We start from the raw sequence: 69,293 nt of genomic DNA on the forward strand, positions 1-69,293 counted from the left end.
ATGTTGTTACAGCTTACTTATGCGGATCACTCGATGAAAATTTCCGAAGGATTTAAGATGTCTGAAGCACAAAGTTCAAAACCCAAAGAATGTTATTATGTGAAATTACAAAGATCATTATATAGATTAAAGCAATCCGACCGAATGTGGTATAATCCTCTAAGTGAACACTTAATGAAAAAGAGATATGTAAACAATTCAATACGTTCTTGCGTTTTCATTAAGAAAACAACATCCAGATGCATAATTATTGGTGTATATGTTGATTATTTAAACATCATTGGAATGAATAAGAAAATTATATTGTATTTGAAGGAATAATTTGAAATGAAAGAACTTGAAAAAACAAAGTATTGTTATATATCAATATCACATTTTCAATTTTTTTTATCGATTTTTATTCGTGCAAAACATGTGAGCCAAGAGAGAACTGAAATAATTTTCCGTAGATCATGGAGTGGAGACATTTTGTTTTGAGAATTTTTAGACAATTTACCCAATAAAAAACATTTAATTATAATTATATATAATAATAACAACAATATAAAGTTTTGTGTTGGTTTCTTTTTGCAACCAGAAAACATTAACACAACCGTACACCCGCATCAGACAATCACTCCCTTTGAACCCTAACCTGACAAATAATTCGCATCCTACCATCCATCCTTAATTCTGTAATCCAATTTCTCCCAGGGAGGTGAAGTTGGGGGACCTATTCAGCTTGGATTTTCAGTAAGTGTTGAGATTTCTTATGCATATATATCGCTATTTTTTTAGATTATTTAATGTTATTCGATGTTTTTTAACCGGAAAACTCCTGAGATTACAGCGGTGTAGAAAGCTGATTATTCATAATCGAAAGCTTTCTTTTTGATTCCGAAGTCGATGTTTATATGTTTCGTCAATTCACCCCTGTTCGATGGTTTTAACGAATTTAATTCGGTGAATTTCGCATCGTGTATTTTTAAATCCAACTGGATTTGATTATTTAATAAACATATGGAGTATGTTTTTTTATGATATTTTATTTCCATGGTTTTTCATGAGCTACTTCAGTCAGAAATTCAATAGAAATCAATCTTATATATTTAATGGCGAGGTAACTGATTTTGCCACTGGAGCTAGTTTTGTACTCATCAAGAAGACTTTAGAGTGTGGTGACCGTTTTAGGTCATTTTTTGCCCTCAATTCTCGCGACACATGGAATTGCATTATTTATCTTTTATTATCATCGCAGGCCAACAAAATCAGTGTAGCTGCTGCGTGGTTTTGGTCACTATCTGGATCGAGCTTTAATTCCTTTTACTTTGTTACTTTCTAGAAATTAATCTCAATTTCTATTTCAGGGTGCGCAAATTGGAATGTCTTCGGTAGAGGCATCCTCCAGTACACATGGCCCCAGATACGCGCCAGACGATCCTACTCTACCTCAACCTTGGAAAGGATTGATAGATGGAAGTACAGGCGTCTTATATTACTGGAATCCAGAAACAAATGTCACTCAATATGAAAAGCCGACAGCTTTACCACCACCGTTGCCACCAGGGCCACCACCTGCAGCTCCTACCCCCAAGCTAAATCCTATACCATCAACAAGAACAGTGCAATCAGATGGTTTTCAGAATCAGAAACATACATCGGCCCTGATGCCACAAGGGCAACTTATCAGCTCATCATCCCAGCAACACATTCAGCTAACACCACAGGTTTCTCAACATCAAGTGCCACCACCTGGTCAGGTGCAGGGGTCACACTTGGGACCCGGGATACAGCAGCAGGGTCATCTAGCACCTGAACAAATTAGGACGCAAATAGTGGAGCAACCAGGTCAGCAAGTGCCATCCCTCTTGGGGCAGATGCCTACACATCCAGGTCAGCTTGGAATTTCGCAACCAACACCGCATATACCCACTCAGCCAGGTACACAAGCATCTTATCTACAGATGCAGCAGATCCCTCATGGTCCACAAGGTCAAATGTATTCAAACTCTCAAATGGGAAACCCACATGGTTTCCAATTTAACCCTCACCAAGCGTCATACGCAGTTCATCAACAGAACATGCCTCCACAGGGTCCACAAAGTTTGCAGCCATCTCAGCATTTAATTCCGGGGTTGCAGTTACCTCACCAACAAGACCAAGTGACAGGACTTGCTCCGAGAGATGACTCTAACTTTCTTCATGGAAAGCACTCTGGTTTTTCAGCTGTCCACCAGCATATGATGCAAGGGCAACAGTTTCCTCATCCCCGAGAACAGAAAAATGGAATTCCTCAAATAGATGACGTAGAGTATCAGCAAGGGAAGAAATCTGGGTTTTCACCTGCACAGGTTCAGCAAACGGGGACTCCATCTATGCAAAAATTGTCTGCAGTAGCAAGTTCTACTCAAGCTTCACATATGATCACTACGCCAAACCAAACTACCCTGTATGGTGGTGGCTCAGCCGTCAACATGCAACAAACCAATCCTTCACTTCAGTTGCATCAAGCTGGGACAGATTTAGCACATTCACTGCATGGTTCTAGATTTCCTAATCAGATGGACCCTGGGATGATGCATAGCCAGCAGCAGAATCTGCCTCCTGTAGCCTCAAAGATGGCCTATGAAGAAAACCATATTGGAAGAACTGGAAATGATTTTAACTATAGCACTAACAAGGGCGCCCCTGCGATGCATCAGCTGCCCAAGCTTGCACCCTTACCCATGGCAAGAAATCAACAGGTAAATTCTTTGTCCAGAAACATGGAAAATAAGACATCCTTAAATGAATATTTGAAATGGGTGCATGCTCATATGTTAATGCCAGTACTATTTGTGGAGTAATGTTCTTGCAGTTGCATATTCTATATGCTTCACATTAAGACAAAATCTTATGTTGAAAGCTTGATAAGACTAGTTATTTTATGTACCAGGAAATGAGGATGAGTGATTTTCCTCAAAATGTCACTCCTATTGTCCCAGGAAGATTGAATGGTCCCGGTCCTTCCGGAGGGCCTGCTTTGCATGGTGTCTATGGTAATGCTTCTGGAGCCCCGCCTTTTCCAAACAATGCTTTTCCGAGTCCTCCTTCAGCGATGATGGGACCTACAGATCCTATTCATTTATCAGCGGTAGAAATCTATCGACGGAAGCATGAAGTAACAGCCACGGTTTGTTCATTTGATCTTATCTCGGTTTTTAATATCTAAGATCCTAGAGTGATCCTAGAGAAAATGCCAGTTATGCTTATATTAGTGTATCCAAATGCATAATGTGGCTGGAGCCTGGATTTGACTTTGAACCTTGTAGAAGGGTTATAAGTGAAAAGGTAGTTTGCTTGTTGCCCATCTTTCTTGCTACCAAAAGGACAACATTCATGTGTTTTGAGATAGAAGTTTGGACTTGATAATGTCTGCCACACAAATTATCTATAGATATTTTGCTGTTGAACGATTTAAATAAATTGATGTATATGTCTACCATAAATCAGCAGAGAGTACTTCAATTTTAGACACAGGGCAATACTTTTTTCCTGACCAAAACTATCTAGAGGAAAGTTATTAGGGTCAAAAAGATCATTATATGGGAAAGATAAATAATAGTTGTTGCTCATTTGAATTTTTATAATGTCTTGAAAGCATGGATGATATAATTGGGCCATGAGAAGTTCATATCCTAAGTTTTGTAAAGAGGAACTCCTTTTGAAATTACAAATAATTCTAGTCCCCCAAAGTTCATTCCCTAATAGTTTCTTATCATATTTTGCTCCTTATGTTATAATTTTTTTGCACTGATGCAAGATGTCAAAATCGAGTTCAGTTATGCCCTTTCTCTACTTTGTGTATCAGGAAGAACTGCGACTAAATTTTTTATACCGTGCAAATGAAATATGTGCATGCATTTTTTCTTGTCCAAGACACGCGGAAGATCTGTCTTGTAGTCCTAATTTTCTCACAATACTCTTAGCTTTACAATTATTTAACTGAACTAATATGTCAAGCATTAAGGAAATCTTTAATTTAGAAAGATATGACTAGGGTGATAAGCTACTTCATAAGTTCAATTTTTCATGCATTTATGCATAATTCAATAGGTAATTAAACATTGGCAAAATTCACAATTGCTATCAAATGGAATAAATCTTTTGTTAAAACGGTGACGATGAAAAGTAGTTAAAGTCTCCATGGACAAATTGCAAACATTGATTTGTACTATTGACAGCTTGTAAGTGTTTATTTACTTTTGTATTGTTACACCTGTGCCTTCTTGATCGTCTTTGCAGTGGGATTGTTTGGCTGCTGAATTGATTATTTTTTTCAAGACTTTGTACACGAGCGAATATTCAATCATATCAAAACCGCGTGACTGTTGCTTGGTTTAAATTGTTCAGGGTGAAGACGTTCCAGCTCCATTCATGACTTTTGAAGACACTGGATTTCCGCCAGAAATACTACAGGAGGTAAGTGATTGAACCTAATTGGATTAATTATTATTTCTAAATGTACACGTTATACAGAGGTGATGTTCCTTATGCCCTGCTTAATGTTTCATCTACAAAATTCTTGCTTTTAGCTCATCAATTCTAACTTGTCGCAGGTGCGATATCTGCTCCAGAGGGGGAGCACATGTCGTACGCTGCACTGCGATGCACATTTCTGTGAACAACTATTCTGAGTGTTTGAGGGTGCTAATCGACTGTTGGAGCCTTCATTAGGCACTGGTTCTTGAGGGGTGGTTGGTGCCTGGTATCCAAATCACAATAAATGTGACTGGGATTTCTAGCTTATTGGCTCCGTTTCTTCTCTTTTAATTGCTCCTTTTTGTTGCATCGAGTTGCTTCAGTAAGCAACCGCAAACCCCTTGAGCAATTATATTTTTATTCGATTTTATTTCCATCTCCAACATTAGACTAGTGTAGGTTCAACTTTAAGATCGCTTTGTCACTGCTTGGAACTACCTTTGAAACGGTCTTCTGAAGTTCATTTTTACTTGATTTTTGCAGATGCATTTTGCTGGTTTCTCTGCTCCCACGCCCATCCAGGCACAAACATGGCCTATTGCTTTACTGAACAAGGACATAGTTGCTATTGCGAAGACAGGGTCTGGGAAAACACTTGGTTATCTTATTCCTGCATTTATTCATCTGAGACGACGACAAAACAATCCTCAGAATGGTCCAACTGTGTTGGTTTTGTCTCCGACCAGGGAGCTCGCCACCCAAATTCAGGATGAAGCACTCAAGTTTGGTCGATCATCTAGGGTTTCGTGCACGGTTGACTTTCAATTTTTTTTCTATCTATCAAATGGACTGTTCAATTATTGCTTTAGTTGTTATAGATGAAAATTCAAGTTGTTCATTTGTTTCAGTGCTTGTATGGTGGAGCTCCAAAAGGCCTTCAATTAAAAGAACTAGATCGAGGGGTGGATATTGTTGTGGCAACTCCGGGTCGACTGAATGACATCCTTGAAATGAAGAGGATTGACTTTAGACAGATCTCTTTTCTTGTTCTTGATGAGGCTGATAGAATGCTTGATATGGGTTTTGAGCCACAGATTCGTAAAATCGTCAATGAGATACCTCCAAGAAGGCAAACTCTCATGTACACTGCAACCTGGCCTAAGGAAGTTAGAAAAATAGCAAGTGATTTACTTGTTAACCCCGTGCAGGTCAACATTGGCAGTGTTGATGAGCTTACTGCGAATAAGGCTATCACACAGGTATTTATGTAAAAAAGAAAATGTCATCCCTAAGAAATTGAATTGTCAATAATCTTATTGTACATATTCAAAAAATAAACATCAGTCTAAAACTAAGTGGCTTAAGGGCCAGGAGTGTGACTAGTGATGCTATTCCTTTTGGTGAAGATTTATTTTCGAGCATTCCTGGTCTCTGGAATCTGATACTTTAGATGCATGGAGTTATTTCTTAAGGTTGCAATTTGCATTACTTTATTGATTGCAAGATCTCTTTTAAGTATTTGTATCATCCATTGACAAAAAACTACTTTGCTTCAATAGCATGTGGAAGTAGTCCCAGAAATGGAGAAGCAAAGACGCTTGGAGCAAATTCTTAGATCCCAGGAACGTGGTTCTAAATGTATAATTTTTTGTTCCACTAAAAAATTGTGTGACCAGCTGGCACGTAGTATTGGACGTAACTTTGGAGCAGCTGTAATTCATGGAGACAAATCCCAGGGTGAGAGAGACTGGGTTCTTAATCAATTCCGAACTGGGAAGTCCCCAGTTCTAGTTGCCACTGATGTTGCTGCTCGGGGGCTTGACATAAGGGACATAAGGTCTGGAACTTTCATTTTTTTCTTCTATTTTAGAATTCTTCGTATCTTTTGGGTTATAACCTTTATTGATGTCTAATTTTTTTCATTTCTCCTCCTTTTGACACTTCTTGTTATCGGTTTTTGATATCTTAATTTTTATGCTCCCTACACCTTTCGAATCTATCTTGTCACAGGGTCGTGATCAATTATGACTTTCCAACTGGGATTGAGGACTATGTCCATCGAATTGGAAGAACTGGGAGAGCTGGTGCTACAGGTATTTCGTACACATTTTTCTCTGAGCAAGACTGGAAACATGCTCTTGATCTTGTTAAAGTTTTGGAGGGGGCCAACCAGCATGTGCCTCCTGAGGTGAGAGACATAGCTTTACATGGCGGCCCTGGTTTCAGTAAGGATCGAGTTCCCATGAACCGTTATGATTCTGGTGGTGGTGGTGGCCGTTGGGATTCTGGTGGTCGCGGTGGCATGAGAGATGGCTTTGGTGGTCGTGGTGGAATGCGAGATGGTGGCTTTGGTGGTCGTGGAGGCATGAGGGATGGTGGCCGTGGTGGAACGAGGCACGACAGCTTTGGCGGACGTGGAGGGATGAGAGATGTTGGCTTCAACGGCCGAGGAGTGACTAGAGATGGAAATTTTGGTGGTCGTAGTGGTGGGAGGGATGGTGGTCCTTCAGGTGCTCGGTTGGGATGGGACAGGGGTGGACGTGGCACACATGATCGATTCAACAATTTAGACGTGAGAGGACGAGGACGTGGGCGGGGGCGATTTGATAGTCGAAGGGATGGCCCTGATAGAAGTAGGGGTCAGAGTTTCAGCCGGAGCCCTGATAGAGTTCGAACATGGGGTTCCAGTCGAAGCCGAAGCTCTAGCAGAAGCCGTAGCAGAGGTAGGAGTTATAGCCGAAGCCGAAGTTGGTCTCGGAGCCGTAGTTCAAGGAGCAGTCGCAGCTGGAGCCATAGCCCTAGACGCAGCCGCAGCCGCAGCTATGATAGATACGAGAGAAGGCCACCACGCAAAACTAAATTTGATCAGGTAAATGTTTCCCCACCAAAAACTGAGGCAGCGCCCTCTGAACCCTTGAGATCCTTGGTGTCTCCTGCTACCGGTGGCAATGACTTTACTGGAGTTGAGCCAGCAGAGCGGGTTCCTTTGGTAGCAGCTGCGGATCTTGGCAACCTTGTTGCTGAAGCTGACCCTTCAAACAACCCTCCTGTCGAACCCTAGGGTTGAGGATATGGATCCCCACGATACTCGGTGGTTTGGTGCGATTAGGAAGACGATTGGCATGCCATAATGCAGAAGCAAATTGGTTTCTACGTGGTGCTAGTGTTCTATATTTTCACGGGTACATGCCAGAATGCTATCCAGCGATCTACCTTTTGTCCTTTACATTGTCTTAGGTATTATTTACATACCCCTCTTTTGTGTTTCACTTTCATGGCTCTCGTTACGACGATGGCAAACAAAAATTAATATCTGGAACTTTCGGTGTCGATCAACACTGCAGATTTTGTTTGAATCGAATCAAGATTTATAAATGTGGTTTATAGCTAATTCTATCCTAAATTCTATAAAGATTTGTTCACATGGAGCAGAAGAGATTGGCAGATTTTTTATTTTTTAAATCTAATTCCGGTTTTAACGTGAATGTTTTCAATTCCACAGTATTCTACAATTTGCAGCTGCGTGAGATCTTTGGGAATTGGGGCGACTATAGGTGTAAGCGGCATTCATCTGGTTTTAATTTGTGTCGGTAATTTGTCCCACATCGTTATTAGTGATCAGGGCAATTGAACTGCCCCCGACAGATATGACAATAATATTCGTGTTAAAGTTCGTACCAGATAAAATCACACGCCAATATCACGTTTTATTAATTTCAGATATAGAATGCTGAATAGTTAATCTTCGTTTGGGATTGTGGTATGCACGCACGCACTTGTGTATTTATCTCAAAAAACACAGTAGGTTACATAGATACAGGGAGATGGAGCAATCCGAAGTGCACAAATTGAATTCCGGTGAAAGCAAACTTACGAAGATGGCCGCGGCAGCCTCTTGGCGATTTCCTGTCCATTAAAACAACAAAACAAAAAGATATCAGTCTGATATATGTCCCATGAAAACCGAGTCGAGTTCCACTGAACATGAAACCGAATAGCTTATGTTTTATGAGAAAAGGATCATGGAGCTGAGGCTACAAAACAAAATATCTTCACATTGTCGCGATGTTAACGGACAACAATAACATTTTGACCATTAGATGATAACATAATCGGGTGATGGATGCAAAAGATTGTATAAAAATTGTGTTAAAAGAAATAAAAAAGGAATATATTTACCTCAAATAGCTGGTTTATATTGTCAGCAGTCTTGGCAGAGGTCTCTATAAAGAACATTCCGTTCTTTTCAGCATAGTCATTTCCATCCTTCGAAATATACAAGAAATCTACATATTAATCAACCAAGAAAATACCAACAGGAGAAGGGGAATCTAATGCATAATTTATGTGCTTACCTGAACTGGCACTTCTCTTTTTTCAAGAAGATCAGCTTTATTACCTACGAGGGCCATGACTATGTCTGGGCTTCCATGTTTTTGCAACTCCTATAATTTCAATGATTATCAAATGCTAACACAGGAAAAGGCAGGATGTTCTGCAGAGTAAAATCTATGACAGTGTTGTGAGTGTAGAATAAGTACTAGAAATGGGCATTGAAATAGTAATCAGGTTAAGTGAACAATACAGCTTCATATGCTAAGAACATATAATCCGTTGCTGTTTAGGTTTTAAATCTTACAAAACCTGCAGTGGATACTGCAACCAAACTATAAAGCGAATTCAACTTCTACAGAGCATAATCTGAGTAAGTATATCTCGTTTTTTTTTTTGCGAATTTGAGGAAACTCGATGTGGATCTCTTGGACATACCTTGACCCAATATTGTGCCTTGGTGAATGATTCGGGACTAGTAATGTCATACACCACTACGGCAACAGCAGCACCTCGGTAATACAGAGGTGCCAGTGCGGCATACCTGCACATCAGCAATTGCTTGTTAAATCATTTGCACAAACTTTGTCGATCAAGAACTGGGAGAAGGGATTGGGCTAGGAGATTGATGGATAAAAATAAACCTTTCTTGACCAGCAGTGTCCCATATTTCAAATTTCACTGTAGTTGAATCCTGCAAGGCTATTGTCTGAGACAAGAAAGATGCCCCAACAGTGACCTGTCAAAGATGTACAAGTTTGGACAGATCCATCTGACAATCAAATAATCCAACTTCTATAATACGCCATTCTCCAGTAGTTACAAATTTAATGAGCGCTATTGGGTTTTCACACCAACCTATGTCCATAATATAATTTTTTTTATAAGAGGCGATATTTTATTAATAATATATAAGAACAAGTACATTAGTGGACTAGTGGTCCACTTTCAACAGGAATTACATAATTTCAATGTTGTATCAATGATACAAATAAGCCCAATATCACAATATGCCTAAGATCGAGACGTTATTAAAGTCATCATGAGTGCCGATCCACGTAGCAACTTTGATCTTGATTTTTTCCATAATATAATACATTAACCTTTACCTTAGATGTAGGATCAAACTGACCACGAACAAATCGAAGAACAATGCAGCTTTTCCCAACCCCAGAATCACCTAAGAGCACCAACTGTGGAGATAATGGAAACTAATAAGGGCACAAAAGCATATGCTTTTTAGTGCTTTCAACATTTTATCCAATACATTTCTGAAAACCCTCAAAATAAAAAAAAATGTCATGGCTTTGGCGCAATTATACACCGAAGGATTGAATTCAGTAGTAATCGACAACCATAATCGGGGAAAAACAGAGGTGTAAGGTGATAATGACAGCACGACTTCTATCACAACAGAAATGGTGCTGTAGGTATACAGGCCTATCATGTTTAAAAGTTAAAATTGCAATTTGCACAGCTCAATAGATGGAACCTGATTCAGTATATAGTGGAAGCTGATTGATTAAATCATAGCCCAGTGTTATTGGATTTTATTAATTTCCTATTTCCCTTAATACTATTCAGGCCCATACTTTCATTTCTTTTGCAGCTTGACAATGCAAATTTACTTAATGGCATCTTGTCAATGTCACCTACTCTTCAATATATCACTATTAAAACCATGCACACTATAAAATTCCCTAAACAATATAATGAAGACTCGACTCCCTCATCCTCCCGTACGGAAAACCTCGCTGCCATGTTATCATAAACCGAAAAAAATTTCAAAAAAGGGTTATTCTGTCAGGTAGATGATCCATAGACTGTAAAAATATCTCATTAAAACCAAAGCACATCTTCCCAGAATCTTCATATATACCCGTCCCCTACTTTCCAACTTATTTCGTCCTTGAATGAGTCTGCAAAGTCCTTAGTTGCTTTACAAGGATACAGGAGAGTTACCGCTTGGAAATGACCAGCACCAATACCCCCAAAAAATGACTCTCATTTCCTAGTATCACCAAGTGCTATATTGGATTCTCTTTCAATGTAAACCGACAACTACCTACAAAGTAAGTGCTGATGGTAGCCACTAATTTTCGATACGATGTCTTCCCTTGCTAGAAGGTTTGCAAACTTTCCTCCTAATTTTGATTAACAGATTCTTTTATTTACACTCATTGCAATTGTCCCAAAGAAAATTTTCTGATAATTTCTCAATTTTATTAATCACACCTGTCCTGTAGTAATTTAAACTTTGAGCCTAAAAGTCAATACACGCGAGAATCCAACACTGGTAACAAGGAACCATCACTTGTCGTCACATGATTGCCAAATTAGCAAACCTCACTCAAACACGATGTTCTCGAGATAAAAATTTTCAGCAAATTCAACACTGACAGTCTGACAATTAACAAGCAAGCACAAAATTTACCTTGACTTTAAGGTTATTCACATCATTCGATCCTCCATTTTCTGCATTTAGACTTCCCAACCTTCCAGCATTTTTATCTGGTAAAAAATGTTGAAAAAAATAAAAAAATCATTAATAGTATTTCAATCTTGCCCTCAATCGGTTTCAAAATTATTTTTTGTCAAACGTTCAAATTTCGAAACTAGTAGGAAAAAGGAACAAGACATGAATTATCGCACTCGATGACAAACGCCAATAAATTCAGAACCATATTAAGGAATTCGATATTTTGCAGTTTCAGAACAAATAATAATAATAATAATAAAAGGGAACAGATTCGGAACAATAAATTTTAATAATTAAGGTTGGGAAAATGATCTAAACCCTAGATTGATGTTGACATTCACCTGGAACGGATGACGAGCAACCCATGGCACCGGAATATTTCGGGATTGAAACCGTATCTGCGTGAAATAAATTTATCCAACTTCAGAGATTAGGGTTTGGATCCAAGAAAATGGGTTTGGGCGAAAAATTCAATCAGCCTAGGGAATTTGAGTATTGTTGAACAGTGAAAGAAGAGAAGTTTAAATAATACTAGCGATCGAATTACACGATATTATATATTTGAAATATTTTTTAATCGATTTATAAAATGAATAGATATTTGTAATTTGATATGAATATTATAATTAACGCGTTTATATATATTTTTGTGTATGACAAAAAATATATATTTTTTATTAAACTTAATTTAAATAAAAAAAATTGTGATAATATTATAGTTAAAAAAAGAAAGGTGGTAAAAAATGAAAAAAATATTGGTGTACTCTTTAAATAGTTTTTCTTTTAAAGGACTCGATAATTTCTTTGAAGTATAAATTAATTAATTTAAAAAATATATAATTTTGATATATTTTTTCTATCAACTGTATTCTCTTATACGCTCATTTTATGTTATACTAGTGCATCAATGCATGCGTTATGTGCTTGTATAATATTTTTTATAATTCATTGGATTTATATTTGAATGTGGATTAAAATATAATTATAATAAATAATGAGGGACTACACTGTGATTTTGATTTATAAATTAAAAATAAATTGAAAAATAAAAGAATAAAAAATGAACTCAGTGAGAATTAAACATATAATCAACATTAAAGTTAGTTACTCTAAGTGTGTCAAACTTAATAAAATAGTATAGATATACATATACATCTACTAGACATCATATTAAAATTATATATATATATATATATATATTATTTTTTATGTTTTATTTTCTCATGTCATTTCAATTTTAAAAAAATATAATTTTTATTTTAAAATTAAAAAATACTTCATTTTCTAAACTTTATATGTAACATGCATATCGTGTATGTCGAGATCTCCTGATATATATTATTTTCATCATCTTTAATATTTTCAACTGCAACATCTTACAATTTTTACATACTAAATATAACTATTCAAATATTTTTTTTTAAAAGACGTAAATTTTATTACTAGAGTAGATCTATTGTGAGACGGTCTCACGAATTTTTATCTGTGAAAGGGTCAATCATACCGATATTCACAATAAAAAGTAATTCTCTTAGCATAAAAAATAATATTTTTTCATGAATGACCCGAATAAAATATCTGTTTCACAAAATACGATTCGTGAGACCATCTCACACAAATTTTTGTCTTATTACTGCATGTCAGGAGTCGTTACATCTATTTCTATTTATTATGCAGGATAGTCATAGAGAAATTAGATCGTCTTTTAGTATGAAAACAAAATAAAATAAACCCTTGATTTCCATCTATTTATCTATTTCCATTTTTTTTTAAAAAAAAACTGATAAATCAATACGTGGACAAAATGAATTATTTCTCTTAAAATAAAACAATTTTTCTCCTTTCACCATTCCGCTCCGAGCTTCACATACAGCATACTCATGCCACTAAAACCTCACATCAAGAAAGGATTTGGAAATTCAATCATATTTTCCAAAGTTTATGGCCGTGTTGGGTTGTGTTTTATTTTAATTTGATATGCATGTGTATCGTGCGCGCTAAGAAGCTAGTTCATAGTGGCTCGAGCTAATGACAAAAACTTGTGTGAGACATATCTCTTATTTGGGTTATCCATAAAAAAATATTACTTTTTTATTGTGAATATCAGCATGGTTGACTCACCTCACAGATAAAGATTCGTGAGACCGTCTTACAAGAGACCTATTCCAATCTAATTTATGAACCTTTTGATTCGCTGATCATTTTGACAAGCTCCGGGAGAAATTAAGTTGTGTAACAACTCAGGGATCTACCAGTTGAATGGTTTACATCCATGGGGTAATTTTACTCATAAGTCATGAGTGGTTCACAGTGGGTGGTTCCCATGTTAGCAGGGCTATGAAAAATAATGTGTGAGTGATATTTGGTAGATTTGATGAGACTAACCAAATTCCTAGGGGACAATGCACATTTACCCACTTTGGTAGGGGGTATTTTCACCGTTTACCACAATTTTAATAAAACTTTAATAAAATAACGTAAAAAAAAAATATTTAACAAAGTAAGGTATCACGCCTCTTGAAGAGGCGTGACTAAAAAAAGACTATCCTATTTTTTTTTTAAATTAGACCTACTTTAATGCAAAAGACGCGGAGTCTGAAAAGCTGTGACAAATTAATAAGATTCGTCAAAGGCTGAAAATGCATGTGAATTGAATTATTAAAAATTGGAGTGCAGAAAGCCATGTGCATTTGTTTTTTTTGTTTTGGAAGCATCCCGATCCTTTGCCTATATATGAAAATGAGTTGTCTTTCAATTTTTCATCTTCATTTTGAGTAAGTTCTCTTCTTCTATTTATGTAATTTATTCATTTGATTTACTCTGATTTTGAGTTAATTTTTTTTTTGCAGGTAAATTTTGATTCAACTGTTATAAGGTATGTATATTAAAATAAATTTTTTTGTTAAAAAATAAATTTATAGAATAAAATATTATTTATCTTGAAATATAATTTTTATGTTATGCTAATTTTTTTTTTAGTATAACTATAATTTTTATTTGTTTTTCTAATTATGATTAATTTTTCTAAAAATATTTAAAATTCATTTATATTACGAAGAACTTCTTGTTATTAATAGGTACTGCAGATTAAATTTTTTATAAAGCTAATCACGCGAATTTACTGGAGAAGGATTGCGTAAATTTCATTAAAAAAATTTAAAAAGCAAGTCACGCCGACTCCGTCGGGGAGTCGGCGTGACTTGCTTATTTTTTTTCAAAAAAAAATAATTTTAAGCAAGTCACGCCGATGCACACGGCGTGACGTGCTTAATTTTGTTAAAAAAAAATAAATTTAAGCAAATGACTTGCTTAATTTAAGAAAAAAAATTAAAACTAAGTTACGCCCATAGATTGAGCGTGACTTACTTAATTTTTACAAAAAATATATATACAAGCAAGTCACTTGCTTAATTTTAAAAAAAAATTAAAACCAAGTCACGCCTATTGATTAAGCGTGATTTGCTTCATTTTATTTTAAAAAATATAAAAACAAACATGACTTGATTAAGTTTTTAAAAAAAATTAAAACCAAGTCACGGCCATTGATTGGGCGTGACGTGCTTAATTTTTTTTTAAAAAATATATAAAAGCAAGTCACGCCGAACTTAATTAAAAAAAATTAAAACCAAGTAATTTAAAAAAATATGTAAAAACAAGTCATGTTTGTGAACTCGGCATGACTTGCTTAATTTTAAAAATAAAAATATATAAAGTCAAGTCACGCCCATTGATTTGGCGTGATTTGCTTAAATTTTAAACTTAATTAATATTTTTAAAATATGTGGCGTTATAGTTAAAAAACCGTTACTTTTGTTAAATGTTTTTAAAAATAATAGTAAATTTTTGTAAATTATTTAATAAAATATATATTTTAATAAAATACATTCTCCAATCGTTATTATTAACTACATTAATGTTAGATTCAATTAATTGTTTAAAATAGATTCGAAAATTTAAATCCGTTTACCTATTTAAATTTTTATTTTTAAAATAAATTAGTATTTCCAAAACTTGTAGAATTTAAGTATATTATTTTTAATGTATTTATTATTTTTTTCTTGTTGTTAATGTTTTATATTATAGTTCTTTTGATAATTGATATTGTAGTTGTTTTTTTGTTTATACAATACTGTGATAGATAATAATAATAATAATAATAATAATAATAATAATAATAATAATAATAATAATAATAATACTATATTCTTATTATTGATTATAGGATGTCGTTACATGCTGGACCTGTTGATCCTACGGTTCTTTATCAGTAACAAACACATATATCTAATTTTATTACGCCTAACAACTTGGATAACACTCTAAGAGTGCGTCGATCTGATAATTTAATTTGGGAATTGTGGAAAAGTGGTATACTACACCATCGTGTCCGATATTGTCTAAACGAAATGGGCTTTTATGGCATACTCTTATGTGGTGATTGTGTTTATGATAATCATTTGATTACCGCTCTTGTGGAACGATGGCGTCGAGAAACTCATACTTTCCACCTACGAATTGGCGAGGCCACAATCACGCTACAAGATGTTGCGTTAATTTGGGGGCTAAATGTTGATGGTGATCCTATCATCGGGACTGATGTATCTTGCAAGTTTAGTGTATGGCAGGATTATTGTTATGATTGGTTAGGTTTTATGCCACTTCAGGCAGACTTCAGATCCAATAGTTTAAAGTTGACTACTCTGTACTTACACTGTACACAAACAATAATTGATGACAACAGTACAGACGTAGAAGTGGCACAATACTCACGATGTGTTGCGATGTTGGTTATCGGTGGGTGTATGTTACCTGATTCTGAAGGTTGTGCGGTGAAACTGTTGTATTTGCATTTTCTGCAAGATATGCGTAAGGTTCGTAGTTATAGTTGGGCCAGTGCTGTACTGGCATATTTATATCACGAATTGTGTTCCGCCTCTGTGTCAGGAAAACAAGAAATCGCAGGCCCTTTATACATATTGCAGGTATATTTATTACAACTTTTTAATTCAATTTATACTCCTTTGTATAAATATTTATTAAACTCAATTGTTTTGTAGATTTGGGCATGGTCAAGAATGATTCCTCTATGTCCTGACCGTTTAGGATACAGCCTCATCGCTCAACCTGAAAATGAAAACAACGGTGATAATATTCTTCCAATTCCACCATACGGAGCGAGGTAATAAATACAACATATGATATAAAATTGATAACGTAATCTTTATTTTATAGTATTACGAATTTAATGTGCATACAGATGGAAAAATGTATTCACGTGGACACATACACCTACACATTCTGTGCGAATCATTCGTGATGTACTTGACAAGATGGGAGATTGTCAGGTGATTACATTTCATTGAATATAAATTTCGTATATGTCATATATTATCACTTGGGTACATGATTTTTTTTTCATTACTTATAGTTCAAATGGGTTGTTTACGACCTCGAAGCTGTGGATGTTTTGTCATTGCCCTTAGAATGTAGACATCCCACTCTCTGGCGAAGTGCGTGCCCATTGATATGTTTTCACATTGTGGAGATGCATCGCCCAAATCGAGTTCTTCGGCAATTTGAAATGTCACAAAACATTCCAATATCAGCACTTGATGGAGATCATTTACATGAATGCTCACGATTGGGTCAAACATCATAGACTGATGGTGGATGCGTGGGAAAATCGTCGTAATCTGATTGTTCAGAGTGATTTGGTTGAAAATTATAGCATGAGATATGATTATGAGACATGGTATGATTCTATAACTCGACGTTTCATATCTCCTATAGAGCCTCAACAAATCGATTACGGTTATCAGCCCGGAGATGCATATTTCAGACGTATTGTGGTAAGTGCTTGTTAGACAATTTATTTTCAAGACTATGCATTATTATATTACAATTTTTTATGCATGTGTTTGATAAGTAATTTATTTTTATTTTATAATAGAGATATGAGACATCAAATTTGAAGAATATGTTTGGAGGACTCTCTGTTGATGATCAATCGCGTGAAGCATTAGTTGAAGTTGTTAAAAAAACTATCCAGACCTGTGATTTACTGTATGAAATGTCCTTTAGAACACCCGAGCAACAACATCATCATGCTAGGTCTTCAAACAGAAGGCGACGATTGATAGATGATGATGTAGCCGATGAACCATCATTCTCTACCCCTGACTGGCAACAAAGCATGAGTACACAATCTCCGACGATTCATTCCATGCCTCACAGCTCACATGGTACATGTTTTTATTATCTAACTATTTTGTTTAAATTAACATTCATGGTTCTTATTCAACAATATATTGATTTCACCTTCAGTGGATGATTCTTCGCATGGTACGACTACACAGTTGCCCGTAACTCTTGGTTGGGCTTCCAGTTCACATGGTACATTTTTAAATATCAACGCAATTTATTTATATTATCGAAGTATATGTTTATTTCTATCTCCATGTACTTATTGGACATCATATTTTTTAACTTTCAGGAGAGGGTACTTCGCATGGAGATTCTGTATTTCGAGCTCCACTTCATTCTTATAGTGTGCCTTCCTCGTATGCTAATTGGCCAAATATGGATTCTTTCAATGTTTCTTTTGGGTTAGGTACTTCGAGAACGAATGATGAATTTCAAACTCCACAGCAGGCTTACGAACGTTCATTCACAGAACTGTTATTTGACGGTCAACGCCAGCAGCACGAAGAAATCCGCCCAAATTATAACATATCACCAATTTCATACTTGGGATATTCACATCCTCAATCATCAAGTGAAGTTCCCCTGAACATTGATATGAACGAGTCTGCCAACGTTCGAGTGAATGTTAATGAAGAAGAAGATGTAGAAGAAGAAGTTGAAGCCCCACAGTTGGTGCGTAAAAGTAAACGAATCCCAAAGCCACGTGATTGTGGGACTGGACATCGCTTGGGTAGGAAGAAAAAATAAAACATTTAAATGTATACGTTATGTATATTCAATAGAAGTAAATTTTTTGTTTTGTGTTTTAAATAATTTTTTTGTTTTTTTTTCTAACGGCATTGAGTGATAAATATATATTTGTTGCTACACAATCTATAATTAGGGAACATTGATGATGCTGTAAAATAAAATACAGAACGAGATAACTTTACACAACAGATAACATGTAGACACCTTAATTAAACAACAAATGACATACGATCCAATTTAAACAAACAAACTGTTCGATTAGCAAGATACAAGGAAAAACATACAATTACAATTGTAACACATTGAATTTCATCGTGTTCCTTCAAACCTGCAACCAATGAACACGTAATCACTTAAATAACAGATTATTTTATCATTACGAATGAAATATAAAATTATAAGATAAAAAATAACCTTTACATGTTCTGATAACGACGTTGGTGTGTTGAGCTTTCTCGCTGGATGCATTGCCTTTCTCGTGTGGAAGGCCGGTCCATCTCATTTCTGATTCTTGTAGTTCGGTCTCTCCCTTTTCTCCTTCTTTGACGTCTACTCGGGTTGTGACACAATTCGAATGTTGGTTCATCCCAATATTCCTCATCAGCGATTGGACGAAATCTTCCCTCGTACGTGTCCACGTATTCACTCATCTGAAACCAACGTTGTACAAATTGTGTAGGATCTAATCCATACCATTTGGCGGTACATATTGCATGAGAACACGGAATTCCAAAGATAGTCCATTTTCCGCATGAGCATTCATTAAGACTGAGGGTCACAACCTGTACACGTTCACCCCGACCTTGTCGCCTTCCCGTCACAACAGATGCCGATTGGTCTCTAATCTCGGTACGAACAACAGTGTGTTCACTAGATCTCGAAGACCATTTCTCGTACAGTCGAAAAGCGTAATCAGGCCAAGGCTGATTGCTCTGAATCATACGTTGCCTTCGTGTGATACGATCGATGAAATACTGCACGCAACGATTGAATGTCAACTGAACTAACGCTGATACAGGAAGTCGACGAGCACCCTTCAGAACAGAATTAAGACACTCTGACATGTTGGTCGTCATAACACCACGTCGCCATCCCCCATCGTGAGCAAGAGTCCATTTGTGTTTATCAATTTCAGAGAGATAAACAAAAGCTCTCGATTCGAGATTTTTAATTTCATCCATGATGGCATCAAATTTACGTATTTGATGTTGTGTGCCTGCTTTCCAACATAGATCTTTTAGGTGCACATTTTTGAAATGTGTATTGAAATTAGAACATACGTGTCTAAGAAAAAAACGATGTACGCCACGTGGATGTCTGAAATCGGGTATCTCCTCAACAGCATTAATGATTCCACGATGTCTATCGGAGATAAGGCACACACCTGTTGCTCCTCGAACCACATGCTTGCATAGAAGTTCCAAAAACCACTTCCAAGAGTCGTATGTTTCCTCATCGACTATGGAAAATGCTAAGGGTAAGATTTGGTTGTTTCCATCTAAACCCACAGCTATAAGCATCTTGTGCTTATACTTCGTGTATAAATGAGTACCATCAACACTAATTATTTTTCGACAATGTGCGAACCCATCTATACATGGTCGGAAGGCCCAAAACACGTAGTTTAAGACCTTCAATTGAGAATTGAATCTCGGTAAATGGTTCCACTCTACAATAGTGCCTGGATTGTACTTCACAAGGGCACCCATGTACCTTGGCAAAAGACGTACCGAACTCTCCCATGTACCATATACATTTTCCACCGCCCGCCTTAAACTGTACCATGCCTTACCATATGAGATTTGATAATTATATCGATCTTTGACAAGTTGGATAACATATTTAATCTCACACGAAGGATCACACCGAACAACACCGACAAGTATTTTTGCAATCATATTCTTGTCCAAGTTATGGTGGTCTAACCCCACCTGGCTAGACATACATGTATGTGGACCACCATATTTCGTAATCTTGAAATACCCCAATTTTGATTTTAACGAAGCACGAAGAAACCACGTACAATTGATATTTGAATGCTTATTTTTACAACGAACTTTCCACAAAGTCTTTGTACTCTCCACAACTTGATATTCACGTCGAGCAACTCTAACCGAAAAGTCCTTAACTGCTGCTATCAAATGCTTTTTATCTTTAAAAATCATGTTCGTGCAAAGTTCTCCTCTATCTGCGTTGTAATAACTCAAATTCGATGCAGATGGAATTCCAACAGAATCAGGGCGTTGCTCATCATATATTGTACTAAAGAATTGAGGTACATCATATAAGGACACACCGACAGGCGGGACAGATAATGGTAATGCATCGGGTCGGTGTTCAAGATTTGATATGACGCCAAAAGGATATGCATGTATATGATCAACGGTGTCGGTTCGAGATGGACCAATATCAGCAAATGTGGCATTTTCATCTTCGTGCTCAGCTTCATCTGTTTCACTATCAGTTGTATCTGGTTCAGTAAATACTTCGGTGGCATGAAGGTGAACATCTATTGGCAACTCATGTGATCTTTGTTCATCAGGTACGACAGGTGTCAATACGTGACTCGATCCACTACGATGCACACTCGGTGAACAATCGAAACCTGCATGATTTGTGTCAACCGAGTACCATCCTCTTGCACCAGAATCCCATCCTCGTGTGGAAATAGGCCAGTTAACATTTTCTTCTATGGTGCCAGTAATATGCCGATCCCATCCCCCAGTCCAATCATTCGAATTATATCGGTTTTCATCTATTGGTTCGAAAAAAGCATTAGCGGAAGTACCGGCTTCATCATTAAATCCCATCGAATTAAACCCTTCAGTTATACATGGAATGTATGATTCAGGAAACTCAACATGTACATTATGCTCGACGAAATCTGTTTCGATATACAATTCGATACATCGCATTTCGTTAATAGAATCCAGCATAAACTGTAAATTGTTGTCATCATTGATGTCAAGATGCACTTCTACACAATGTGACTTATCCATGTAGGAATATTTTGTTGACAATTTTAAGTTAAATTTTGATTTCTCAATATTTGTCAGACGGTACACTACTTCCTTTAATTCATGAAAATTAATAGATCTTGGTATTCGTGTTGCCCTCAACGCAGGTGTACTATATTTTACAGTGTGATGTCCTATAATAACTTTGCCACCTACGAATAAAAACACCGGCACACTGTCCATTCCTATAAAAATAAAATTCAATACGTCACACAGAACACAAATGTGATAACAAATTTTTTATATTACAATTGAATATTAAAATCATTTTAATGTACACTTTTTTCATAACTATTTTTTTATAATAATAATAATGATAATGATAATATTTCTGTACAATAAATAAACGGTCATCTTAAATACGAATAAAATCAACAATTAAATCATAATACTTATTTTTATTTAACAAAGTAAGAACAAAAAAAATATTTATAATAATATATTTCTTATTACTTTTGTAAAAAATATCAACGATAATACTTAATTTTTTTATACCATGTCTTAATAAAACAACAACAATAATAATTACATTTATAAAATAATTGTTACTCTGTATGTTTTAAATTAAGATATTTTTTTATTAAAATATTTTTTTATTATAATTAACTTGTAAGATATAAATAAGAAATACGATTTTTTATTTTATAATAAAAATAACACATACAATTGTAATTCTTATGGTTTTTTGTTTTATTTAGGTATGTTATATAAAAAAAAATATTACTCTTGAACGTTTTTTTAATTAACGAAAGTTTGTGCCTTTATTAAAAAAATAATATTTTTTGTAAACTATTTTTCAGGGAAGTCACGCCTAACAAGTGACTTCCCTTTTTTAAAAAAAAAAAACTAATTATTTTTTTAAAAAAAGCTAATTATTATATTTTTTGGAGGAAAGTGACGCCTACTTGGTAGGCGTGACTTTACTTTATTAAAAAATAATAAGCTTTTTTTTAAAACTATTTTTCAAGAGAATTCACGCCTACCAATTAGACGTGACTTCCTTTTTTTATATAAAAAACTAATTATTTTTTTTATAAAACTAATTATTATATTTTTTCAGGGCGTGACTTCCCTTTTTTTTAGAATAACAACGCTAATTTTACAAATTATCATTTTTTTTAACAATAAGGAATATTATTAATGGAAGTGTGTAAATTATCAAAAAAATAATAAGGGAAGTGACTTATTTACAGAAATGATTCATGACTAAAAAATAACGTAAATATTAAAATTCAAAAAAAATTAAATTACACTACAACATTAGTCGAAAATAAATAATAATTTCATTTATAAATTTAATAATTAATATAATAATTTATGGAAGTATACGTACCTTAATATAAGTTGTCCAAATAAAATGAACCTGCAAAAACAAAAAAAAATGTGCGGAGTCTTTTGCAATACATACAAAAAGCGAAAAAATAAAAATCAAACATATACAAAAACTTACCGATTGAAAAAGACGAGATGTGAATGAAAAATACGAGAAGAGTGAGGAAAGGAACCGATTGAAAAAGATGACGAGTGAATGAAAACACGAGAAGATTGAAGGAAAGGAAAGAATCAAGTATTCAATTTATAGAAGAAAATTTAAATGTGTCGCAGCTTTTAACACGTGACGATGAAAGTTAATGTGTTCGCAGCTTTTAACATGTGATGGTCACGCCATCTCTGATTTAAAAAAAACAAAAACTTGAATTTTAAAAATAATAAACTTGAATAGTCACACGCCTCTTGAAGAGGCGTGACACCCTACATATTTTAAAAAAAAATTAAAATCAAGCAAGTCACGCCATCTCCAATGGCGTGACTTGCTTTTTTAAAAAAAATTAATTTAGCAAGTCACGCCATTGCTTTTTTAAAAAAAAAAAAAAAAACAAGTCACGCCATCAGAGATGGCGTGACACATTAGTTTGTTAAAAAAAATTTTTTTACCTTATTTTATTAATCTTTTATCATTTATGCCGTAAACAATTAAAAGGTAGGGGTGTTGTACCAGATTTTTAAAAACACAGTGTCTAAGATATTATTAGTTTTTACATAGTGTGTGTGTGTGTGTTTTTTTTTTTTTTTTTAATACAATTTGAACTAGATATTTACTAAGTGCGAAAGAAAAATAATTAGGTATTTATAAACCTAAATCTAATAATAATAGGTCTATCCTTTGCAAGTAAGTGGGGTGGATACATTTTATTTTTTCTAAAAAAAAATTGGATATTTATTTATTCATATATTTATTTGAGATCAAATCAATGGGCCTTTGTGGTGTCAGATATATCGTGCCTTAGAGAGTTAGTGGGCCGACCCGATTTGAGACATTGTTTGAATATGGATTCGATCTCAAGAGCAGGTGAAAATTTAAAAAAAAAACTAATTTATGTCTAAGCCTCCGATTTATCGGGCCGTGTTGAAGTAGAGAGATGTGAAATTGATCTTTGTCGGATAGGTTATGAGAAATATGTTCTTTTCGTTCACAATATTTGAACTATTGATCTTATTTAAACGAAAAAAGAATAGGTCTCTTTGAGACGGTCTCACGAATCTTTACTTGTGAGATGAGTCAACCTTACCGATATTCACAAAAAAAAGTAATATTCTTAGCATAAACAATAATATTTTTCATGGATGACCGGAATAAGAGATTTGTTTCACAAAATACGACCCGTGAGACCATCTCACATAAGTTTTTGTCAAGAGAAGATAGGTTTTATGTCTGCTAACACGTACGTCTCATTCTTGTTTTTGGTCTATTAATTTTTCAAATTTTTGTTTTAGTACATTAACTTTTTAATTTTCGACTCAAATTGCTGAAGTGACAACGAAAAAATAATATCGCGACTTTGGGAAATGCTGAATTGTTAAGATGACACGTCAAAGTAAAAAATTAGATCAAAATAGTCGAAAATTAAAAATTAGTGCACCAAAACCAAACTTTTAACAACTAATAAACCAAAATTCAAAAAAAATCATTTTTCAAACGGCCTAGCTTTCTTTTTTAGGGCCTAGAATAAACCCATGGGTTATAATATGGACACAAATTTGTGTGAGACGGTCTCACGGGTCGTATTTGTGAGACAGATTTTTTATTTTGGTCATCCATGAAAAAATATTAATTTTTTTGCTAAGTGTATTACTTTTTATTGTGAATATGGGTAGGGTTGACCCGTCTCACAGATTATGATCCGTGAGACGGTCTCACATGAGACTCACTCTATGATATGACGTAGTTATGAATAAAATAAGACGTAGTTTTCTTTACAAGATATTGGCGGAAATTGTATAGGACGTGATGTATTTAGTTACCTTAGTCTTTGGAAATCATTGAAATGGAATTGTTAAACCAAATGACATAAATGATCCTTACGTTTTGTGCATATTCGCATGTGATTAGATTTCAAGCACTAATACCTAAAAAAAAAAGATTGCGATTCCAAAAGAACAAGATTACAAAGAACATGTGTACTGATTTTGTCGATGTTTCCATTTTTTAAGAACGGATTTTGTCAATGTTACATTAATTAACAGACCCCAAATATTTTAAAAAAATATGGGCATCAGAAGTTGCATTACCAACTAGGTACATCCCACATGTGCCTAACATGTCATCATTTTTTTTTGTAAAACGATATATTTAGTTTTGATACACAACATATTGTGGGTTTATGTAAGTATCGATAATGTAATATTCATAAATTGAATGTGTACAATTTTCTATGTTTCAATACATCCAGTATGTGAGCGTAGGGGTGGGTACGGTACGGTATACCGTACCGAACTACTGTACCATATACCTGATCGAAAATATCGGTATGGAATTTTTTCATACCGATACCGAAAATTCGGTATACCGCACATTCGACATACCGAATTTTCGGTATGAAAAAAATTCATACCAGTACCGTACCGACACCGAAAATTTTGTCGGTATACCGCAAAAACTGTCGGTATACCGAAAATATTTTTGGTGTACCGAACTTAAATTTTGAAAAAATAATAAAAAAAAATTATTTTCGGTATTTCGGTATATACCGAAATACCGAAAAAAAAATATTCCGTACCGATACCGATACCGAAAATTTCGATATGCCGATTTTTTCGGTAAGTTCGTATTTTTTTCGGTACGGTATTTCGGTATTTTTTTCCACCCCTATGTAAGCGTTACTTTTTCAGTGATCACGTAAATGTGCACAATAGATGTGCACGGTAAATGTGCAACATATAAAAAACATACTCTCTCTATATACATACACTCTCACACACACATACACATATATGTTTGATGAAGCATATCAAACTTATACATCTATTAGGCGAACATCGCCTCAGTGGATGAAAATTTTTACTATAAATGTAGAAGAGTGGGTCTAATGTGATGGGTCAACCATACTCATATTCACAATAAAAAGTAATACTCTTAGCATAAAAAATAATACTTTTTCACTGAATGACACAAATAAGATATTCGTCTCACAAATACGACACGTGAGACCGTCTGACACAAGTTTTTGCCAACGTAAAAACATTATATTCCAAAAAGGAAAGTACGAGTAGGATAATTACGTATTCAAATCATATATAAATCGAGAGATGTGTGTAAGATAAATCTTAAAATAATGAAGAACAAGTTTGGCCAATATGTGCCAAATGTGCGTATTTGATTAAAATAACTATTGTTCCGACAAGAAAGCTTAGTAGATGGAGACATTGGAGAGGACCATTATATATTTTTCTTCTTTCAACTTGTGTAGTTTTTATTAATAAATTTCTCTGTTTTCTACATGCCTAATGATTAATTAAATTTGATTGCCTTTCATTTTTCCAAATAAATTCCCTCACTGGGGAGCCACTTGTAAATTTTGTATGAACAAATTTTTTTTTCGGTTTTTATAACTAAAATAAATTATATTTAAAATTTAGCAGACTTTTATACACAATATATTTATATTGGATTCACTCTTTTATCCAATCAAATTTTTGTAATTGAGTTTCAATAAGTAATGTTTTCTCGTAAAAATAAATGTATTATGAGGATGAAGTGTTTTGAAGTGAGAATAAATATATTTTAGGATGATTTAGTATATATTTGAATTTTTATAATTTTTTTTTATACAGATCTATCCAAACACAACGTAATTAACTAACTCTACATCTTCTATATGCACGCAGACAGCAGTCGATGAGATTCGAACTCAATATCGTAGTTTAGTGACATTTTATAATTAAGGTTGCTAACTACGTCCAAATTCATTGTCTCAATTTTTTGTTCATAAAATTCATCTCATATTTGCGGAATAAAATGATGTTGATTGGATGTAGACATTAGAGATAACGAATTGACGAGACTTGGAAAATCGATCACGATAATCTGTTTTTTTCCAATCATTCTCTTGCATTATCGTTGTTAACAAATCTTTGCGGTTTTCATTGTCGTCTTTAATTCCATTTCCAAAAATTTATTTGTTATTTCCTAAAAAGAGAAGGTCTAAATATGGAACTAAACCTACTACGTACAATATCTTTTTTGACAAAAACTTACGTGAGACGGAACTCACGGGTAGTATGTTGTGAGACGAATATCTTATTTGAGTCATCCACAAAAAAATATTATTTTTTATGCTAAGAGTATTACTTTTTATTGTGAATATCGGTAGGGTTGATCTATTTCACAGTTAAAGATTCGTGAGACTGTCTCACAAGAGGTCTATTTTATTTTACTTTACCTCACTTTTCTATCACAATCACCAATAATTCATCCCAAAAACATTTTCTAATTAAAAGTCATTTTCATTTTATTTTTAAATGGAAAATTTCAATTTCTATATTTTCAATTTCATCTGAATTGTTTCATCTACTGTCCACTGATAACCTTTGGATTCCCACGCATATACTCCATCGGTGACAGCCACAAAACATCATGTTGCGAATAAGTCCCCCGACTTCACGCTTATATACAATCCGGCACAAGATTTCGATGTATTTGCAAAACGACCACCCCCTAGAAAATATAGGGTTTTCAGTTTGCATGGGAGCCATTCGGAGAGTACGGATCATTTTTTAATATATTTTTCGGAGATATTTGCAAAAATCCCACCTGTAATTCTTATCAAAACCTCAATTTTTTCGGATTATTGAATTATGACAAGCTTCCATGTTTCACTATAATAATAATTTCGAAAGTTGGAGATGTGTGCGTTTGTCTGCGGGACGACAATAATTCAATGATTGGGGGAAAAAATCGATTATTTTATATTTAATTTACCATTTTAAAATAATCCTTAAAGTAAGTTTTCCTTAGTATTTAAATTTATTAAAATGTTATGATCGAGGAGTGTAGAAATCAACATTGGTAGTCGAATATCTATCTTCTCATGTGATGTGTGTTAATATTATACGTAAACTAAAGCAAAGTTATAAGTAAGCTTCCCCTCCTAAAATGACATTGAAATATTCGAATTTCCATATCAAGATTCACCGATAAAAATGAAATTCAAAATATTATTAATGAAAAATCAAAATAAAAAATCGAAAATTCTTGCTCTCAAATTCATCGTATTTTTCACAGTATGACTAATCTTATTTTTAGTTTTTTTAGATTTGGTTTAGGATTTTTTGGTTCATGATTTGAATAGTTTAGTATTGTTTTACTCTCTTCTCCGCTACTAGACATCGTATTCGTATTGCATCACATGATGTTAGGATTTTCGTTCGACAGAGCAAATATGATCTAGATATTAGAGTTATTTTATGTGATTGAATCACTTCATATGTAGCGATGCATGCATCCATTAAATAACTATCTATAAATAATATGTAGGATGTGAATTTTTTTTAGATGACAGCTAGGTAGCTTGTTTTCTTATTAGCTATTACTTGTTAATTAGTTTAATCTCAACCCCATGTTTGATGTTCCCTCTGATATTCGAAAATGGTTTTTTTTTTTTTTTTTTGAGGAAAAATCTGGAAACAAAATGTCCAAAAAAAAGGAAGAATGTTTTCCTTGGACTGCCGTTTGACCCCTTTGTACAAGTGCTTCTGTAGCTCTTTTGTATGTGTGAGTGGGCGATCAAGAAACGGTGTGTAGCTACTGTGTGTAGCGTGGGTGTTTACGATAAAGGTCCATTTTTTTTAGTGAATCTTGAATCTTCCAAGATTCGGAATCAAGTCTTTCTCTATGCCCTGATTTGCGAAAATCTAGGAAGAAAAAAGGAGAAACTTTTTTCTTTACTTTGGAAGAATCCCGCTAGAAAAAGTCTGAACTTTGTCTTGTTTTTGGAGAAGGTGAAAAGGAAGATCTTTTTGCCGCTCTCTATTTCCCACGCACTATGTGCAACCCTTGGTTGAATGACCGGAAAATTAGGTTCTATATGTAAATGGAGTTTGCCATGAGAGGCTGAGATTAATGGTGCTTAAGTTTCCTTACTTGAGAATTAGTTCTCAGAAGTAAACAAATCGTTGACCCTTGCCTGTTGCTATTTTTGTCAATGGCCACCAATTCAACCGCAAATTGGGTTTCCCTTTTGATTGATTTTATTGAATTTCGAATTTCAAGAAATGTATCTCATTTTCTTGGAAAGGAATATACATGCAAAAGATTTTATTATATTCGGTGTTTCTTGACAGAGAATCATGCTTCATAAATTTCATAATATTTGATGAGATTTTCTGGTTGTGCTCTCATTGAACAGCTGTCTTGAATTTCCTCGTGGTTTGATTGGAATTTTGCAGTCTTGATCTTCTTATGAATTGTAATTGTCTATGAGAATATAAGGTGTTGTCTGGTTTGGATTTTAGAAGATTTGAAAGGAGAGGACAGGAAAGCCGATGATGAAGAATTCGGATTCAGAACAAAATTTCTTCATTGAGAGTGAAGAAGAGGACGAGGAGAAGGCATATAACAAAGGTGAAGATGGAGAAGATGGGAATGATTCGGATTCATCGTATTACTCGAATGATAATGACTATACCAATAGACAAAATAGCAAGCCCAATTCTTACACCACTTCTTGGCCTCAAAGTTATAGGTAACCTGATGTTCTTTTGATTTTCTTTTTGGTTTCTTGTGAAGACTACGTGAATGGATTATGTAAATACCAGACGATGCAAGCGAGGTTTCTTGAATTTTGGAGTCATTAACGAGGACATGATGTCATAGATTCATTTACCAGTCAAGTTCAAGTAGATAATTGTAAAATCTTTGTATTAGGATGAAGATATAGTACATGGATTATATCATCAATATAAGGTCAAATTATTTGTGATATTTTTTTTATGTATTCGTTTCATACTCACTAAATCCACTGAAAATACTCTGCACAGGCAATCCATCGATTTATACAGTAGTGTCCAGTCTCCAAGTCTAAATTTACTTGGGACACCATCATTGGGACATATAGGCAGCTCCTTTCTCTCTTCGACTCTCACAAGGAGACATACTCCCGAAATATTGCCATCTCTGACTAAGCCTCTTATACCTTCCGTAGAAGATGAGAAACCTCACGAAAGGCCTCCTCTACCCTCAAGAAAGCCTAGTGTGACAGTTGCCGGAAAATCCGAGGTTTCACACGACCTTCCCATTTACCGCCAATGTTCATATGGCCAAGCAGTGTTGAACGGTAGGATACCTAAACCTAACGTGACAATTTAAGACCAACCGATACTTGACTCTATAAAAACGAAATGATTTGTTTGTGACGGTTGTATGCAGGAATGAATGTGCTATGTGGAGTTGGAATCCTATCTACTCCTTATGCTGTCAAAGAAGGTGGATGGGCTGGATTGTCTATATTGTTTATCTTCGCTATTCTCTCTTACTACACAGGGATTCTTTTAAGGTACTGTTTGGACAGTGAACCAGGGCTTGAAACTTACCCCGACATTGGCCAGGCAGCCTTTGGTTCTGTCGGACGTGTGGTCATTTCTGTGAGTCTTGCTGATTCAGTGTTTCTCTCTGTCCAATCTAACGTCGTAATTGCTAATCAAATAACACAATATAGTCTATATAGATATGATTATTCAGCACATATATTCTATGACATAACTGTTTTCATTAAGGAAAAAAGGATGGGTTAATTAATTTCAGATGTTGATTTTCTTTCTTGGATGCAGATTATTTTATACGTGGAATTATATGTAAGTATTCTGGAAACTCGGTGAAATATGTGACATTCCCGTGTTTTATGCTTTAGACACACGGTTTGCATCAACGATCTTGCATGATCCAGATATTTTTTTTAAAATGTATTCTTTACAGGCCTGTTGCGTGGAGTATATTATTTTGGAGAGTGACAATTTGTCATCTTTATTTCCAAATGCACATTTGCACATTGGGATACTTGAATTAAACTCTCACCATCTTTTCGCATTGATTACCGCCTTGGCCGTTCTTCCTACCGTTTGGTTAAGGGATCTCAGTGTTCTTAGCTACATATCTGGTGAGCATCAATATTTCCTTATATTTGTCACATTTTTACCTCTTACTAGAAGAGCTTTTTGAAGATTTTGAATCTGACAATTTTGATCAAATGACCAAAAGATATACTAATTTCAATGCAAATCGAAAAGTTAAAGATTTTTATACATACTGTAGCCTAACTCCATAACCCTAACAATATTTGCTTCTTTTGTTTTTTCCTTCGATTTTGATCAGCTGGAGGAGTTATTGCATCAATCTTGGTGGTGGCTTGCTTGTTCTGGGCTGGCTTAGTAGATCAAGTTGGCTTTCAGACGAAAGGGACGGTGCTAAACCTTTCAGCTCTTCCTGTTGCTATTGGTCTCTACGGTTATTGCTACTCAGGGCATGCTGTTTTCCCCAATATTTATACATCGATGGCAAAACCCAGTCAATACCCATACGTCCTCTTAATGAGGTAAAGAGGAAAACTTCAATATTTAAAGCCTGCACTTTACTGGATAATGGATATATATTTTCTAAGTTCCATACAGTGTTGCTTGAGTGTGTGTTATAGAATATGATGTCTTCTGAATATTCGTTTCTTGAACTCTTGAGTCGGTTACCAATGCAGCTTTGGGCTATGTACTGTGCTGTATGCTGGAGTTGCTGTTTTGGGATACACAATGTTTGGAGGATCGACACAATCACAGTTCACCCTCAACATGCCTCAAGATTTAGTCGCGTCTAAAATTGCTGTGTGGACTACGGTTCGTATGCTCATGTTAGTCTTTTCTTGTAATAAATACACAAGAGACCTCATTGTAATAAACTTTTATTTATATCTGTGATTATTGCAGGTGGTCAATCCTTTCACAAAATATCCTTTCTTGATTGAATAGCTCGATTAATCCACAGTACTGCTTCATTTAATGACCCTCTATTTCAAAAATATTTTGTAGCTGCAAGAGATTTCAGGAGCATTTGATTTGATTTTAGATTCAGATGGGGTTTTACATCATTTAGTTTCGACTTTCCTGGTTCGTTTATACCTTAACTATGATCACATATGCATTAACCATGTCTCCCGTGGCAATGAGTCTCGAGGAATTGATTCCCTCAAGCCGCACAAAATCTTTTATGTATTCAATCATCATAAGAACAGCACTGGTGATATCTACTTTGATCGTGGGTCTTAGCATACCCTTCTTTGGTATGTTCTCACTTTTAATTACTATGGTATTCTTGGATTTAGAGAAAGACAATCTTGATTTCACATACTAGGCCATTTCTTGTGCCCTGTCTTTGTTACTTGCCCTCTTTGAATTTTTTTTCATATTCCTAAATGTAATACCTTCTTTCTGGTTAACCTTTAGCACATTGTTGTGTATCTTTTCTATGACGCAGGTTTGGTGATGGCGTTGATCGGTTCTTTATTCACAATGCTAGTTGTAAGTTCTGGTCTTAGTATAACAACTTAAGTCCCTGAAAGCAACTGCTCTACCGCTGTGCGAAATTGGTCCTCATTACTTTTGAACTCATGTTGCAGACCTTGATTCTCCCGTGTGCTTGCTATTTGAGCATCTTAAAGGGGAAAATAAACTTCTTTCAGGTAAAAAAATATGTCTCCTTCGTTTACACAATTATCAGAGCCAAAAACAATAATGAAATTAATGGAACACCCCGTGTAAATTTGATATGTGTTTCCTGCCAAATGAACAATTTTTAGCTCTCAGTTAACCAAACATTTTTCTTGCAATTCCTTTGTTTTACAGGGATCCATGTGTGTATTAGTCATCTGTGTAGGCATCGTATCGTCGGCATTTGGATCATACTCTGCACTCTCTAAAATAATCCAAAGCTTGAGCTAACATTTCACAGGACGCCACATGCTCGTCCAGTCGCCTAAATCCGTCCCTGATCGCAAAAAATATTGTCCTCAATAGCAGAAAAGTTCTACTTTTATTTTGCGTCTTTGCTACAATTTTCCGAATAGTGCTGGTCTTAGAGAAATTTTGGTGATGTACCTACCTTAAATAAAAACTAAGCTACCCGCCATTTTCTATTTTCATTATTAGCTTCGCTGTCGATTTAGCCGAGGTCCTTTGGTTTTACTGGGTAAAAATATGATGTTTGTGGAACTAGGAAGTATGGTAAGAGTTATTGTTAATGGATTTTGGCCTCTCGCATTTTGTAAATTACTTGTCACGTTATCGCATCATCTTCTTTTAAGACAATGATAAAAGATCAATGGACACAACCAGGCTCATGTCTTTCAGTTTCAGATATTTCCAATTTAGAGTTTATCACGTTTTTATGTCGGTATTGTTATTGGTTGGATTGGAGATAGATAACACTCAAGATTCTATACGACTTTCAGCTTCATATTCTATGTCTTGAGAACGAGTTCTTGATATTTCGGATCGCGTTATTTGACAGTTGTTAAACTGTCGCTATATGCGATGGTTATAACCGTCGCTAATAAGCCAACGTGGATCTCAATCCGTGCTTACAAAGCACGGACGTTGCTCCACGTAAGCACGGTTTGCCATATTTCTGCAAACATTTTCTTTTTACATTAATTATGGAAAAAAAAAAATTTACATTATTTTTTTAAAAAAAACCCTCAATATTTGTTAGTTCGTATATGATCGAGTTACATTTAATAACTCACATCAAAGCAAAAACTTGCTGTGTGGCTTTGGAGAGATGGGGTTGTTTTTTTTATGGTTAGATCAAACATATTGTAGAAAATTCTTATAAAATAACAATTATAGAAAATATTTTTGACTATGAAACTAAGTTTTAAAGAAAGTATTTTGTGGTTTTATTTGGCCGAATAATCTTATTTTATGATATGAATGGAAGTTAATTTTCACTCGTAATTTAAAGGATAAAATTAAAATATTATTTTTTATTATAAATATATATGGACATGGTTGACTCATCTCACGAATAAAAATTAATGAAACCGTCATACAAAATATCTACTCAATTTTTTAAACTAGCTTTGAATAATTAATCTAAATTGTAAAATCTAATTCTATGTATATTTTTTTTTTAAAAAAATACAAATTGTATCTCTTACACTCTCCGGAAGAAAATTAATTTTTTTTAAAATATTCATAAAATTTGAAAAATAAATCATTTGAAGATAAATGATTCACAAGTGTGTTGGTAATTGTTAATTTTACAATTGTATCCGATTAAGATAGATTTAATGACCCATCGTAAGCCAATCCCAACCTTATAATTTTTTTTTGAAAAAAAACATCTAAACACAATCAACTTTAATTTCACTTACACTTGCAAAACGAAAATTAGATACAAAGGAGAGATCAAATATCACTTTTGTCATTCCCCGTTATATAATTTTGTGAAGACTACCCTATCTCAAGTTTAAGGATGTAATCGAGTCGAGCCAAATTCTTGAATGTTTGAGCTTGACTCGTTTATAATCGAGCTGAGCTCGAGCTTTATTTAACAAATATATTTATGACTCTCGAGCGTATTCAAGCTTTTATCGAGTCTAAACAAGTTTAATAAATATGAATTATATGTTTAAATCTTCATTAAATTCAATAAAAGGTAAATTATATATTTAGAGAAAAATATAAAATTCTTGTTAAAATTTGTAAATTTATTATAATAAATATATTTAATTTAATTTTCTATATATTTCATATGTAACGTGCAAAATAAATAAACCAAATATAAAAACTATTACTTTTTCATCTAAGAAATGACTCGTATGAACTTACCAACGAACATGTTCATGAGCTGACATGCCGAATATTATAAAGCTTGAGATTAGTTCATTTATCTTAACGAGTCTTATTAAACGAGCTTTTATCGAATTGAGCTTCAAATAACTTACAAACTGTTTAGTTAATTTACATCTCCACCCAAATTATAATAAAGAAACCTTTTATTCACAATCAAACTTTAATTTCAGTTGCACTTGCACAACGAAATTTGAATACAAAGGGGATATCAAACATGACTTCTATCATTCCCAATTATACAATTTTTTGAGGACTACGTTAGGATAATATTCAGAAAAGTAAATACCATCTTGTTTCGCCTCCCAGTAACAATCATCTTCAGGACACCTGTTGTGATTATAGTTGAAAACTTCAAATGCACGTTGCTTCGAACCCCACCACAGATGACAGAAAAATAAAGTATCTTTGAAAGGAGCAGTGCAGAAATGAAAATGGAGGTTGTTATTTGCATATATCGTTGTATTTCCAAAATCGTCATCTTTGGATGCACAATGAGCAATGAGTGGTTCAGAATTTGGGCCGAGATTATTAACAACATAAACATGAATTTTAGATCCAATAAAACAAATGGCATTTGATTGGAAAGTGTTTACTGTTATGCATAGCAAAAGAAGTAACAAGGTCTTCATTATTGCGTCTACCACAAAAATGGTCGAAGTTGTTATTATATAGGTTATCAAAATAAACTTAGTCAAACTTTTTTTTTTTTTTGAAAACTAACAATCTCAAGTGTAATCTTATTTTTTTTTAAAAAAAAATAGTTTTACCAAGATCAATTTTCAAAATATTTCCTAAAGGAGAATAATACAATACCCTCATTGCATAATATTGTTTGAAGGTAGTTTTACCATTTTCATCCGTCGAAAGGTTCAAATTTATCGTACTCATACGATAGAATTCACACTGCGAATTCCATGTCGTTCTAGTTTTGGCAACAATAAATATAACATGGATTAAAGAAAATATATTTTGAAAAATATAGGATGTTTTTAACAAGATTTTGACATAATTTCAAAATTAAAGAGGTCAAAATGCATTTACCGTTATTACTTCAAATCTTATTTACACTAAGAAAGGTAAACATTTATATAATTTCAAAGAAATGCAAACAAAAAGAAGAAAGGTAATGTAATATGATTGCACTTGCATTCACAAGCTATAAGTCAATTTGTAATCAAATTGCATGAAAATTGCTTCATGCATTCGAAAAATACAAATTCAATTATAATTTTATTCAACAAATTTTAACATGATCGTGGTAAATATGTTACCATAATTAAAAAAATATATTCTTCCATTGACTTGTAGAAATTATTTGACTGGCAAAATTGGTATTGGATTACAAGACTAAAACTGATAGTCATATAATAATATTCAAAAGTAAGTTTTACAGTATAATGTCAATAAAAAATTAAAGAGTATATTATATTTATTTATTTATTTTTGAAATTTATAAGCAAAATTTCAGCTTCATTCTTTTTTTCAAGAAAAAGTTGCACCCCTTTTGGGGAAATATGATACTGGCCAAGCGAATACAGAAGCAAATTGATGCAGAGTTAATCTTTTATAAAAGTCGACAAAATAGAGCAACGGGCTAATAACATTGGGTATGATCAATTATGAGAAAAAAAATCATAATAATACACTTTGGTAACAAATATTTGATAATGATTATGTTAATGCATTTGAAAAATTATAGTTAAAAGATGAGGATTTTTTTTCCTTTTTTTGTAGTCAGTAACTTTTATTATAAGTAGGTTTCGAATCGAAATATAATGCGAAAATTGAGATTTTGATATTAGATGAGATATAAATATTAACAAATATTATAAATTAATTATTAAATAATATATATATACACACACTAGATAGAGTACTACGTGACCGTAACTGTGGGAAAAAAATGTAAAGAGCAGATATATTGAATAAATAATGTAAAGAGTAAATAATGCTACAAAAAAATTGTGATGAAGAAATAATGATTACATATTAGTTACATCATATTCATTCCACGATGTGACTCAAAATCAAAAACATCTCCACGGCCCGCGCCATACGATGCATTATATCCATAAATATCAAACATCCTATCATCTGGAGGGAAATGACCACTTTCTCGTCCTTTAAACATCTCCATGGTCGAACTCCGTCGAGCAGGAGACATGACGTTCGAGCTACTGTAGGTTTCTTGATTTGCAATATGATTTTGCGGTGAATTTACAGTAGGCCTTCTGTTGCCGGGATTTGTGGTGGTCAAGGAAATGGAAACGGATTGTTGTTGCTGCTGTTGGTTCTTCATTGGTGACTTCGGCCGGAGAGACTCGATTTCAGGGGTTGTTTGGATAAGGTGTGGTGCCTCTGGTGGAGGGTTTCTTCCTCCGACACCAACCCAAACTTTTCCGTCCTTGTCAGCGAAATTCCTGGTGTATGCCTGAAATGTACATCAGTCGGTAAGTCAGCAATAATAGACCAACAGCACTAGCATAAGCAGATACGGACAGAAAATTTTCAGATCTCGTGTTGTTTTTAAAAATTGAACCCTTGTCCTCCAGCTTCCTAACACACAAATTTTGCCACCTACCGCTAAGCTTATGAGGCTGTCCCAATACAAGCTAGTAAAATACACAATAGACAAAAAAGACTCGTCATGCCACAAAAATTAGAGATATCAGTTGGTTGTTGGTTCCAGTCGGGCAAATACCGTATAGAACATACATCGAACCCACAAGATCCAACCATAAGAATTGTGACAAGAGTATTTTACCAGGTGCAATAGGGACAAAATTGCCCAAGAGTATTTTACCAAGCTTCACAAAGGGCACCTGGCTGCCCCTAGAGCCTAGGCAAGCCAAATGTGCTGCTTTAATGATTGTCTTTTGTAAAAATAAAAATAAATTATATTAACATTAAAAACTTTAAAGATGATTTCACAAGATTTCTTGACAATAAATTGAAAAAACTATTTAAGTGGAATGATGGTTGTTGTTTTCGAATTTTAGGGATCGATTATTTGGAAATCATAAGAGACAAATATATCAAAATCAATTCTGTATTAACAACTACTGAACTTTGAGAAGCGAATCTTAGATCAGAAGTGCAAACAAACTCAGCCTCTTACTCTTTAGTTTCATTGAAGGCGCAAAGGGTGGTGTCAAAAATGTATTCACGTGGCTCAAAATATAGTCCAGACATACCTCGGAATGGAAATTTGACGAGGATAATCCTTTGCCGACTGTTAACCAACCAGAACGTATGTTATGGTCTTCTCCGAAAAGCTCAACCCTTCTTCGTCCAAGGGCGAAATGCTCTATGATACGGTACATATCCTCAGGCTTTGCAGTTGAACCTACAAATTCATTGCATATAAAACCAGCAATGCCACCAACAGCAACGAAGCCAAGAAATGAAAACTTTATTAAATATCCGTAAAGTAATCAAGGCATGGAGTGGGTAGCGGTAACAGTACGAGGATACTTCACATGTAAATAAGTTGCAGCAGAATTATGTTGCAATTCATTATCGTACCATTCTATTGCCCTATCAACACATGTAAATATGCCTTTGGCACTCTCAAACCATTTAATCGCTTAAATTTGTGCAAACTGAAATAATGAAAAAAGCAGCATGAAGACTTGCATTAAAACACAATTTGAACAGAAAATGGCCAAGTGATACAGCAGCGAAGGCTGCTCTGTTTTTAGAGGCACGGCAGAAGGTAATTCATTGAACACATCCAGAAATTTTACATCATAAATTACAGGGGTACCTAGACATCTAGGTATCAGAAGCGAATACACAGGACGATGATGATATATTGATCTTTAAAATTAGAGTAGCTAAAGTGCGTGCATCCATATGAGGACAGAAAACCACCGACCCACACTCGGCCTCAATCAAATCCTTCCTACTCTCCACTAGATCAGAGCATCTCAGATAATGGAACATGTGTGCGTGTGTGTTACAGAATAAAAATAGTGCTAAAAATCAAGCTATCAGTTGATTACAAGAATAACCAGTGTTCAAAATGACGGTCGAGGCGGCCGCCTAGGCGGTAGGCGGTCCTCGACCGTACCGCCTATGCCTGAGGCGGGTGTTTTAGGCGGCCCAAGCTATACGGAGTTGGGGAGGTGGGTGGAGGCGGCGAGCAGGCGGGCCGAGGCGGGGCGCAGGTGGGCTAGGCGAGCGAGGCAGTCAAGATTTTTAGGTTGTAGTCAACAATTTTAAAAACCTAGTCAACAATTTTAAAAATCTAGTCAAAGTCAACTAATTTTAAATATTAAAACCCTAATACACCTCACTTTCTTTATTTTATTTTTGGTTTTCACACTCAACTCTCAACCACCACACACAATCTGCCCGCCGTCTACTGCCGCCAACAGTCAGAATGATGAGAGGATCATGGATGTAGTAGATGGTGCATATGTAGATGATTTGGAAAATTAGTTATGTTTAGTCTACTACTTGTTCTTATGATGGATAATTGATTGAAACTTTGAAATTTAAACTTAGGTTTTTGGTAAAAATAATTATATTACTTTGTTAGCATAATAGCATTAATATGATGATGAATCTATATTAATTGCACATTATCTAGATGATATTATATTTTGTGTTTAAACATTATTTAATTGCACATTTTATATAAAAATGATTATATTGCATAATTATCTATAAAAAAATTGCTTAAAAAAACTCAACCGACTAGGCACTGTCTGGGTGACCACCCTGCCATTGCCTCCCGCCATTTACAACCTTGAGAACAAGGGAAAGAAATGTCTACCATTTTCTAGAGCCAAAAGGCGGAAGTTCTATAATTTTCTATGATATCGTTCATTCACGCAAGCACCAGTTATGAGAAAAGCTGGAAGAGGAAGGTAAAAAATAATCTCAGGCATGATTCATCATAACAATTTCATGATAAACAAACATTATACAGAACGAAAATGGTATAAGATAAAACACATCTCGCAATTGTGCAAACAACAAATCACAACTGCTGACACCTAACTCAAGAGAAAAGGAACTACAAAGAGAGAGGGTAATTTCCAGAAGAGACTACCACAAGTGAGATATTACTATTACCAGGACAGGAAGCTACGGTGGAACAAGCTTATCGAAATACAAGATCACCCTTACCATAAGGAGGCTCCTCTGCAATTATTACGTCTGTATCAATGTTGGCATGGATAATATGACCATCTGTACTGCGACGTACAGTCCCTTTTATGCCCATCAGGCAATGTTCCTTCATCACAATAACATAAAAATAAAAAAACAAAAAAAAAACGCTATTCGGGTCCTTCAGGAAATAGAAATACAATTATAGCACCTATTTATACACATAAAAGCACATACAACCCAAAATGGAGCCAAGGAAGCATCGTGATCTATATCAGAACACAACAGTTTTCACGACATAACTCATACTCAGTAAACAAAAGAAAATACACCACAGTAAGCCTCACAAGACATCGGCAACATCCATTATTAAATAGTATGCTTTCAGCCTAACCTTTGATCGTTGAACTAAAGTATGAGAATCATGACGTAAGCCAGGAGTTGCATTAGTTTTGTTAGTCTTCACCCAACATATATCTTCACATCTGCGAAATCCCCACTAAATATACAAAAGCAGATACTGAGAGTTAATCACACGAATTTTGGAATGGAGAGGAAATGGATCATTGCGACCGAAAGGAAGTAAGAGACAAAAACAAAGACAACAGATATGAGCTGACTTCACCTTTTTAAGACATTGCCGACCTTGCTCTAGCCCAACACCGGCGCCAACCCATAGGAAGATGAAAGATGGGGTGTCAGCGATTGCCTATGAACATGTTATGAAAAGGGGAATGAAAATCAAAATCTATCAAGTGACACAGAATGCGTGGAGACAGGAAATTCTTCACATGAATAAGACCAAAACAGAAGCAGCGGTCTATTTTTAACCAGTGAATTTAAATGGAGCCCTCACATACATAATACAGAGAAAAGGAAAACACCTCAATTTTTAGATTCATTATTTCTTCAAACGTCCAGTATTCCATATGTTCAGTGACGCCAGGAGCTCGATGAACATATTCCTCCCAGGGCGGGTCTACAAGAATGACATCGAACTTGGTTCCAAAGAACTCCTGAGAGAGCACCTGCTCTCGCAGGTCGCACTTGTAATACATTGGATGTGAAGCAGATTTTGCAACAATTTCATCCTTTCTCTGGATAAGATCTCGAAGCTTTGGATAGTCTTCCACAACACTAGTGAGTTCCAGCTCTCTTATAAAATTCTGAGGCCGCATGCCAGTGTCAACAAAGTTTTGAGAGTAATCATTCTGCTCCCCTCTAGAGGGAGCTCTGCCAGGTGGTCCATCAGATCTACTAGGAAGCCATCCTCCAGATGATTTATCCTGCAGCTGCCCACGAACCATTGGAGCAATGGCATTAAAATTTGGGCCAGGCATACTAGGAGGTGTTCCTTTTGCAGGCCCTAAAGAATTGAAAAGCAGAGAACTATTTTGTGGATTTCCTACATTAGGGGGAAATCGATGCACCAGCGGCCCAGAAGGAATAGGTGGAAAACCTGGTTGAACAGGTAGCATATTCATCTCAACACCCCTAGCTCCCGGCCATATAATGGGAGCAGGCTGAAACGGCGGAATGAAAACTCCAGGAGATATTGGAGGACCTGGAACAGGAGACATGTTGGGAGCCAAAGATTGAATTGGCCCATGAGGTGGAATTCCAAGATGTCCAAAAGGTGATCCCACCAGGGGTACCGGAAAACCGAACTGTTGGCTGTCTCTTCCAGTAGGCCTACCCCTTCCGGCTCTCCCAATTCTATTTCCCCTAAAACCTTGTGAAGTACTTCTATTAAAGAAACCGTTCTCTTGGTTAGCGTGTGGAGGTACAGAATCAATGCTATAACCTTGGTCAACATCGCCACGATTGGACGAAACACTATTCTGACCGCCAAATTTATCTGACTGAAATTCAGTGTCATCCCTCCATGAGTTATGATCCTGCATTGCTAGGCAACCATCCATGATTTTATCTTTAGACTCTTCACCAGATTGTACAGATCCATGATCAATATCAGATGCTAGTTTTGCATGAGATTGTTGAACAACCTCACTGTTTTGGGCAAAGGTTGAACTCGAATCATCTACTCCATGATCAAATGGTTTGGTACGGATTTCAATTACATCATAATTGTCATTTGATATTCCATACTTAGATGAGGTTTTCACGGCTTCAGTCCTGCTTCCATCTTTTCTACCACCAAAACGACCATATTCACCATCAGTCCACTCACAACCCCGCCTTGGCAATTCCCACTCTCTGCTGTTACCATAGCTGGTTTCACTATCTCCAGTTTGCTTGTCTTGCCTTCTTTTTGAAGCATCTTTAAAATTCTGGCGGTTCCTGTTTTTGTCGACCCAACTATCATCTCTTGATTTTGCTATTTCATCCCATGACCCATTTTTTACCTGTTCCTTCCTCTTAAAAGCACCACTTCTTTCATAATCTGACTCAAAATTACCTGACTCAAACTGATGCCGCCCAATCTTCTCAGGAGTCCTAGACATATTGGAGCCCTCTATATCTCTCCTAGTGGTGTCTCTCATTACCATCTTAACATCTTCACCTTTATCTAAAGACCTTTCACTATCATAAACTCTATCTCCACCAGTGTGCTTTATCTGCAATCTATACTCCTCAAATCTCTCTTCACTGGACCTTTCTTTACTCCTTTCTAAACTAACTCTTCTCTCTTCTCCATCACGAGACTCGATAACTTCATCATTAATTGCTTTCATATCTCTGATTTTCATATCAGTCGATTCAATTTCCAAATTATCACTTTCTCTTTCACCCGTGCTTCCAAGTTTACAATCAGAAGACTTTCCGCTTCTGACATCGATTCTTTCTACAAGGTTATTGGCATTAACAACAGCGTCGGATTCATCCCATCTACTCTGAGAACGCCTTCCACGTTCAACATACCCGTAACCCTTCTCTCTGTCACTATCCGTTCTCTGTGAATATTTTGAATCTTTATCTGCCACCTCACCCAAATCAAATTCATGCTCAGAGTGCTGAGTAGTTGATTTTCCTCTCTCACTTTCTTCAGCTCTTCTATATCCTTTGCTTCCAGACATATCCCTGCCCTCAAGCTTATGTTCTACTTCTCCATCTTGATACCAAGTGCTCAATCTGTGCAATGTGTTCTCTTCTGGTATTTTCTTTGTCTGCTTTGAGTGTGACTGTTTCCTGTCACATTCATCCTGATCACTATCAGCTCTGACTGAGCCACCCATTCTCTTTCGACTTTCATGTCTGTCAGATGTACTTATTCTTATTCCACTACTATCAAAGCCATCAACTCCTTCAAAACTCCCTATTTTCCTCAACTTGCCTGTCCTGTGCTTTCTCATATTTTCACCATTCCAGTCATCAGCATCCCTCGCCTTATCAATATCCACCTCCACATCATCACCAATATCTTGTTTCAAAACATTTCTCATATACCCGAATGAATCCATAACAAAGAAGATCCTAAAAAATTGATCTCTTCACTTCATTAAAAAATGCACTTAACTAATGCAAAAGCTGCATCCTCGGAATTTTCAGAAGATAAAATCAAGGAAAAGAAATTTGTGAACATACATGATAGCCAATAAGCTGAAGCATATAACAAATAGAATTTCACAGTAAGGATGTTTTATACGATATGAAAAAAAAGAACTTCAAACAACTCAGGAAAACACCCATAGACAATTGAATTCAGATTTCTGTAGCAAGTAGGGGTGGGCAGAGAGGCCCGAATGCAGGAGAACCAACCACCTCCAAAAAATGAATAAAATTATAAGTATATGTTTCGGAAAATAAAAAATTAGCCTGAAGAAACATTAAAGCCGACCCTGATACAAAATGACAAGGTCCTTGGAGCAAAACATCTCATCTTATATTAGCAAAAAAAAAAAACACGCATACTCTCCAAATTGGATTATTTGAAGTAAAGAGAACAAAGTCACTACCAACAACTTCAAAGCCCAACAGCAACCTGGACATTCCCAATTAGATTCCAGTTTAAACCAAAATCCTAGACAGTTTAAGCCAGTAAGAAATACAATAGTTTATCACGTGGAAGAAACCTTTAATCCTTTACAGATATGCCCCAAATCCATTAGAGATTAAGTGGAACTAGGTTTCACATATTGACACTAAAACATTGATTTTTTAATTAAAAAAATGAGAACTTCACGTTAGTGTCTGATTAAGGAACAAAGTTCAAACCCAATTTAACCGCAAATTCAATCAAAAAACAAAAACAAAAGCGGTTAAAAAAATCTTTGACGCCAGAATTCTCATTTTACTGACCTCGAAGAAAAGGTGAAGTTGCAGCCGCACGCGGTGATGTGGCGGCGGAGCTCGTAGGCTGTGTGTGATGGATCCGAACCCGAGATGTTTGGTGATCGGAACGGGGAAATTCATTCAACGATTACAGAACTATCAAAGATAAAATATAATACTAGTGTCCTTGTGGCTGTTTATATAGTTGAAAAATACGATGATTTTATTATTTTTAAATTAACAATAAATATATATAATATTAAATTTTAAAAGATTATTTAAGAAAGAAAAAATTTATAAATAAAGTTAAACAATAAAAATATAATTATAATTTTAAATAATATTTTATCAAATCAATTAAAAATTAGTTAATATAAAATTTTCAAAGTTAATTAATAGTTGTTTGATGATCACTTGATTTTCTCTAATCTGCGGGAAATTTTATTAAAGTGAGACAAAGTGTACTATTCGTATATTAAAAAAAAAAACCACATAAAAATTCCAATAGTTTATGTAAATGAAACAATTTTAAGTGTATGTTTGGATAATATTTTTGTAAAACTGTTTTTGAAAAATTTAAAAAAAATGTTTTCAAATTATAGTTTTTAAAGAAAATTTTAAATATATTTTTTAATATTTTAGAAATGAAAATAATATGTTCAAAAAAAAATAAAAATAAAAAAAATATTATTTTTTAAAAGTCATTTGAGGACATATTAGGTATTTTAGAATAAATAAAGAATATGAAGTGTATATAAAAAAACAGTGCAGTATAAATAATAATCTATTAAATGTTTGAATTCATCCTATCATTTCATGTAATTTATATTATAATTTTAGATTTTATATTATTTTTATATATTTAGTTCTTCAGTACATTCTAAAATAATTTAAAAAAATTATAATTTTTTTATATATAATATTATGTTTTTCAACTTTTTAGCAAAGTATGTCATCCTGATTTTTTTGTATATTGATGACGGTCCATACATCGATATTATTATTGATATTTTATTAGAATTTTAGTACAAATATTTTTTAAAATGTTCAAAAAATAATTAAAATTTTTAATAAAATTTTCCATCTAATAAATTTTTTTTAAATATTTATTTCTTATTTTAAATTTTGATATACAAGTAATATACAATTTTATAAATATTTTTCTTTTTTTTATTAGTGATAACATTACTCAAGTAATATATCGAATATAATAATAAATAATTCAATTTGATTATAAAATGATTTTCTTTATTTGAATATGATCTCAAATGTTATAAAAAAAATTATATAATAATTAAATATTTTAATTATATCAATAATTTTAAATAATTATTTAAATAACCATTCTTACTAATTTTGATATTCGACGGTCAAATGAAGTATTATTTGTCATATAAAAAGGCAGATTATTATTTATTATAATAATATTCTAAAAGGTGGGGAAAGTGATTAATAAATGAGCAAATAAAAAAAAAATCATAATCACCACATCAACTGAAAATCAATTGGAACAAGTAAAACAAACTCATATTTACAAAATTGCCCTCAACTTACCATTATTTTTCTCAATAAAAAAAAAATCATTATCTGTCTAAAAAATGCTTAAAAAATCAAATAAATGACAAGAATAAGTTAAAACAATGAGAACGAGAATGCATGATTTAGTCTATACTACACCCTGAGTATTTCTCTCTATTACAATATCTTAGATCATGTAAGTATCGCATATTTTTATGAAAATTGACGTATATATATTAGTGATCTAAAAGTTAATATTTGATCATATTATGGGGAAAAAAAATTTAGATGTAACGTAAAATAATTCAGAACATATAATTCGTCAAAACACATGGAGCTTATTAATGCATTTTTTTATTTCTGTTTTTTTAATAAAAAAATTTTATTTTAAGTTTTTGAAATTGAAAAACATAGATTAGAAACAAGGGTCCAATTGGTTGTGGATTCAATAAGTTTGATTGTAAATGTAGAATAGTTTTAAAATTTTTATAGTAAAATTTGTTTTTCATTTGAGTGGGTCTCATGTGAGACCGTCTCACGAATTCTAATATGTGAGACAGGTCAACCCTATCCATATTTACAATAAAAAATAATACTCTTAGCATAAAAAGTAATACATTTTCATGGATAACCCAAATAAGAGATCCGTCTCACAAATATGACCCGTGAGACCGTCTCACACAAGTTTTTGCCTTTTCATTTTGGCTTATCTGAAAATTTTAATTTGATTAATAAAAAACACTAAAACTCATTTGAAATCGTCTTGCATGTCAATTTTATGATACATATATTCAACCCAGACAATCCATGAAATTTATTTACTTTTTATGCTCGATATTTTTGTAAGAATATTCGCGCTTCAAAATATATATTTCCAATGAAAGCTTTTTCAGTTATTTATTTTTATTATTTAAAAAATCTAAACTTACATATTATCTATTCTATATATATTTTCTATATTTCTATAATATATCATACTATCTATAATATATTATTAAATTTGAAACAATTATAGTAATTAATTTTGTGTAATGATCTGTTTTTTATAAATTAAAAATACCAATTTTTTTCAAATCATAAAACATTTTATTTTACAATACAAATGTCATTAAAATAAAAAAAAAAATCATTTAATACAAAATTGATTTTAATATATATGCACGTTTTGCGCACGTGAAATGATAAGGGTAAACTCGTAATTTCACGAATCGCGGACTTCCATTCAATGATAATTGTCGTCGTCATTATAATCATAAATACTTACATTCATAATCCAATCTGTTCAAACGGAAACAGAAGAGAACAAGTAAACACAAACAAACAAGAAAAAAAAATTACCATACATATATATTAGCAGCGCCTGAAATCCAGAAAATATACGACTTTCTTCGTTTGATTCTCTGGTTCCCTTCGGAGGAATCAGAGGATCGTCCATTGGTCTCTTCCCACCTTCCCAAAATCTTGTTAATGTTCTTAGGCTTGCATATATATACATTTTTTCGTGTATATATATGCGCAAATATATTATATAACACGTCCTTCGAACGTTATTCAAATGGGTTTTTGAACAAAAGGGAATCGTCTGAAAAAGGTGGGATTTTTTTTTTGTTTGTAATATTTTTTAGAGTCTCGGGAAAATGGGGATGGCAGGAAGAGAAGGTGTGATGCGGGGGTGGCTTTATTTGATTCGTTTCAACCGTTTTGGGCTGCAATATTCACGTAAAAGATACTTCATTCTTCAAGATAACTGCCTCAAGAGCTTCAAGTCTATCCCTTCTTCAGATACAGAGGTGCATTTCTGTTTTTAATCGTTCTTTTCCTTTTTTATTTCATGATTTCGCTGGAAACATGCAAATATTATAATTAAGATGTGTGTGTGAGTTTTAAAAATGATGCAAGCATGTATGATAGGTGGACCAAGAATTTAGCACGAATTCCATTTATTTTGGGCGATTTTTTTCCCCAGGCTGCTCTATGTATATGTAAGGATTATGCATCCCTTATGTGTTGATTCCTATAAAATGATTTGGCTTTTCTTGATCGTGATTCGTGATAATTGAGAAAAAAATTCATGGTTTTGTATGATTTCTTTGTGTTTTGTGTATCTGCGTGTTGTGATAGCATAATATAGTTTTGTCTGATTTGTCCTTATTTTATTTTTGCATCTAATGATTGAAATAAAATAGTCCAAGCGACTTTCACTTTGTTGGAGTTAAATTTTGAATATATAATTTTCTATTTATTTGTGTTACAAATATCTCAACTTCTTTGTTTTAACAATTGGTTTGGTGTTACAAGGATAGTTACAATGGTTGCTGCATTACTCTTCCTATCTTTGACCAGCAAATAAGTACAAAGGAATCAATTAGATAATATTCTCAATTTATTTATCAGAAAGTTGGATATTCACAATGGACCACTTATTTGATATTAATTTCAACTGAAAGCATATCCGAACAGAGTTGATATCGATTATCTCGTGTTGTCTGTCGATTTATATTTGGGAGAACAAATAAAATTTGTTATCTGCCAGCATTTCTATAAGATTTCTTTTGGACTATGTTTGATTATTATATAAAGATCAAGGATTGTCAAATGTAGACAGCAAATTCGACTGAGGGTAATTAAATAAAGGAGTTTCCATATGAGGTTGAGAATTATATATTCATATCTTCCACTTCCTATATGGGGAAATAACGATGATTTCTATTTAGGTGAGTGAGTATCATTTCAATATGAAGTAATTGCGAGTAAAACAAAACAGGAGGGCACAATTTACCCTTTAAAAAATTGAACATGCAGATCACTCATTTTTCCAACGTGCTTCTCTTGTTTGACTGGGGAAAGATATCGCTCAACCATTGTTGGTTCCATTGCTGGCCACTTAGTCAACCATGGATCCTCTCGTAGTTCATTTTTTGTCCTTCATGAAATTTTGGTGCCATGCAACAAGTGTATAGAGAAAAAAATAGTGGATACTATTGCTAAGAGTGTATATCATCTTCTTTTGCTAATCCTGATCCTTTGCTTTTTTGTATGAATTGACCATTCTTGTAACAGGAGCCAGTGAGAAGTGCAATAATAGACTCCTGCATTCGTGTTACAGACAATGGAAGAGAGAGTCATCATATGAAAGTAAAATTAATTTTGGATGTGTAGGTAATCGTAAGCAAAGAGCAAAATTTGTATTACCTTTTATACTTATATGATTTATCTTGTAATGTACAGATTTTTTTTATTTTCACCCTTTACAATACTTCTAATCATAACGATCAGCTTAAGGTGAGCTCTCCATTCTGGATTATTTTAACTCTTCGAAGAAGACAAGACAATAGTAATGGCGAATGACCTTCACATTCTAAATTTTAATAGCTGGGGGCAACCAGTTCAGAAGAAGCTGCTAGGTGGATTCGTTCTTTGCAGGACACAGCTCTTGACCCTGTGACTAACTCAGATTATTCCAAAAGGAGATGGCAGCCTTTCAGGTGAGATTTCTCCAATTAAGTTACCTATAGCTTGAAAATATTCAGTTATGGAAATTTTGAGACTACTTTTGCCTAGGTATCTTGCCATTATCCTTGCACAATCTTGTTTTTTACCTTTGGCTTAACAGCTTAAGTGTTTCAAAGAGAATGACAAATAAAAGGTCTATCGACTGGACTTCAGCATCTTCTGAACATGTAAATGCCATGACTTCGGATGTAATTGGTCCTTCACCATGGAAAATATTTGGCTGTCATGATGGTAATTACTTGAATGTTTGGTTTTTTAATTGTCTTCTTTGGCAAAAGAAATTTTCTTATATTGCCTCTTTAGGATTGCGTCTCTTCAAGGAAGCAAATGACAGAGATTCCAATGGAAAGGTGGATTCCTTCTACTCATCTATGGTTGATCCCTTAGAGTTCATGACATGATTCCATTCTTTTTATTTGTTTTTGAATTTTTGTTTACAGCATTGGGACGATCACCCTGCCATAATGGCCGTTGGTGTGATTGATGGAGCTTCAGAAGTCGTTTTCCATACCCTTATGTCTCTTGGTACTTCAAAATCTGAGTAAGGCTCCCATATTTATTTTCCTTTTAGGAAAATTCCGCTATAAACATGGAAATATGAAGTTTCTTTTAAACTTTCTAAAAACACTTTATGAGATTGAAGGCGACTAAGATTTACCTATCATCTTCTACTTCTTTGTCTAATGAAATGTAGGCTAATTTTCTTGTGTTTTACTTCTTAAATGCTTTTGCAGATGGGATTTCTGTTTCTACAGGGGAAGTGTGATTGAGCATCTTGATGGTCATACAGATATAATACACATACAACTATATAATCATTGGTTACCATGGTCAGTCTTGTAACTTACAAGAATACATTTTAAAATATAATGCTATCACTAATCACATTTCCTTTTTCAGGGCAATGAAACGAAGAGATTTGCTGCTTCGCCGTTATTGGAGAAGGGAAGATGATGGCACATATGGTACTCCCTAAATCAGAAACTGATGTTATGAAGTTGATAGCTGTTAAAGCTGTAATTAAAGTTAAAGGGTAGTACCGATTATTATCATTTTGTCTCCATATTCTTGTATTGTGTCAAGTTTATGTTATTATAGACATGAACTTGATAAAAGTTAAAGCCATAGCTAAACTATTATTTTCATTTTCGTGTTCATGTTCTTGCATCTTGTTGAGTTTATGTTAATATACATGGACTTTATAATTCTATTGTTTTTGTTGCAGTGATTCTTTACCACTCTGTGATCCACAGAAAGTGTCCACCACAAAATGGATATGTTCGAGCTTGCCTTAAAAGTAATGTATGCCTTGAATTGGATTTGATGCAATATACGGAATGCGTGTCATCTAAAATTGATAGGTTGAGAACGAAAATGGATATCAAATCTTTGTATGTATTGATCATTTCAGTGTTTTTGTATTTTGTAATTGAGCAGGCGGTGGATATGTGATAACTCCTGCAATACAAGGTAAAGAATGTGTCATAAAACACATGCTCGCTGTCGATTGGAGGTTTTGGAAATCCCGTTTCAGGAAAGCATCTTCAAGATCAATAACTATCCGTATGCTTGGGAGGGTCGCAGGTGAAGTGCACATCTTATGTACATTTAAACAATACTTCTGACTGATTCTAAGTGGGTTTTCTTAATGGCAAGCATCGTTTTCTCACAATGCAGCCTTGAGAGAGATGTTCAGAGCTAAGGTAGGAAGTGCTACAAATGAGTTTTTATTGGGTGGGCTCGCAATGGAGGTTGGGATTCCTCAGAGTGAGAAGGAAGAGATCAAAACTGAAGTAAACATTAAAATGGTGGAGAAAATAATAGAAGACGAGGGATTGAAACTTCTTTCTGAAGCTTCGAGTCTTAAGGGACTAAATGATGCTGCTGATGAATTTTTCGATGTTCCTGAACCATTCGATGATGAGACATCAGATAATGGGTGGACTTCTGACACATCCCCAGAATTTTGTTACGTGGTATTTTATACACCTGTTCCTCATCTTGTTTTGAAAACTTTTCATTGGTGAAATATATTTATGACATGCTCTTTCAATCTGAAATGCTCAGGACATCTACCAGCCAAAATTGTCGTCTGCTGCTAATTTTGTGAAAAAATTGCATGATCTTGCAGGTTAGTCCATTTTAGAAGCAACTTACCATAACAAATATATGTGAAGTTAAAAAAATTAGAAATGACTTGAAATACATAATGTTTGCAGTCCAGAAAAAGGGCTATGTCGACTTGCAAGAACTGTCTTGGGGGGGAATTGTCTCATGCTGTTATGGAGCCACACTTCCAAAAGATTCATGCTTCAACATGCCCTGTAGTTGGGCAGCTGCTGATCCTTCATCCTTCCTCGTCCGTGGTGATAATTATCTCGAAGACCGTCAAAAGGTCACATCTTGATATCTTTTATTCACTTCATTCATATACTCTATTCTAAGATCATGAAATAGTTGTATTTATATAATTTCATTTCACATGATCATGATTAAAATCTCCTGGAAAACACTTTATTTTGTTAGATTAAGGCGAAGGGCACATTGATGCAAATGGTTGCTGCAGATTGGCTAAGATCCGACAAGCGTGAAGATGATCTTGCTGGTCGTCCTGGAGGCATTGTTCAGGTTTCAGTTATAGATTTTTTTATCTTCTAATCTTGACTCCTTGAACTTCTGAATTGTTTATACTTGCAACACAAACTTTATAAAAACGATAATCTCATTTTGGCATGAATGGTTCATAGAAAGGTGCCTTTAACCCTCGTTTAGTAAACACTAACACATACATGTATAAAGAGAAAGTCTAACATCAAATTTTAATTAACAAATATGCAGAAATATGCAGATAGGGGAGGTCCAGAATTCTTTTTTGTCATGAACATACAGGTAGATCTTACTTCTTTTCTTTGATACTTCCCATGTTCCTGATGATCTCAAATTTAAAGTATATGTGTTCCATCTGCGACTAAATCAGGTTCCTGGTACAACAATGTACAATCTGGCGTTATATTACATGTTAAAAACACCCCTAAATGAAACGCCCTTGTTGGAGCGTTTTGTCAATGGAGATGATGCTTTTAGGAACTCAAGATTCAAGCTTATACCATACATTTCAAAGGTTCTTTTGTAGCGATGCTGCTTTTCTTTTTTCAGTTTTATAAATTTTTCACCTTTATCCTTTAAAGTCAAATATTTTGAATCTGTCTCCCTGTAAAACTTTTTCTGCATGATACAAAATAGGATGAGGCTTACATTTGAAGTGATTATGCAGGGATCTTGGATAGTAAAACAGAGTGTTGGTAAAAAATCTTGTTTGCTCGGGCAAGCGCTTGAAGTGAATTATTATCGAGGAAAAAACTACTTGGAGGTATCACATACTAAATGAGGATGAGCCTTTTGTTATGTTGAGTTAAAAACATCCACATCTTTAAAATGAAATGTTCAAATTTTCAGCTGGATATCAATGTTGGCTCATCGACAGTGGCAAGAGGAGTCGTTAGCCTCGTTCTTGGTTACTTGAGCAATCTTGTGATAGAAATGGCATTTTTGATACAGGTAAAACAGCAGTACTGACAACTAGGTTTATGTTAGGAAGCAACAAAGGTCTCCAGTGTCTTGCCAGCCTATCAATACAGGAGTGATCAAACTATATGTTCTATAAGATTTGAATATATTATCACAGTGATTTATTTATTTTAAGTACAACACCATTAAATGTCTTACGGTTTATATTATTACTTAGTGCACACATACCTCTCCCCCCCACCCCCACCCCCCCCCCCCCCCATGTTTTATAAACCTTTGAAAAAGCACGAAATCACTCGCTGTTTCCCTGGATCAAATATCTGGTTTTGCCCCTTTCATTTTCTATGAATTTAAAGCAGTCTATGATAAAAATGATGAAGGGTTGTGCATGATGTTATCATGCAAACATATGATGGTGGATCTTATCCTTTTTGTGAAGATTCTGTGGTTGACTCTTGGTTTAAATTGTTTGATGGTGTTTGTTTTGAACTTACAGGGTAACACTCAAGAGGAGTTGCCGGAAGTCCTCCTTGGAACGTGCCGACTGAATCATCTAGACGCAGCAAAGTCGGTTTCGACTGACTCTATACGTATCATCTAGTCGAGCCACATAAAAGAACTCTGACTATGAACGTAGATGAAGGAAGAGAGAACCTCAAACTGATGTATTCTAACTTAGTCTCATTAGTTTGAGGCATTGGAGTCATAGGTGGGGGGCTAAATTTTGTAGAGTGAAAATGATTCATGAAGATTTCATATTAATTCTTATTGTAACTACGGAAAAACCTTTGATTCTTTAAATAAATGAAATAAGATATTGTAATTAACAAAGATAATATTTTATTTTATCTACGTATAAATGTTAAGAGTAGGTCTCATGACCGTCTCATGGATCACAATATGTGAGACAGGTCAATCCTACTCATATTCACAATAAAAAATAATACTCTTAGCATAAAAAGTAATACTTTTTCATGGATTATCCAACTAAAGATCTGTCTCACAAAATACAACCCATGAAACCGTCTCACACAAGTTTTTGTCAAATGCAAATATGAATCATATTATTTTATCAGTTTCTGTTCATACATAATTCATTGATACTTGTTACATTATTAAAAAGAATGTAGATAGTGATATCGTATTCCTAAGTTCTGATTTTTAACTTTTTTAAAGAATTTTGATGGGATATTTTCAATTGATCATAGAGTTGAAAAATATTTTTTTTCCATATTATCTTCTAAAATAAAAGTTACGAGTTAAGGTACTTCAATATCTTAGGACGTGTACAACGTGCGAAGAAGACCTAATTTCTCGATGTCGCATGAGGATTGGCGAGCCTCGCGTGGATTCTTTATGCGCAGTGAAGCCCTCGTGTAATTTTTATTTATTTATTTAAAAAAAATCATTTTTTTTAAATAAAATATGACCAAATCAAACGGTAATTGATAACAATTTTTTTTAAAAAAAATTAAAATTAATTTAATAATAAAATATTTTAAAAAATATATAAAAGAGTGAATAAGTTGATTTGACTGATGTTGATCAATGATCAAGATCATCTTAGCCTTTAAAAATTTAAAAAATAGAAAAATCATTAGAAAAATTAAAAAATCGAAAAAATAATTGCATAAAAATCTTCAATGGCTAGTAATGGCTATATTCTTCAATCTCCTTTAAATTCACTTCAAAACAGCTTCAAAAAATCAAACTTCTAGTACTTTCATTCTGAAAACAATTCAATTTTTTTTCATACGATTAAAAAATTTCACGCACAATTTGTTTCAAATGATGTACGAGAGTTATTTTCCTTCAAGAACTTGATCGAACATATTTAGAATTTACATGATGATGAGTAATTAATTATGTGTATTTTTATATTTATATATGGTATTTTTTTAACTTAGTTTTTAAAATTATGTCTAAGTTTTTAAATTTTAGTTATATGTAATTTTAAATTTTTTCAATTATTTGTAATTTTATTTTTTGTTTAAATATTTATAAATGTAATAAAATAAAAAATTAATCTTTCAACTTCATCTCATTCTTACTGATCATAAAATAAAATTATCCTAAAGCTATCAATTTCATCAAATAAACGTCCTCAGACCAGTGAATATTTCAACGCTGTTATCCAAGGAGACTTGAACATTACTACTGACTACAGTGAAAAGGGTGACGGTAAACTAATTCCATTGCAAATTGCAATGAAGCGAGAATCTTTAACCCACCAGCCATGGAACCTTTCTCATTCATTACTTCCCATTTTCAAATTTATCCTCTATGTGTACAATAACTCAATAAACAGAATAACAGGTAGACACATTGTGCACATACATACACCCTACATGTAAGTACTGTAGAGTTTCAGAGAAAGTAGTGATGGAGGAATAGTAGCATAGAGGTTTTGGTTCTTTTTCTTTTTTCTTTTTTACCTTTACGGCATTTTGGAGTTCTGTGTTTCTTGTTTCAGACCTGCCCTTTTGGCTTTCTTGGGAATTGTGGAGTTGACAAAGGATTCTGCACATTTTCTTGGGCATTTTGTGGAGTTTGAGCACTGTATTTGTCTCTATTTTTTTTAATCTAGGTGCAGTGACAAAATTTATTACAAAACTGTAACGCTCTGAAATTTGGGATATGATTGGCTTTTTATGACCAAAATTGTCGATTTTTGTGTCCTCTCTTCCACTTTTGGGTTTTCTATGGCCCCCCTTTTGCTGGCAGAGTAGAAGAAGGTTGAGAAATTGGTGAATGTGTGGATCTTTTTGCTCTTTTCTCAAGGAATTGTTTAAAGTTTGAACTTTGAATCTTTATTATCGCAAGTTATTTTCGAAATGAGTCCATTCAAACTACTCGTCTTTTTTTTTTTTGCAGTTTCTTTCCTGTGAGTAACCTTTCTTGATAATTGTCATATTTAGCTTAATTATCACTTGAATTTTGCTCAAATTGACCATTTTCAGAAATAATTACTTTAAAATTTTCCTGGCTAAGTTCATTGTTCCTGTGTTTACTTACCATCTCCATCCCATTCTCTAGCACCAAATTAGTCTATTACAGTCTTAAATTTTTAAGGTTTGCTCATTATTTTGGTTTTTCCCAGAATCCCACCAAATAATAATAGTAATATTTCCAGATTTTGTTCCATAATTCTGCATTTTGGCATTAAATTTCTCTTTCTTGTTTGGTTTTTGCTGAAAAATAACATTTTTTTAGCATGGCACCGTCTATACAATCCCTTATTCACATTTACTTCAGATGAACTGTATGTATTCATCTCATTTTCCAACTTTTCATGTTTATTTTGCATATTATTTCAAGTGTCCTCGGTTGTGTTTTTTGTTATTATGGACCAGAATCCAAAATTGCTTTACGCCTAAAGCTTATCCTTTCTGCTAATATGCGCCTGGGACCCCATCTCCCCATAAGCTGGCAAGCATGATTTGGCTAGCTCGTAGCGTCATCACACCAGCAAAGTCCCCTTCATGGCCCCTCTAATCCACATCATGCGCACACTAGCATCGAGCCCCATTCCTAAATTCTCTTGATCATTCCATGCATTTACTTGGCTTAGAATATATTATATTACACAGCGTGTATATTCTTGTATAAGCTGTATCCCAACTTCTTCTCATCTCCATTCTTTTTTTTTTTGCCAGAAAAGTTCTGTCAGAGTAGAGTGATGGAATCAAATTTCATGGATGAGATTGACTGCACAACCTTCTTTGAACAAGTTGATGAATTGATAGAATTCCCACCTGAAAATGAGTCCGGTGGTGTGAATTTCGAAACTTCTTGTGACTCCAAGGATATCCCAAGCATCTGGAACAGCGCTTTGCTGGAGAAAACCGACCGTTGCACCGCCCCACCTGACCTCTCCGCGGAGCTCTTTGTTCCGGTGAGCATAGACCTTATCACATGATTCCCATCAGTTTTAACGGATCTTGAAATGGCATTCGGGGACACTCTAGTCCAATCATGTGTGATATGTGTTAATGAAGCGAACTTGTTATTACCATGTTGATTTTACATAAATCCAACGACAAATTTTTTTTGGCAAATTGTCTTTGTCAGAATGCAACATCAAGCTGAAATCTCACCATTTTATGTACTTCATCTCTGACCTTGTTAAATGGTGGGACGTGTGTGTGTTAAGTTTGAAGATAAACAAATACACATACAAACATGTATGAAAGTTTCAAATATGTAGTTTAGATTAGCTGATCCACTTAATACAACAAGATTACATTTTGTGTGATGAATGTTTATTACAGGTATTGTATTTGAATTTTGTGACAATGGTTTAGAACGATTAGAAGCTGAACAAAGTGAGTTTAGCTTCTTAGTGAAGATAAAATGGATCGACTATTTTTAGTTTTCGCCACCTTTTGGCTTGTAAGGTGTTTATGCATTACATGCACAGGATGTTTGTTTCTTGAATCTCCTCTGATTTCTCAGTACGAAGACATTGTGCAACTTGAATGGCTTTCGACGTTTGTGGAGGAGTCGTTTTCTGGTGGAGGCGGGTCGACCATGGGAAAAGAGGTCTCGTGCATCAACACCGGGCCGCCGCATAAACATTTCCAATCCCCTAGCCCTGTTTCTATTCAGGATAGCAACAGCTCTTTTTCTGGGGAGGAAACTACACCTCCCGACACAAATCACCGTGGTACACAACGAGCTCGAACCAAACGCCCTCGGCCTGTGACTTCCAATACAAGGGATGCCATTCGACTCATCTCCCCTGCATCCTCCTCCACCGAGTTGACACCGATGAAAAGGGTCTTGAAACCTGTTGGATTGGAACCGAACCGAAAACAGAAACCAACAGATGCACATCGGGTCCCTCCACCTGTACCAGTTAAGAAATGCTTGCATTGTGAAATCACCAAGACTCCTCAATGGAGGGCTGGTCCCATGGGCCCGAAAACGCTTTGCAATGCTTGTGGTGTTCGCCACAAGTCGGGTCGTCTCTTCCCCCAGTACCGACCGGCTGCTAGCCCCACATTCCTTCCATCTCTCCACTCAAATTCCCACAAGAAAGTGATGGAGATGAGAAGCAACGTCGTCCCAAAACACAGCAACTATAAAAACTGCTACTAATCTTGTTGCTCCAAAACACGAGCTTGTTCCTGATTGTTTGGCATAGTATGTCTAGCTTCAGTCAGTTCTTCATGCTCGTTTCAATCGATTTTCTTGGACTATTAGTGATTTGTTCAGTAATGTAATGGATATTTGAGTGTCGTTTAGATGGTAGAAAGAGTGTAGGCAGTTGTGGTTTTATAGGCCAAGGTTAGGAGTAGTGATGAACTTTGCAATTACAGTTCTTCTCTACTCGGGTCAGCTTGTCTTTGCAGTCGATGCTACTTGTAGGGATTCTTGAATGGTGATGAGTATGAATCTGCTCATTTCATTTGATTGATGCTTAGATTTTAGAATATATGATATTCATTAGACGACTTTCTCATTCAATTTTGGGTTTTAGTCCAGTTTTTCGAAGTTTGGTTTTGGTACAATGACTTTTAATTTTCGGTTATTCTGCTCCAATTATTGACGTGAGATCCGACAAGTCTTGTGTCAAAATTTTCCGGTGACATCATCAATTTGATCAAAATAATCGAAATTAAAAGTTAGTTTACAGAAATCAAACTTTCAAAACTTAATCGACCAAAATCTAAAATTGAACAAGTCAGTGGATCAGAAAAATCAACAGTGACATTTTGCTAACTTCAGTCAAAATTCAGATGAAACAAAGATATGTAATCAATTAATTTGTCATTTCGCACCAAACAGTGCTTTATATTATGTTATTTTTTACTTGAATTTGTATTCCGAAAACTACAGCTCCGTCATGGAAACAATTGAGGTATCTTGTCATTTATTTGTATGGGATAGTTGATGTCGGATATAGCAATATCTATTTTTAAATTTTAAAATGTGTGGGACATATAAACAATTTAAGCACAAAAAATCTTATGATATCGTCTCATGAGTCAATTTTTTTTATATAAAAAAAAATTATTATTTTTCACCATGATCATGGATCAGATTCACATATAAGTTAGTGAGATTCACATATTCATTTTAAAAAATAAGGCTATCGATCACTTTTTATAAAATTGAGATTTTTTATATAAATAATTAAATGTTAGTACATATATTTTAATATATTTACGTGCTGGGTCATTCGTTCCATTAGTTCCAGTACCGGATCAAATCCAGAATTTGTCAAGTCTTGTGGTGGGACTGGGGTTGATTAATAGGTTTAACGGTTATGGGCCATACAAGTATGATATGGCCCAAACATTAGGCCCAACATTTCTGGCTTAATAGACATCGCGCATAGTGAAACATCAAAAGGTTCATTTAAATTAAAAAAAAAATCGATATTAAATCGGAGATTTTCTTATTTGGTTGGTTCGTCTTGTAACTAATGACATTTTAGATATTCAATAAATTACAAGCATTGACCTTCAAAAAAAATCGGTATTAAAATTTTCCATTCAAACACGACCTAATATTATCTTCTATGTATCGTTCCTCCAAAAAATATACAAAAATTGAACAGTATAATTTCTGTCTTTTAATTGGATCTTATTGCATTTTAATAACTATCCAGTCGCTAAAAAAAATTATAATTCTGATAATCCTCCATTGAGAGAGAAAATTTGTGATTTATTATCTAGATTTGAATTTCTTGGTGTTGCCTATAACATACTCAATCATGTATTTTTTTTGTCTATTGATCGACAATATTACCAAAACTAAATATATACAAGTTACATGTGGCGTGAATATAATTTTCTATATTGAAATATATACGAGCGATAGTAGTTTTCTTATGAGACTGGTCGATCTGGTTTATACTTGTATTAAAAAATAATTGTTTTCAAGGTTCGAGTCAGAGTTACGTCTTACAAAATTGACATGTGAGACGAACTCGTTGGAGTTTTTGTGTATGATTTCAATCGTGTATGCTCGGATTTAATTGAGACTCGGATAAAGTCGAGTATGATCTCGATTCTCGACTCAATCTCGAACAACAATATGCGATTCAATTAAATCTGCCCATCATATAAAATTTGTGAAAACACACACCAAATAAAAAGTGAAAACAAAAAACTATATAAATGTAGTTAGTGTAAAGTGAAGTAATAAATTCTCGACCATATGTGTTTGGTAGCACATCACATTCTATGTAAGTTTTGGTACTATTACATATTTAATGCATAAGACATAACATACTTGTCAAAAGTGACATATCGAGTGTGACATTTGATGTTTCATATTTAAACTTTGTGCATGTGCAAGGTTTGGTACTATGAGCCCCCAAAATTAGATTGCCCTTAATGTGTTAGGATAAGATTCATAAATTTTGGAGTTATATAGCCTTTTTCTAATCTTACTACTGATAATAATAATATTTTCTAAATTAAGATAGAGTATTTGTATTTTTTTTATTAGAAGGGACCCGCACATGTTCTGCAGTACTTCGTGAATATTACGTGGACGTTATAAATTTGTAAAAATGAATTTTTCGATAATAGTATTACTCGAACAAAAGATTCAATTACTTACATAAATGGTTCAATACGATGATTTGATTTTATATTATAGCTAGTTTGATTATCAATTATAAAAATGATGAACCCGATCAAACTTATTTGTTAGTCTCTTAAAAAAAGTTTTTTTTAAGAGTATACAATTGTTTTGGTTTCGATCAGTTTTATTTTAGAACGTTATACAGATCTCAAGATATTAATGTGTACTTGAAATTTTGATGTAAATTTGAGCAGGGTTTGATAATTATCGTATTTGAACTCAATACCTCGTCTCAAATTGGAGAAGAAGTTGACCTATAAGGCCATTTCAAAAATTAATATGATTTTTTTAAAGGAAAAAATTACCTATAAGGCCATTTCAAAAATTAATGTGATTTTGTTTTTTTAAAAGGAAAAAATCTTATTAATCAGTACAATTCAAACATAAATTTTTTAGATGGGCCCAAAATTTAATGGAGGGCCCAGTAAGAAATAAAGCGCTTGCTTTGGTTGTTGGAGGAGTTTGAAGATAGATGGGCCTACCATGTCTTAATCCTTGCAATGTTCCAACACATAGTTGTGCGGCAGCCAACAAGTATAGCTACGATGTCCCTGTCCATTTTTTTCTCCTAAAAGTTTGTAAAAATTCTTAAAATGTTTGATCGATTTTGACAACCCATTTCTTTTTTTCCCTCATAATTATTATTTTATTGTTTATCTTTAAATTATGGAATTAAAAAAAAATCATGAACAAAATATCATTTTTATATCGTGACATGTTCATTCTCGATTATAGACCTTTGCAAACACGATTGCATAATAAACTCATGTAACAACTATTACTACTTCATGTTCAGTCCCATTAACAAAAACCGGTTAACTTGAGATATCATCTAGGAGTAGGTCTCTTGTGAGACGGTCTCGCAAATCTTTATCTGTGAGACGGGTCAACCCTACCGATATTTACAATAAAAAGTAATACTCTTAGTATAAAAAGTAATATTTTTCATAGATGACCAAAATAAGATACTTATCTCACAAAATACGACTCGCGAGATCGTCCACACAAGTTTTTGTCATCACCTAGAGCCAAAATTATACCAACTAGTTATATAGTTGTTGCATTAATTGTGTGACACAAAAAAGACAAACATATAATTTAAGGGCTTCTTTTAAAGTTAATTACTTCCACAATTTTGGACTTTAAACTAACATAACTTACTAGTATTAGACTCGGCCTATAATAATTACACATATAAAGCATTGGTTTTTGCTCAAAAAAGTGTAGAGCAAGTACTATGAATCTTGTCCATAAACTCCAATCTAATTGCAAAGAAACAAATTGTAATCAACAATGTTAATAACGACCTTAAACTTTATTAATGTGACCGTTATACGGCAACGATTTACTTAATCATTGTATTATATTAAATCAATTATATCACTAAGATTTTCTAGCTTGAAAATTACAATTAAAATGAATTGGTCCTTGATTAAGTTAATCGAATGCCGATTACTTTCGACTTATCTTAAATTCCTTCCTGATGGCCCTATTGATGGGTCGTTAACTAATATAATTAGGTTCAAAACCAATTTAATATTGTGTCCCCTCGACCTAAGTATCCTCTCTCTCAAACAACTTCTTCTTGCTAAGTCAACTTTCAATTATTAATTCCAAAGTATCGTGCAAAGTATGTGGGTGTGATGCATTAAATTTGTTTTTACTAATAAAAAAAAACTCACAGTCGTCTAAAATTTAAGACATTTGTTTCCATGATTGTTGTAGCTTTTGGTAAAGCGGCAAGCGCTCAGTCCTACAACTGGTATCATAGCCAAGATCACATGTTCAACTCCTATTGATTGCAAGAAGTGCAATTATTGAGTGCAATAATTGTCTCTATTTGGTAAAGTGATCGAACCGTGATACTTGAGATGTTGTATGATTTACAAGATTTAAGTTGCAATATTACTACTAGCTATAGCTTTTGGTAAAGCGACAAACGCTCGATCCTACAATTGTTGATGTAGTATGACCATGTTTTTTATTTTTATCTATATTATTCTACACAATTCTACCATATACACATGAATTTTAGAGAATTCTATTCAAGCGTTCTTACATAAATCACTTGCACACAAACATAATACAAAGACTACTTTGCTAACATTCGCAAGGGAGAAATCAAGAAGTAAAGGTCGCACGGGTACTAAGTTCATGACAAGGATACTTTATCTAACTTTATGATATTGTCGATACAATTCGAATATTTTAAACTATATAACAATTGATAAATATCATATATTAATCGATATGTTATTCAACACTTTATGGTATTAACTATCTCATTTTAAAGTACGTACACTTTTGCAACCGATGAAAATTGAATGTTACATAAAATCTAAAGCGAGTGTTACTAATATATATGATTTAATCGATATCATATACAATTTACAATATATTGGACATACAAATCGTAGGGAACGACTTTTTAATAATAATAATAATAATAATAATAATAATAATAATAATATAGGGTCCACTTTTAAAATCAATTCGTGCATGTTTTGTTACCTTAAGCTAGCATAAAAAAGAATTGTCCCTTTAATTAAAAAAATCAATAGCCTGTTATTTTTGGCTTATCTTACGTCACATATTGTTGGCACATTCTTTGATGTCGACTAAATGGCTTGTTCACTTTTTAATACTTAATAATATTATTTTCCTTACACAATAATAATAATAATGGAAATTTATTTTTGGTTTAATATGTTTGTCTATTTTCAATTGTAGTGTCACAACCACATTAAACGAAAAAATGATTATATTGTAAAAAATCAGAAGATGGAGGTCTAAAACTGAAAGTTGATAATATATATTACCAAAATGACAAAATTACATGACAAAAAATATAGTTTTAATAATAATAATAATTTTTATAATAATAATATATACGTGTTTTTAATGTTTTCTTGATAAATTTGTTGCGATAATTTTTTTTTAAACTGTAATTTAGCCGTGTTATCAAGTATCTTTGTTTTTTTTTTTTTTTAAAAAATATATTTCACAATAAATTAACAATAAATTAACAACTATTTTGATATTTTGTTAATTTTGATATTTTACAAGTACTTATATGCAATTTACCTTCGATATAGTAATATGTCACATTCCGAAGAATGAATGCCACGGAACAATTTCAGGGAAACTATAGTGAATTTAAACCATATGAAAATACAAATTTTAAATTATAATATGGGAGTATCAATGTGATTATCAAATTCGTTAAATTTAAAATATTCCTACACATATATATGCTGTTTTTTTTTAACGTTAAACATATATATATATATTGGCAAAAACTTGTGTGAGATTGTCTTACGAGTCATATTTTGTGAGACAGATTTTTTATTTGGGTTATTCATAAAAAAATATTATTTTTTATGTTAAGAATATTCTTTTTATTGTGAATATTGGTAGGATTGACATGCCTCAAAAATAAAGATTCGTGAGACCGTCTCACAAGAGACCTGTTCAAATATATTATAAAAGCAGTCTGGCAAAAGTTGTACACTCTCCTGTCTTAATTTTGATATTTTAATTAAAATATAATTTTCGTGAAGTTTAAAATTTTATAATTCATCTAGTTTATGTTAAATTGCACAAATATGGTATTTATCTCAAGGTTTAACATGTTCATACTCAAATAATAGGTATAACTCCATTATTATTTTTTTAAAATAATATATATTTTAGACAAATCGATATCAATTAATATTTCATATTATCGTTAGAATTTTTTTTTGAAGATGAGGACATATGAAAGAAGAAGTTCGGAGAGTTAAGAATGCGTAAAAGGATGTATATTTCTTGTTTTGAACATATGAAATATTTATTGTAATTGAGGAAATATTTGTTGTAATTGAGTTTGGAATTTAGGATTTCGTCTTTAACTTTTTTTTTTAAATGTATTTTATAACATAAATTCTCTTCATATCAAATATATAGACTTGCCTGCTTTTCACACATATTAAAATATTCATCGAAAAAATAAAATTTACAAATAAACTTCTTATTTTTTTCTAATTTAATTTATTAAAAAACGGTCATACATTTCAAGACTTTAATATGAATTTATTAATAAAACATAAGAAAAAATTACTAATTATAAGAATTAGATTATATAATTTGGAAAACCAAAACAAGGAGTGTAAACTTATATTTAATCATACATATTTATATAAACACCGATGACATGACACTCACCTATTAATGTATAATTTTGATATTTTCCATTACATCAAAAATAAGTGAGTGACACTCATCAATACTCACATAATTATGTAAATGCGTGACATATCAAAACATGAGTAGATCTCTTCTAAGACGGTCTCACGAATCTTTATTGGTGAGACGAGTCAATCATACCGATATTCACAATAAAAAAATAATATTCTTATAATAAAAATTAATATTTTTTCATAGATGACTCAAATAATCGATATTAACAATAAAAAATAATACTCTTAACATAAAAAATAATATTTTTTCATTGATGATCTGAATAAGAGATTCGTCTCACAAAATACGACTAATAAGATTCTCTCACATAAATTTTTGCCCAAAACTGTATATTTAATTTTATTTATTTTTAAAACAGTAAATAAGCAACACTCAACACAGCACCACATAAATTGGACTTTTGTGTGTCATTTGTCAAAATCAATTCCCTCTGCCACCCTCTGGTCGGCAAACGAAGCTTCAACTTCAGGTGTCTCCTCAATCCCCCACCCCCCACTGTGTGTCCTCTGTGTGTTTTATTTGTCTCTTGTCTCTGGTTGTCCCCATCTCCCATCATCACTCCTCCTGCTTAAATACACCTCATAGATCACTTGCAGTTTGTGTAGTGCAAAAGGTGTACACAGACCCAACATCACACGCCCATTTGGTTTTATTTCTATCAGCTGGAGTGGAATGATGTGTTTTTTTGTTTTTGTTGATTTGATCCGATAAAGGGTCTCAAGAAAGGGGATTCACGGGAGAGGAAAAAAGCTCGAATCTTTTGGTGAGTATGGTGTTTCTTGATTTCAAAATTTTACCACTTTCGATTTGTGTTGAGAAGTTGCAATTTCTGGTCTTGATTTGGTTGTCTAAAGGGGTACTCGATTTAGTTCTTTTATTCATGATTCTGTTTTTATGTTTTTTTTTTGTCAGAATTTTACCCAGATGACTAATGTTATCCAGTCGCTGAACAAACCCATGAATCAAGTGGAAAAAATCTTGGATCCTCAGCTATGGCATGCCTGCGCTGGTGGGATGGCTCAAATTCCACCTATCAACTCCAGGGTCTATTATTTTCCTCAAGGTCACGCTGAATATGCTAATAAAACTGTGGATTTTGGTGGATTTTCAAGAATCCCACCTCTTATACCTTGTAGGGTATCAGCCATAAAATACTTGGCTGATACTGAGACTGATGAAGTTTATGCTAAAATTAAACTATTCCCTTTGAGAGGGAATGAATGTGATGTTGCTGATGAGGGCAAACTGTTGGGATTTGAAAAAGACGAGGAAAAGGAGAAATCCAATTCCTTTGCTAAGACTTTGACACAGTCTGATGCTAACAATGGAGGGGGGTTTTCTGTGCCGAGATACTGTGCTGAGACCATATTTCCTAGGTTGGATTACTCGGCTGAACCTCCTGTTCAGACAATCTTGGTTAAGGATGTTCATGATGAGATATGGAAATTTAGGCATATTTATCGAGGGACTCCGCGGCGCCACCTGTTGACAACGGGTTGGAGTAATTTTGTTAACCAGAAGAAGCTTGTGGCGGGGGATTCAATTGTGTTTTTAAGGGCGGAGAACGGCGATCTTTGTGTCGGTATACGAAGGGCCAAAAAAGGGATTGGTGGGGGAGTTGATGTTGTGTCATCTGGATGGAATACTGGTGCTGCAAACTGTGCAGATTCTTTATACCGAGGCTTCTCCGGTTTCTTGAGCGAAAATGGGAATTTTGGCGCTGGAAATGCCAAGAAAGGTGGTGAAAATGGTGAAATAGGATTGAAGGAAAAGGGTACTCTGAGGGCTGAATCCGTTGTTGAAGCAGCAAATCTTGCTGTGAATGGCAGGCCGTTTGAAGTTGTCTATTTTCCTCGGGCAAGCACACCAGAGTTTGTTGTGAGAGCTTCTGCAGTGAATGCTGCCATGAGATTGCAATGGTGTTCTGGAATGAGGTTTAAGATGGCTTTCGAGACGGAAGATTCATCTCGAATTAGTTGGTTCATGGGAACCATTTCGTCTGTACATGTTGAAGACCCTGTTCGTTGGCCTAATTCGCCTTGGCGCCTTCTTCAGGTATCTGAGCACTACTCCATTTCATCTATTTTGTAAATTTCATCTATTGAATTCTTAGTTATATCGTGCCTTGAAAGACTGGATAGATTCACAATTATAAGCTTAACTCCTCAAGTAGTTTCAAACCGTATAGGTAGTGAATTCCTTGGTCCCTGCGAAATTCTCATTAGAAACGTAACTAGTGCGTGTACATGAAGTTAGAATCTTGATTGTTTTTGACATTGTGTTGATGAACTCGTTTGAAGGTGGTATGGGATGAGCCTGATTTACTACAAAACGTGAAGCGAGTCAATCCATGGTTGGTTGAATTGGTATCTAATATACCAGCTATCAATCTCTCTCGTTTCTCACCACCAAGAAAGAGGCCAAGGTTTCCACAACATTCAGAATTCCCTTTCGTGCATCTTCCGATGCCACCTCTACTCGGCAACCCCCTCAGTCCAAGCAGCCCCTTGGGTTTTTTACATGAACACATTTCTGCAGGCATACAGGGAGCCAGGCATACTGATTTTGGATTATCTTCATCAGATCTCCACTTCAAGAAACTGCAGATGGGACTGCAATCGATGGATTTCAAGCATCTCGATTATGCTAGTCCGCTGCCCAAAATTCCCACCGGGAACTGCCCCTCGGGACAAACAAAATTTGATGCATTGCAATGCACGTTGAAAACGGGAAGCTCTACTCAAGATTTTAATAAAAACAATGAGGCGAAGAAACCTGTGTTTGTTTTGTTTGGACAGCCAATTCTCACTGAGCAGCAGCTCTCTCAAAATGATTCATCAGACAGAAACCAAGAAAACATGGCCAACAATTCGAACGGATCAGGATCAGCTGTCATTCAGAATTTCCCACCAGAAGCCTCATCAGATGGAGAGTTTCCATTGTGGAAAGACCAGAAACTCGAGCTTGGGTTCGGTGTCACAGGACATTGTCAGGTGTTTGTGGAATCTGAGGATGTTGGCCGGACCCTTGACCTCTTACTACTTGGTTCGTACGAAGAGCTGTACAAGAAACTCGCCTTCATGTTCAACATGGAACAATCCGAAATGCTGAGCAATGTAGTTTATAGCGATGTAACCGGCGCGACTAAACACATGGGAGACGAACCCTTTAGGTAACTCGGACTTATCAATCACTTCCATTTTTTCCTTCATTTAACCATACCTGTATTTGACAGATCTTTGTTGCCATCGTTTCTGCAGCGATTTTACGAAGAAAGCGAGAAGGCTAACAATCTTGATGGATTCAAGCAGTGACAATCTTTGAAATTAAACAAGACCACTTTGTTTTGATATTTTCATTGTACAGTTCCAAATTTAACTTTCCGAGAAATGTATGCTCAAACTTGGGCACAACCGCAATCTGTTCCTTCTCGTGAAGAAGTTACATTTCTTTCTGCAAATCATTGAATCTTTTGGCAATCAATTGTGATTTCTTTTGAGTTACATTCTTGCATCCATCTCAAATTATTCATATGCAAACAAGATTTAAGGAATTTCAATGATCCAACTTTTTTTCTTTCAACAATTAACTTGTGGTGGCCACACTTTGAAATAAAGATAGCATATTTTTACCCACGCATATTTGTCATATTAAAGTGACTACTTATTATTCATTCATTTTCTTAGTATACAGAATATGTAGTGCAAATGTAAATAAATAACAGAGAAGTAAAATAAATGAAAGTTATAATAAAATAAAAAGTTGAAGGAAAACAATTGTTCCGACATAATTGCCCTCTGTACAGAAATTTAATGTACTTTTATCGAGATTTATTGTATACATATGTGCTTATTGTGGTCCAATATGTTCTAATTTAGATAATTTCTTAAAATCCCATGATTTTTTTTTAAAAAAAAATCTCTCTCTCTCACACACACACACACTCTTTTAAATCAAGGGTTATTATTAATTGCTTGAATTGGTTTAATCTTATGGTTACAACTGTTCATTTAATTAATTAGTTGGTATACCATATGACATTAAGTGATATTAGTTGTGTAGTATTTATTTAATAACTAGACAGAAAATTGTACATGTGATGATGAACAACAGATTAAGTGGATCTAATTAATATAACTAAATAAATAGTCTCAACTCTTACATAGTAATTGATTTATGAGTGCAAACATCAATGAACAACCTTTCTCAAACTACTTAACATGTGTGTTTCATAATTGTGTGTCCTTGAATACATTTTTTTATATATAAAAAAAGTAAAACTAGGACGATGTATGAACGTTATAAAAACGAGTTGAATTGTGAATGCTCGATCTGCTTAATATATTTGAAAAAGTGGTTTTGTTTCTGGTTTTTAATAGAGCAATCGAAGCCTGAAGTTTGTTTGTTTTTTTTTTTTTTTGCATTTTAAGATATTGAAGTTGTAACAGTAAGTGCTGAGTCTTATATTTTTCTTAAATAATGCACTGAATTTAATAAGCAACGTAGTCGTAAATTAAATAGACGCGTAAGTAATTTGACTTTAAACTCAAATCCCAAGTGCAGATCAAGAAACCATTAAAAACCAGTTATGGTGGCGCAAGAGTGGGGGAAATCAATTGGGATTTGAGCAAAATAATAGTATATTTAGGGGCTGAAATTAAGGATTAAGAAGGGTGGACATGGATCTAATCCCAAGTATAATGTTTAATACTTTGTCGGTCAAACAACACCAACAAGCAAAGATTTATGGGATCAATTCAGTATAAAATATAACCCCTTTACCATGTTCATTCAAAGGTACATTGATGGCTTTAAGATTACATATATATTTTCATCTCATAAATCAAATTAAGTTCCAATATTTTATCTAATTGAAGTCAACATATATTTTGATATTTTCTTCTTTAACAACATTTCTTTATTTGCTCAAACTTTTAAGGTATCATTTCTTTTTTGACATTGTTTGTTTAAAAACAAAAACCTGTGTGAGACGGTCTCAGATGTCGTATTTTGCGAGACAAATATCTTATTTTGGTCATCCATGAAAAATTATTACTTTTTATTGTGAATATCTGTAGTGTTGATCTATTTCACAGATAAAGATTCGTGAGACCGTCTCATAAGAGATCTACTCTTGTTTAAATTGAGAA

The 69,293-nt window shown here is 34.0% G+C and overlaps 9 protein-coding genes across 21 annotated transcripts; 7 read left to right on the top strand and 2 right to left on the bottom strand.

Annotated features, from left to right (window-relative positions):
* The first annotated feature begins 571 nt into the window (after positions 1-571).
* On the top strand, positions 572-7,831 carry LOC140820762 (DEAD-box ATP-dependent RNA helicase 40-like). Its single transcript, XM_073181107.1, has 8 exons — positions 572-732; positions 1,347-2,723; positions 2,915-3,151; positions 4,372-4,440; positions 4,984-5,253; positions 5,349-5,699; positions 6,000-6,277; positions 6,451-7,831. Exons 2-8 carry the CDS (start codon positions 1,362-1,364, stop codon positions 7,499-7,501), a joined length of 3,618 nt encoding a protein of 1,205 aa, XP_073037208.1. The 5' UTR covers positions 572-732; positions 1,347-1,361; the 3' UTR covers positions 7,502-7,831.
* Positions 7,832-8,127: 296 nt separating this feature from the next.
* LOC140820768 (ras-related protein RABF1-like) lies at positions 8,128-11,776 on the bottom strand. Of its 2 annotated transcripts, none has more exons than XM_073181118.1 (8): positions 11,593-11,776; positions 11,207-11,283; positions 9,882-9,965; positions 9,417-9,511; positions 9,211-9,316; positions 8,796-8,885; positions 8,620-8,706; positions 8,128-8,346 (listed from the first exon to the last, which is right to left on the bottom strand). In XM_073181118.1, exons 1-8 carry the CDS (start codon positions 11,615-11,617, stop codon positions 8,311-8,313), a joined length of 600 nt encoding a protein of 199 aa, XP_073037219.1. In that variant the 5' UTR covers positions 11,618-11,776; the 3' UTR covers positions 8,128-8,310. The 2 variants fall into 2 exon arrangements, with proteins under 2 accessions (XP_073037219.1, XP_073037216.1); XM_073181115.1 differs by having other exon boundaries at positions 9,882-9,983.
* A 2,324-nt stretch (positions 11,777-14,100) lies between these two features.
* Positions 14,101-21,492, top strand: LOC140820784 (uncharacterized). Of its 2 annotated transcripts, none has more exons than XM_073181123.1 (8): positions 14,101-14,126; positions 15,474-16,233; positions 16,309-16,430; positions 16,509-16,596; positions 16,680-17,100; positions 17,202-17,493; positions 17,576-17,644; positions 17,745-18,229. In XM_073181123.1, exons 5-8 carry the CDS (start codon positions 16,864-16,866, stop codon positions 18,200-18,202), a joined length of 1,056 nt encoding a protein of 351 aa, XP_073037224.1. In that variant the 5' UTR covers positions 14,101-14,126; positions 15,474-16,233; positions 16,309-16,430; positions 16,509-16,596; positions 16,680-16,863; the 3' UTR covers positions 18,203-18,229. The 2 variants fall into 2 exon arrangements, with proteins under 2 accessions (XP_073037224.1, XP_073037229.1); XM_073181128.1 differs by lacking the exon at positions 14,101-14,126 and adding an exon at positions 20,931-21,492 and having other exon boundaries at positions 15,327-16,233; positions 17,745-17,798.
* Positions 15,658-16,614, top strand: LOC140824004 (serine/threonine-protein phosphatase 7 long form homolog). Its single transcript, XM_073185608.1, has 3 exons — positions 15,658-16,233; positions 16,309-16,430; positions 16,509-16,614. Exons 1-3 carry the CDS (start codon positions 15,658-15,660, stop codon positions 16,612-16,614), a joined length of 804 nt encoding a protein of 267 aa, XP_073041709.1.
* Positions 21,493-28,046: 6,554 nt separating the features above from the next.
* On the top strand, positions 28,047-32,681 carry LOC140820798 (amino acid transporter AVT1C-like). Of its 5 annotated transcripts, none has more exons than XM_073181167.1 (13): positions 28,047-28,065; positions 29,014-29,243; positions 29,539-29,834; positions 29,927-30,141; positions 30,328-30,351; positions 30,473-30,653; positions 30,869-31,088; positions 31,245-31,380; positions 31,471-31,490; positions 31,678-31,823; positions 32,018-32,061; positions 32,160-32,222; positions 32,386-32,681. In XM_073181167.1, exons 2-13 carry the CDS (start codon positions 29,044-29,046, stop codon positions 32,479-32,481), a joined length of 1,641 nt encoding a protein of 546 aa, XP_073037268.1. In that variant the 5' UTR covers positions 28,047-28,065; positions 29,014-29,043; the 3' UTR covers positions 32,482-32,681. The 5 variants fall into 5 exon arrangements, with proteins under 5 accessions (XP_073037268.1, XP_073037250.1, XP_073037242.1 ...); XM_073181149.1 differs by lacking the exon at positions 28,047-28,065 and adding an exon at positions 28,097-28,624; XM_073181141.1 differs by lacking the exon at positions 28,047-28,065 and adding an exon at positions 28,097-28,500.
* Positions 32,682-36,301: 3,620 nt separating this feature from the next.
* On the bottom strand, positions 36,302-43,910 carry LOC140820817 (N6-adenosine-methyltransferase non-catalytic subunit MTB-like). 5 transcript variants are annotated; one of them, XM_073181194.1, is made up of 7 exons: positions 43,774-43,910; positions 40,398-42,948; positions 40,139-40,222; positions 39,908-40,012; positions 39,532-39,640; positions 37,590-37,741; positions 36,302-36,826 (listed from the first exon to the last, which is right to left on the bottom strand). In XM_073181194.1, exons 2-7 carry the CDS (start codon positions 42,933-42,935, stop codon positions 36,389-36,391), a joined length of 3,426 nt encoding a protein of 1,141 aa, XP_073037295.1. In that variant the 5' UTR covers positions 42,936-42,948; positions 43,774-43,910; the 3' UTR covers positions 36,302-36,388. The 5 variants fall into 5 exon arrangements, with proteins under 5 accessions (XP_073037295.1, XP_073037283.1, XP_073037287.1 ...); XM_073181182.1 differs by having other exon boundaries at positions 40,398-43,002; XM_073181186.1 differs by having other exon boundaries at positions 40,398-43,009.
* Positions 43,911-46,557: 2,647 nt separating this feature from the next.
* LOC140820840 (protein ENHANCED DISEASE RESISTANCE 2-like) lies at positions 46,558-52,928 on the top strand. Its single transcript, XM_073181205.1, has 20 exons — positions 46,558-47,054; positions 48,325-48,399; positions 48,493-48,546; positions 48,637-48,749; positions 48,878-49,008; positions 49,081-49,127; positions 49,218-49,318; positions 49,512-49,607; positions 49,678-49,742; positions 50,003-50,074; positions 50,215-50,361; positions 50,455-50,753; positions 50,845-50,908; positions 50,997-51,172; positions 51,304-51,405; positions 51,616-51,666; positions 51,755-51,898; positions 52,052-52,147; positions 52,234-52,335; positions 52,802-52,928. The coding sequence occupies exons 1-20, from the start codon at positions 46,902-46,904 to the stop codon at positions 52,904-52,906; spliced, it is 2,193 nt and encodes a 730-aa protein (XP_073037306.1). The 5' UTR covers positions 46,558-46,901; the 3' UTR covers positions 52,907-52,928.
* A 1,493-nt stretch (positions 52,929-54,421) lies between these two features.
* On the top strand, positions 54,422-57,774 carry LOC140820848 (GATA transcription factor 8-like). 3 transcript variants are annotated; one of them, XM_073181219.1, is made up of 4 exons: positions 54,422-54,709; positions 54,779-55,052; positions 55,962-56,200; positions 56,761-57,774. In XM_073181219.1, the coding sequence occupies exons 3-4, from the start codon at positions 55,985-55,987 to the stop codon at positions 57,403-57,405; spliced, it is 861 nt and encodes a 286-aa protein (XP_073037320.1). In that variant the 5' UTR covers positions 54,422-54,709; positions 54,779-55,052; positions 55,962-55,984; the 3' UTR covers positions 57,406-57,774. The 3 variants fall into 3 exon arrangements, with proteins under 3 accessions (XP_073037320.1, XP_073037328.1, XP_073037312.1); XM_073181227.1 differs by having other exon boundaries at positions 54,422-54,621; XM_073181211.1 differs by having other exon boundaries at positions 54,422-55,052.
* A 6,777-nt stretch (positions 57,775-64,551) lies between these two features.
* Positions 64,552-67,556, top strand: LOC140820867 (auxin response factor 18-like). The gene is made up of 4 exons (XM_073181235.1): positions 64,552-64,906; positions 65,056-66,198; positions 66,444-67,315; positions 67,404-67,556. The coding sequence occupies exons 2-4, from the start codon at positions 65,068-65,070 to the stop codon at positions 67,465-67,467; spliced, it is 2,067 nt and encodes a 688-aa protein (XP_073037336.1). The 5' UTR covers positions 64,552-64,906; positions 65,056-65,067; the 3' UTR covers positions 67,468-67,556.
* The last annotated feature ends 1,737 nt before the right edge of the window (positions 67,557-69,293 follow it).

This window comes from Primulina eburnea, chromosome 2 (genome assembly GCF_022965805.1).
Source record: "Primulina eburnea isolate SZY01 chromosome 2, ASM2296580v1, whole genome shotgun sequence".
NCBI lineage: Eukaryota > Viridiplantae > Streptophyta > Magnoliopsida > Lamiales > Gesneriaceae > Primulina > Primulina eburnea.

What these genes read in the sequence shown, in the direction of transcription:
- LOC140820762 (XM_073181107.1), top strand. Translation starts at nt 1,362, where the DNA reads ATGTCTTCGGTAGAGGCATCCTCCAGTACACATGGCCCCAGATACGCG. An exon ending in CCATGGCAAGAAATCAACAG is followed by an intron (nt 2,724 to 2,914) that starts GTAAATTCTTTG and finishes TTTATGTACCAG; the next exon opens with GAAATGAGGATGAGTGATTT. An exon ending in CGCCAGAAATACTACAGGAG is followed by an intron (nt 4,441 to 4,983) that starts GTAAGTGATTGA and finishes TGATTTTTGCAG; the next exon opens with ATGCATTTTGCTGGTTTCTC.
- LOC140820768 (XM_073181115.1), bottom strand. Translation starts at nt 11,617, where the DNA reads ATGGGTTGCTCGTCATCCGTTCCAG. An exon ending in GACACTGCTGGTCAAGAAAG is followed by an intron (nt 9,317 to 9,416) that starts GTTTATTTTTAT and finishes GCTGATGTGCAG; the next exon opens with GTATGCCGCACTGGCACCTC. An exon ending in AGGCACAATATTGGGTCAAG is followed by an intron (nt 8,886 to 9,210) that starts GTATGTCCAAGA and finishes TTGAAATTATAG; the next exon opens with GAGTTGCAAAAACATGGAAG.
- LOC140824004 (XM_073185608.1), top strand. Translation starts at nt 15,658, where the DNA reads ATGGGCTTTTATGGCATACTCTTATGTGGTGATTGTGTTTATGATAAT. An exon ending in GCCCTTTATACATATTGCAG is followed by an intron (nt 16,234 to 16,308) that starts GTATATTTATTA and finishes ATTGTTTTGTAG; the next exon opens with ATTTGGGCATGGTCAAGAAT. An exon ending in ATTCCACCATACGGAGCGAG is followed by an intron (nt 16,431 to 16,508) that starts GTAATAAATACA and finishes ATGTGCATACAG; the next exon opens with ATGGAAAAATGTATTCACGT.
- LOC140820784 (XM_073181123.1), top strand. Translation starts at nt 16,864, where the DNA reads ATGGAGATCATTTACATGAATGCTCACGATTGGGTCAAACATCATAGA. An exon ending in CATATTTCAGACGTATTGTG is followed by an intron (nt 17,101 to 17,201) that starts GTAAGTGCTTGT and finishes ATTTTATAATAG; the next exon opens with AGATATGAGACATCAAATTT. An exon ending in CATGCCTCACAGCTCACATG is followed by an intron (nt 17,494 to 17,575) that starts GTACATGTTTTT and finishes TTTCACCTTCAG; the next exon opens with TGGATGATTCTTCGCATGGT.
- LOC140820798 (XM_073181167.1), top strand. Translation starts at nt 29,044, where the DNA reads ATGATGAAGAATTCGGATTCAGAACAAAATTTCTTCATTGAGAGTGAA. An exon ending in TCTTGGCCTCAAAGTTATAG is followed by an intron (nt 29,244 to 29,538) that starts GTAACCTGATGT and finishes TACTCTGCACAG; the next exon opens with GCAATCCATCGATTTATACA. An exon ending in CCATACGTCCTCTTAATGAG is followed by an intron (nt 31,089 to 31,244) that starts GTAAAGAGGAAA and finishes TTACCAATGCAG; the next exon opens with CTTTGGGCTATGTACTGTGC.
- LOC140820817 (XM_073181194.1), bottom strand. Translation starts at nt 42,935, where the DNA reads ATGGATTCATTCGGGTATATGAGAAATGTTTTGAAACAAGATATTGGT. An exon ending in TGCAGAGGAGCCTCCTTATG is followed by an intron (nt 37,742 to 39,531) that starts GTAAGGGTGATC and finishes ATGAATTTGTAG; the next exon opens with GTTCAACTGCAAAGCCTGAG. An exon ending in CGTCAAATTTCCATTCCGAG is followed by an intron (nt 36,827 to 37,589) that starts GTATGTCTGGAC and finishes TGTACATTTCAG; the next exon opens with GCATACACCAGGAATTTCGC.
- LOC140820840 (XM_073181205.1), top strand. Translation starts at nt 46,902, where the DNA reads ATGGGGATGGCAGGAAGAGAAGGTGTGATGCGGGGGTGGCTTTATTTG. An exon ending in TATAATCATTGGTTACCATG is followed by an intron (nt 49,608 to 49,677) that starts GTCAGTCTTGTA and finishes TTCCTTTTTCAG; the next exon opens with GGCAATGAAACGAAGAGATT. An exon ending in TGTTCGAGCTTGCCTTAAAA is followed by an intron (nt 50,075 to 50,214) that starts GTAATGTATGCC and finishes GTAATTGAGCAG; the next exon opens with GCGGTGGATATGTGATAACT.
- LOC140820848 (XM_073181211.1), top strand. Translation starts at nt 55,985, where the DNA reads ATGGAATCAAATTTCATGGATGAGATTGACTGCACAACCTTCTTTGAA. An exon ending in CCGCGGAGCTCTTTGTTCCG is followed by an intron (nt 56,201 to 56,760) that starts GTGAGCATAGAC and finishes CTGATTTCTCAG; the next exon opens with TACGAAGACATTGTGCAACT.
- LOC140820867 (XM_073181235.1), top strand. Translation starts at nt 65,068, where the DNA reads ATGACTAATGTTATCCAGTCGCTGAACAAACCCATGAATCAAGTGGAA. An exon ending in CGCCTTGGCGCCTTCTTCAG is followed by an intron (nt 66,199 to 66,443) that starts GTATCTGAGCAC and finishes ACTCGTTTGAAG; the next exon opens with GTGGTATGGGATGAGCCTGA. An exon ending in ATGGGAGACGAACCCTTTAG is followed by an intron (nt 67,316 to 67,403) that starts GTAACTCGGACT and finishes TCGTTTCTGCAG; the next exon opens with CGATTTTACGAAGAAAGCGA.